General features: G+C 47.5%; 4 protein-coding genes across 14 annotated transcripts; 3 read left to right on the top strand and 1 right to left on the bottom strand.

Annotated features, from left to right (window-relative positions):
* The first annotated feature begins 26,511 nt into the window (after positions 1 to 26,511).
* LOC112901908 lies at positions 26,512 to 32,308 on the top strand. Of its 11 annotated transcripts, none has more exons than XR_003230427.1 (11): positions 27,096 to 27,111; positions 27,209 to 27,330; positions 28,261 to 28,335; positions 28,408 to 28,489; positions 28,893 to 28,970; positions 29,062 to 29,152; positions 29,725 to 29,827; positions 29,928 to 30,093; positions 30,182 to 30,258; positions 30,781 to 30,834; positions 31,284 to 32,308. XR_003230427.1 is itself a non-coding variant. In XM_025970772.1 (5 exons), the coding sequence occupies exons 1-5, from the start codon at positions 26,971 to 26,973 to the stop codon at positions 29,581 to 29,583; spliced, it is 507 nt and encodes a 168-aa protein (XP_025826557.1). In that variant the 5' UTR covers positions 26,512 to 26,970; the 3' UTR covers positions 29,584 to 29,694. The 11 variants fall into 11 exon arrangements, 1 of the variants encoding a protein (XP_025826557.1); XR_003230425.1 differs by having other exon boundaries at positions 28,122 to 28,335; XR_003230426.1 differs by having other exon boundaries at positions 27,086 to 27,111; positions 27,209 to 28,335; positions 30,721 to 30,834.
* A 422-nt stretch (positions 32,309 to 32,730) lies between these two features.
* LOC112903702 (putative cyclin-dependent kinase F-2) lies at positions 32,731 to 33,265 on the top strand. Its single transcript, XM_025972929.1, has 2 exons — positions 32,731 to 32,979; positions 33,044 to 33,265. The coding sequence occupies exons 1-2, from the start codon at positions 32,731 to 32,733 to the stop codon at positions 33,263 to 33,265; spliced, it is 471 nt and encodes a 156-aa protein (XP_025828714.1).
* Positions 33,266 to 38,100: 4,835 nt separating this feature from the next.
* On the top strand, positions 38,101 to 39,123 carry LOC112903701 (putative cyclin-dependent kinase F-2). The gene has a single exon (XM_025972928.1). It carries the CDS (start codon positions 38,101 to 38,103, stop codon positions 39,121 to 39,123), a length of 1,023 nt encoding a protein of 340 aa, XP_025828713.1.
* Positions 39,124 to 39,938: 815 nt separating this feature from the next.
* LOC112902306 (protein transport protein Sec24-like At4g32640) lies at positions 39,939 to 56,548 on the bottom strand. Its single transcript, XM_025971317.1, has 23 exons — positions 55,471 to 56,548; positions 54,677 to 54,907; positions 54,494 to 54,568; positions 54,338 to 54,436; positions 53,182 to 53,293; positions 52,737 to 52,864; positions 52,339 to 52,458; positions 51,627 to 51,707; positions 45,721 to 45,798; positions 45,502 to 45,594; positions 45,283 to 45,337; positions 44,880 to 44,956; positions 44,664 to 44,735; positions 44,498 to 44,581; positions 43,505 to 43,624; positions 43,352 to 43,420; positions 42,781 to 42,858; positions 41,714 to 41,852; positions 41,377 to 41,541; positions 41,150 to 41,295; positions 40,882 to 41,061; positions 40,601 to 40,721; positions 39,939 to 40,513 (listed from the first exon to the last, which is right to left on the bottom strand). Exons 1-23 carry the CDS (start codon positions 56,428 to 56,430, stop codon positions 40,407 to 40,409), a joined length of 3,390 nt encoding a protein of 1,129 aa, XP_025827102.1. The 5' UTR covers positions 56,431 to 56,548; the 3' UTR covers positions 39,939 to 40,406.
* Between the last annotated feature and the right edge of the window lie 14,420 nt (positions 56,549 to 70,968).

Genomic DNA, 70,968 nt, shown 5'->3' with positions numbered 1-70,968 from the left:
TCAGATCCTGTGGGAGGTATCCAACAATGAAGCCGAGTATGAAGCCTTGCTTCACGGGCTCCGTTTGGCGATATCACTAGGGATCAAGCGACTACTTGTGTACGGCGACTCTCTTCTTGTCGTTCAGCAAGTCAACAAAGAGTGGGACTGCAACAAGGAGACGATGGACGCCGATGTACAGGAAGTGCGCAAGTTGGAAAACAAATTTTCCGGCCTGGAGGTTCATCATGTGCTACGGGAGCACAATGTTGGTGCAGATACTTTGTCCAAGCTGGGGTCAACTCGTGCTCAGGATCCACCGGGAGTTTTGATCCAGGAGCTCAAGCAGCCATCCATCAAGTCTTCTCCACAGGTAACCATCGACGTGGGTCCCCAACAACCCGATCGAGAGGTTATGGTGCTGGGGGAGGACTGGCGAGAGGCTTTTATCGACTTCATCCGAGATCAAAGGCTACCAGCGGGAATTGATGCTAGGAGCGCAGAGGTGGCACGCATCATGCACAGAAGCAAGGGTTTTGTCCTAGTCGACAGCAAGCTCTATCGGCGCGGCGCTCGGTCAGGCGTTCTCATGAAGTGCGTCACAAAGGAAGATGGCTACGACATACTGCGGGAGAACCATGAGGGTGTCTGTGGTAACCACGCAGCTTCAAGAACGCTGGTGAGGAAAGCATACAGGGCCGGTTTCTGGTGGCCCACCGCGATATCCGATGCGGAGGATCTCATGCGCAGGTGCCAAAATTGTCAATTCTTCGGCAAGCAGTCTCATGTTCCAGCCCACAGCCTCATCACCATACCTCCATCCTGGCCCTTTGCTTGCTGGAGCCTTGATATGATTGGGCCCTTCACAACGGCGCCAGGCGGTTTCACCCATGTGTTGGTGGCTATCGACAAGTTTACCAAGTGGATCGAGTACAAGCCGATAGCCAAGCTCACACCAGATCGGGTTGTTGATTTCATCTCTGATATCTTGCACCGTTTTGGCTTCCCGAATACCATCATCACGGACTTAGGATCAAATTTCACGGCCAACCAGTTCTGGGAGTTCTGGGAGAATGCATGCATCAAGATTAAATATGTTTCTGTTGCACACCCAAGGGCCAATGGACAAGTCGAAAGGGCGAACGGTATGATAATTGTGGCAGAACCAATCTGAATTACACCGGCTCAAGTACGCGAGTCCTCTCTTGAGGGCTACCTCATGCTTCAAACAGTATAATCCTTTGGCCTGTCGGGTAACGTCCCGATAAACCACCGAAAGCAAGATCAAACAAGGTACCTCACACGAAAGCGAGTCCAGAGATATAAATGCCATTACACTTTACATCGCAGGCAGGTATATTACAAAAGTATACAAAGCATCATTAGTTCCCACTGAAGAGAGATTATTACAAAACAGTTTAAGTTTTAAGTCAAGCAGCGGAGTTTGAAAGCGTAAACACTGTACACATCGTTATTACAGATATCATGCTAGCCCTGGCATGATATCATTCGGCGGAATCTGTGTTGGCCGGGGACGTACGTCTGCAGGACCATACGCACTTCCAAAGTGCAGGACGTACGTCTGTAGCGCGACTACAAAACCCGTACTCCTGGTTGCCCAGCAACACGTATTCCTACACGTCGAACCAAGTAACCAAAAGAACCAAATACATGTGGTGGGGGGTATGTCCACTCCTCGGGCCGATTGGTTACTAGGCTTACCGCTTACCATATTCCACTGAGATAGCTTGTCGGCGGTGAGGGCAAAGGGAGGGGAATTGCTCAGGAGCTTACGGTGGACTCAGGGGTGACCGGAGTTGGGCTGGGGAAACACTATGGCGGCGGCACGACGGCGGACAGAGGCGGCGACGGCGGCTGGAAGCTTGGGAGCGACGTTTCGGTGGCCGGAGGGTCGGGGAGTGGACGACAAGTGCCTGGAGAACTTCGTGAGGTTGATGTGGTGCTGTTGCTCCACTTGGCAGGGGTTAGGGGATGGCGGAGCAGTGGGACGGCGACGAGGCCGAGCTGCGGCGGCAGAGGAACGGCGGTGTGCTCGTGGGCAGGGCGTTCTGGTGGGGGAAATGGAAAACGGCCGGCACTATGAGCTTCAGGAGGGTGATGTGGTGCTGGTGGAGCAAGAAGTCGGGGAGGGGAAGCTCGGGATCGGGCTGCCGACGGCGAGGCCGCACGGCGGCGCAATGGCAGATGGCGGCGATGCGCGGGAGAAAGGGGCCGGGGCGGAATTGAGCTCGGGGAGGTGGTAAAGGAGCTCGAGCAGGTCGCCACGAAGCTATTTATGCACTTGGGGGAGCTTTGGAAGGCGGCGAGCAGGTGCTGGTCACCGGCGACGTCGTAGCAGCCGCGGGGAGCTTGGGAATGGCGTGGCAGCTCGGGAAGGTGGCCACCAAGGCCTGGCAAGCGGCGGGGGCGATGCGCTGGAGGTAGAGGTGGCACTGGCGAGCAGCGCGGGGGCAGGTGGCGGCCGGGGCAGCTCGCCGGAGTTAAAGCGGCGGCATCAGTAGCTCATGGGGGAAACAGGGGAGCTGGAGGTGGACGACGAGGACCCGGTTGTAAATGTTCAAAAGTTCAGGGAGCTCACTGTAATGTTTGAATAACTTTCAAACCAGTGATCAAATGAAAATGCTCCAAAAACCAAAAGTGTAGAGAATAAAAAGTTCCACAACTTTGACTTAGGGTTCAACTTCAGGAGAGTTGAGGTTTCAAAGTTATTTTAAAAACCATACAACTAGTCAAATTCCTTTTAAAACCTATTTGAATTTTACATTTCAAAAAGCTCCCTGGTTTGTTTTCACTTTTTACAGTGGTTTAAAAGTAAAAGCATCATTGCAATTCAGCCCTTCCTATATTTCAAAATTATCCACCCTCACACACATTTTGCACATTAAACCCTATATTTTTCTAAAATTACAGAAAGCACCCTAAAATCTTGCCCTTAAACAGCATACAAGAGCACATCCTACACTCAATGCACTATGTCTGGCACCCATATACCTGAGATGTCACAATAATCGATGGCCTCAAGAAGAGACTCTATGATGAAAACAGTAAGAAGGGAGGCAAATGAATACACGAGCTGCCACATGTCGTCTGGGGGCTTCGGACTCAGTCATCCAAAGCCACAGAACAAACGCCTTTCTTTCTCGTGTACGGATCTGAAGCTATATTGCCAGCCGACATCATGTGGAGATCCACAAGGGTTGAAATGTACAACGAAGGCGAGGCGAACGAGGCGAGGCACTTAGAGCTTGATTCTATCGAAAAGGCTCATTGCACCGCCCTTGTTCAGTCAACCTGATACTTGCAGGGGATTTGGCGATATCACGATCGCAACGTGAAGGAACGATCATTCAGCATAGGCGACTTGGTCCTACGTTGCATCCAAGACGAGTCCGGCCTACACAAGCTCAACTCAAGGTGGGAAGGTCCATTCGTCGTCAAGCAGGTTACAAGACCAGGGTCATATTGACTACAATATCCTGAGGGTCAGGATGTTCCGAACTCTTGGAACATCCAGAACCTACGCAAGTTTTACCCATGAGAAGATGTCCGAAGATAGCTGAATCTCCGGGGGCTTAGGCGGTCACTTTTTCTCGAATCAATTTGGAGGTTGTGTGCCATAAAATTCGGGTTGAAAATTTCTTTATGAACATACGGAGGCCACGGCCACGTGCAGTATTTATATAAATCGACTTCTTGTCATGAATTTTACGGAGGCTACGGCCACGTTTATATCTTATCGACTTCACGTTTCGACGGAGACCTCGGCTCCATCCCTACTTTCAACGAATTAACTTCCGCCGCGACCTTGGATGGTCGCTCGCTATGGCATTTATTCCAACAAAATCGATCCGTTCGACTGGTTAATACCCAATTTGTTGGATGGGCTCGCATGAAGAGCCACCTTGACTACATCCTGAGTCGTTGTACTCAGGGTAGTTTCATTCTTGCCATAAACATGGCAGACCCGCGGCGATGCCCGCGTTTACTCCCAACGAGTTCGGTCCGCTTGTCTCGTTCCTACCTAACTCATGGAGCGCGCTCATATGAGGAGCGACCTTGACTACATCCAGAGTCGATGCACTCGGGGTAGTTTTTTTTTTCTGCCTTAAGCACGGCAATCTCACGATGCTGCTCGCATTCTTTCCTAACAGTTTAGACCCGCCTGATCGGGCTATGGCTAACTTGTTAGAAGAGTTCCTGCTTGGAGCTATGGCTACCTCCAGGGTCGCTGCACCCGGGGTAGTGTCTGCTACTTAGCCTCTAAGTCTGGATCCTGATTCAGTCTAGGCACACACGAGTAGAGACATCAAATAAAGTATACACACAAGGGAATTAGTACTTGTTCTTTACAACTTAATCTTGCAGTACACTTTGCACTATTTGTCCTGCTATAGGTGGGGCTTCTCCGTGGTACTCGTCAAATTGTTCCTCGCTGCAATCCACTACCATTCCCTGAGCAAATATCTCTAGTTGCGCGTCCGGCAAAAAGGACTTCACAATTGCAAGGGCGTTGCTGACGCACGCGACCGGAGCCTTTGAGAGGAATTTGAGCACTTTCTTCGGGGCTTCGCGGAGTTGCTCCAGCAGGGGCCGCGGGCTTGCCTCGCCTTCTTGTGGGGGATCCACCATGTCCACCAGCTCCCGGCCGGCCCCCCTGAGGTCTTCCAGCTCCTTCTGTCGCTGCTCGTCCTTTTCACCCAGCGTCTTGATTTGCTGAAGGCAGTCGACGAACTGTTGTTCAGTATCGCTGATCACCTTCTGCAACCTCTCGACGTCATCTGTACGGTGATACAGTAGGTTCTTCACGTCAGTAAGCAGCTCTTCTTTATATATTAACATTTTCCTAAGTTCTGTGGTGAAGAGTTTTTTCAAAATCTAGGATAAATTGATAAATGCAAGTACTCGAGGGAAGCAATGACTTACCTTGGTGCGCCTTCCTCTGATCTTTGAGCTGCTCCTGGTGCGCTTTTTCCTGCTCTCTGAGCTGTTCTTGGTGCGCTTTCCTTTGCACCTCGAGTTGTTCTTAGAGTTCGGAATTCGCTTTCTCGAGGGAGCAGTTCTTTGTTTTTTCGTCAGTGATGCGCCTTTCTAGGGCGACAAGCTCTTGGTGATCACTCACAACAGTTTTCAGCTTTTCTAATTTTTTCTGGGAGCGGGTGATCACATTCTGCATAAGGAAGGAGATTCAGATAAGCAACTTGACAGTGTTTACCAGCAGGAAAGTACTCAGGTCTTACCATGGCAAAGTCACACGCCTTCTTGAAGTTCTCTTTGTTGTTGTCTGTCAGCAACAGATCATCCACCAAGTCAGTGGTGATGACATCCCGATACCCGGACCCGGTCAGGAGCAGCTCACCGGGTCTCCTTGAGGTTCCTGCGGCTTCTTTAGGCGGCGGCTGCTGAGCACCTGCAAACACAAATGTTTTCAGCATATAGCGCGTGGATCTCGGCAGCTAGCCGGGGGCGGTCAGATGCTTACCTGTGCCATCCGTAGGAGCGGCATCAGGGGCCTCGACTTGCTCCTCGCCACCAGCTTCGGCTTCGACTTGTTGGAGCTCGGGAGGCGGCAAGTCGGGCAGCGTCGCGTCCATCTTGGGGGCTCGCTCCGCGGGCGTCGACCCTTCGGGGGCTGACGGCTCGGGGGCTGGCGCAGCTGTGACTGGCCCCATGCTTGTAGACTCTTCTCGGGTCGATGACCCGGGGGTTGGGGTAGTCGTGGCCGGTTCCAGCCGGAGGTCCGCGGCGCTTGCAGCCCTAATGAAGTCGAGTCAGTCATCATACAAGTCGAAAAATCAGAATGTTTATTGTGCAACCAGATGCAAACTTACAGTGTAGACTTCTTTTTGATGGCCCTTTTCACCCGCAAGGCCTATCGTGGCGTTTCCGTTGCTGAAGGCGGGGTTTCACCAGCCAGTGGCGTGGTCCCCGCCACGGCGACACTGACGGCTGCGGCGGCCGATGGAGCTGCTCCCACCTCTTCCGGCTTGGTCTGGAGGAAGAGGCGGAAGGACTACAAGTGGATACTGTTAGCACGTCACAATATCGACATACGGCAATACGACAAAGCAGCAGGCCAGTACCCGGAAGATTCGATTTCCTGCGCCTTTCGCTTGCGCACTACCCGACGACCCTGCGGCACCAAGGGCAGAGCGTCGGTCAACTCCATGGCTGGCCCAGAGGAGTTGTTTTGTCTCGCCTCTCCTTTAGCTTCCTTCTCCACCAGGGGGCTCTCGTCCTCCGTGGACTCGCTGCTGCGCTGGGCTGCAGCTATGCGAGCCCTCTTTGCTTCGACAGCGGCGCTGGGGAGGAGGTGGTCTGGCCGGGGGATATCAGGTTGCGGCGGGTAGCTGCGGTACAGTTCTGTGTGCCCCTGCAGAAAGTTTTTAGTTAAGCAGCGGCAGAATAGAGTTTGTCTTCAAAGAAAAAGTAGTCGAATACTCACCGGTATTGGAGCATTTCGCGCGGAAAACAATTCTGGGACGTAGGGGACGGCGTCCACGTCTAGCAGCACCCGCTTGACTCGGAGGAGTGCGGCGTCGTCTGACAGCACCTCTGCGCACATGCGAGATGGATCTTCAGAGCCCGTGTACTCGAAGCCAAGTTTGTGGCGCTGTTGGATCGGCTGGACTCTGCGCTTGAAGAAAGAGAACATAACGGATGCGCCGGTCACCCCCATCAGCTTATTAGCTTCTATGATTTCTAGTAATTCCTTGACTTGATCCATGTCTCCCCTGGAAAGTTCAAGATTCCACTCCGGCCTCACTACGGGTTGATTATTTGATTTTGCCGGGAGTTGGGGGGGCATGGTTCTCGATATAGAACCAGTGATTTTTCTACCTGGGAAGGTTGCAGGGGAATTTGTATGATAGATATTTGTCACCGGCCTGCTGACGCAGTTGGATGCCGGCGCCCCCTGCAACGGAAAGATTTTTCGATGTGGGCTGTGGTTTGACGCGGAAGAGAAAGCGGAAAAGATCCCAGTGGGGTTCGATTCCGAGGAAAGCTTCGCAGAAATGGATAAAAATTGAAATGTAGCAAATGGAGTTCAGGTTGAGGTGATGGAGCTCAAGCCCGTAATAATACAGAAGGCCGCGGAAGAAAGAACAAGAGGGGAGGGCCAATCCTCGTTCGACAAAATGGTAAAATGTGACGATTTCGTCAACATTTTCCATAGGAAAAGGTTCACGGAAAGAGGGGCGCCAGTTGACAAGATTCTTGTCTTGTAGCAACCCCTCAGAAACTATCCTATTAAGATCATGGAGGGAACACTTACTGTATGTCCACTCCCCGGTCGACGGCTGCGCCTCCTTCTTTTTCCCTTCGATTTCTGATCTCTTGGGTGCCATCTCCGGATCCGCTCGCCACGAGTTGCTCGGGGGCTGCGGGGAGAGGGGCGGGGAGATCTGGGCGGAAGGATTTCGCCGGGAGGATGGCGGCGGGCGCACGGCTCTGTTTGGGGATTTTTCGAGCTTTGGGCAGATTGCAGATTGGAAGCACAGTCCTTTTTCACTGTTGCCGCGGGGTTAAATAACCAGCAGTTGGGGAAAATTTTACTGTTCGAAGTTGAAGAGTCGTTTTTGGGAATATTCCGAAGATGAGGGGTCATTTGGTGGATTGTTTAGATTAAATATTCGATTAATCATTTTTTCAGGGTTAATTGGCCTGAAAAGAGGGGTTTTTTGAATTTATCATCTAGTCTCCATCATTTGTATCATCATATTGGTAATTTACCGTGTAGACATTTTTAACCTGCATGCCATGGTTTTTGGATCCTTATCTCCAAATATGGGGGCTTTGGATTCAAGGCTCGGGGGCTGCGGGATACGTGGCATCGACTACTTATTTTTCAAACTTATTTGAAAAGTAAGGAGGATTACAGACTAATGCGACCCTCAGCCTAATTCTCCGATTCAACCTAAGGCTCGGGGGCTACTCCATATGAAGTGCGATTTTTCAATCGCACACCATATCAGAAATAAAATTCGGGGCATGAGCACCTCATAGCTTCGATGCAGCCAAGTAAGTACTCGAAGAAGGGTTTCAAGATGGAGCTTCAGACGAAGCCGAAGGCTACTTCGAAAGTACTCGATAAGCCTGCAGTACTCAGCTACGAAGAGCTCGGGGGCTTGTCAGACCCGGGGCCACGGGACTGTGTACATAATGTAGTTTAAAGATGTTTAAGAGATTAAGTTCATCTTATCTCTTATTTATCTCGTTTATCTCTTATTTATCCCGTTTAAATAGGAGATAGAGCTAACCGATACAGAGAGAATCTACTCGAGATATGTTCTGGTACAATTCCTTAGCTGGCGTTGGTTAGTATCCTTGTAACCCTGGCCTCTCGGATATATAAGGGAGGACAGGGACCCCTCTCAAAACACGATCTCCAGATCATTCTACACCAAAGGCAATACAAACCACCATACAGGACATAGGGTATTACGCACCTAGCGGCCCGAACCTGTCTAAGCTTTGTGTTCCTTGCGCCTTCGAGTTCCTGATCTCGGCTACTCCTCACCCAAAACTTACCACCTTGGGTATATCCCTCGGTGGGCAGCCGGTAAAACACCAACATAACCAGCTAGACCAAGGAAACTACGGATTTGATGGACTAACGTAGGAGGTTTCCAGTCTAGCACTTCTTGGACTTTATTGGGATCAACGGATATACCATCACTGGAGATAGTGTGACCCAGAAATTTAACGGTATCTAGCCAAAACTCACATTTGGAGAATTTGGCATACAGGTGGTGGTCTCTTAATCTTTGAAGAACAATATGGAGATGGTTTGCATGATCTTCCGGATTCTTGGAATAGATTAGAATGTCATCAATGAAGACCACAACGAATTTGTCAAGTTCTTGCATGAAGACAGAGTTCATGAGATACATGAAGTATGCTGGAGCATTGGTAAGACCAAATGACATGACCAAATATTCGTAAAGTCCATATCTGGTGGAAAAGGCTATTTTTGGAATGTCACTCGGCCTGATCTTGATTTGGTGATAGCCAGAACGAAGATCAATCTTAGAGAATACCTTGGCTCCGGCTAACTGATCAAAGAGAATGTCAATGTGGGGCAGAGGAAACTTGTTTTTGATGGTCACCGCATTGAGGGGACAATAATCTACACATAGCCTTAAGCTATTGTCCTTTTTCTTCACGAATAGGGCTGGACAACCCCATGGTGAAGCACTCGGATGAATGAAACCCTAATCAAGGAGGTCCTGGAGTTGGATTTTTAACTCGGCCAGCTCATTGGGTGGCATACGATAGGGCCTCTTAGATATGGGGGTTGTGCTGAGTTGTAGCTCTATGATAAACTCAATATCTCTGTTCGGGGGTATTCCTGGCAAATCGTCTGGAAAAACGTCTGGGTATTCGCAAACAATAGGGATGTCCTTTAAGTTGATCCCTTCTACAGCATAGGCACAAGAGGTATTGCACTCCCGTTGTGGAAGATAGAGAATGGTAGCTTCATGATTAGGTGAATCTATCTCCACAGTTCGGAAAAATATATCTAATGATACTCGGTGCCTAGTCATCCAATCCATGCCTAGGAGGACATCCATTCCTTCTAGGTCCAATAACAGTAAATCTATTTTGATCAAATTACTACCCAGCTGAATTGGCACCTTTCTATAGATTTGATTTGATGAAATTTTACCGCCAGGAGTCGCTATCATATAGGCTCCACTAGTAGGATAAATATCCAAGCCTATTTTTGTTCCACATTTTAAACTGATAAAACTATGGGTGGCACTATAATCAAAAAGTATAACCAAGGGTTGATGGTTGATAGAGAAAGTACCCGTCATTATTGGCGCACCCTCGGGGAGTTCGGAAAGAGTCGTGAAGTTCACCCTTCCCAGGCGGACTTGTACCATCTGCTTCTTGCCCTTGCCCTTGCTGTTCGGGTTGGATGTCTACCCTTGGAAAGATCTTCTGGGTTGGGGGCAATTCTTAATGAAATGGGATAGGCTGCCATAGTTGAAACAACGATAGTTGTTGTTTCCCTGGTTGGATGGCGGAAAGCTCGGCCGCGGGCCTTGCTGCTGGGGTTGTGGTGTCGGTGGTCGATTGAATCGGGCCTGCTGGGGTGGCCTGGCTACCCATCTGCCTGGTATATTGTTTTGAGGCGGGGCTCGGGTAGCAGTGTTCTGGACCAACCGATACCTTGGCGGTTGCGCCGTCAAGGGTCCCGTGGGTGTCTTCTGTTTCTTTTGGGCCCTGTGGGCTGAGATGCAATCCTCTTGGGTAATGGCCATATTGACCAATTCATTGAAAGTATCAGAATTTACCAAATTTAGCCGTTCCTTGAGCTTTGTATTCAGGCCTCCGTGGAAGCGATCTCGCTTTCGGGCATCAGTGTCCACATGATAACCCGCATACTGGCACAGGTGATTAAATACATGTGCATATTGCATGACAGTGCGGGTTCCCTGAGTCAAATTTAGAAATTCATTAAGCTTTCGCTTAATGAGTCCCTCTGGAATGTGATGTGCTCTAAAAACAGTCCGGAATTCATCCCAGGTGACGACATGACCAGCCGGCTGCATGGCATGGTAATGGTCCCACCATATGCGGGCAGTGCCGCGAAGTTGTTGGGCTGTGAAGAGGGCCTTGTTCTCATCTGAGCATGGTGCAGACAACAATGCAAACTTAGGCTCTATAGTGCGGAGCCAGGCGTCAGCATCGAGGGGCTCGTCTACCTTATGGAACAATGGAGGCTGGGTGCTGAGAAAATCTTGGTAATTAGCCGATGGGTGTTCATCATGACCTCGGGACTGGTGATGAAATTGGCCCATCTGAGCCTGCACTAGCTGGTTGAGGAGTTCTGTCTGTTGAGCCATGACCTCTGCTAGATTTGGCAGGGCTGGTGGCGGGTGTTGGGAACTGCCAGCTTGGTCTGGCTGGAAATCTTCCGGGGTTCCACGTGTAGCTTCAACCATCTGAAACAAAGGAGATGTCCATTATTATCAGCATTTTCTTACTCCCATTTTCAGATGACATAATGTTGCTAATCAGATATGTAGGTCACATATTCTGCTTAACCAACTCATTCCAGGTGCGAAGATATTGAAGCAAGATAACAGAACACGAGGCTTAGATTATAAAGCAGACATATTACATTAGGATGGTTCGATTGCTACGGGTCAGGCCATATGTACACATGCCACATATATTACAGCAAGTGGCTCTTGGTCTAGGTAGGCTACTCACTACCTACGTCACATCATTCTACACTAATTACATCTGAACTATCAACGATTTAGGTGAACTAGAAATCATCGAGATCGCCTACGGAGGACTGACTGCCGGAAGAGGAGTGATCTGGCTGAGGATTGGGTTCTGGGTCTCCATGCTCGGAATCGAGATCAGAAACTCCTTCGATTTCCTCCGGGTCTTCTTCTCCACCTTCAGGTACTACAGGTACAGCAGGAGGTACTGGCTGTTGCTGAAGTTTGTTGATGTGAGCATGGGCATCATCAACCTCAAGAATAAGGTCATGAATTTGCTCTTGGAGAAACTCAATGATCATGTTGCGTTGAGTGATTATTGCATCACTCTCATTGATCTGATCCTCCCGGTGAAGAATGGTCTCCTCTTGCGCTGTGATGATTTCCTACTTCTCCGTGACAAAGGCTTGAAGCTCTTCGATCTGAGTAACTTGCCAATCAGCATTTCTGTAATGACCTTGAGCTATACCAGTCAACTGACCCATACCACGGCGTAGCTGAATTTGATAGTGGTGCTGGACATTCATGAACCTAATGGTGTCACGAAGTGTTTCTTCAGCTGAATCTACCAACATGTGGCCATAATGGGCTATCCTGAAGTTCCATTCGGGATCACTAGAATCAATTGTAGGGAATAGGCCGATGGGATGCCCGGCAACTTCCATGGGATGCTGGTTGCAGAAAATGTGGATGGCCTCCAGAGCTGCAGTCTCGATGGTGTCGACAAGACGATAACCAACCACATCAACCTCGATGGGCTACCACTGAGAACGGAAAAGGGTGCTGAGGAATAGTCATCTTGACTCTACACCGAGGAACACCTTCCTCCCCATACTCCACTCCATCGTACTGTGGGGGCTCGGTGTAGAAAAATAGCCTAAGTGATTCCCACAAGAGATAGGGAAAACCCTCCCAGTGCAAGGCATTGGTATGGAGATGCCCTGTGTGATCCCAAGAGACGTTCGAAGGAGCTGCCATCTGAAGCAAGAATTCAAATGGTGAGATTTGGAAGAATGTCAAAAACTTAACTAAGGCTGTCACAAGAATCCAATTGAAACTAGACTAAGGATAGACAACACTCTATATACCCTTAAAAGAATAATACAATCAATGCACTCACTTTACTTGATAATGGATTATGCATGCACGTGCTATTCGACCTCACAACCAGAACAACTGCCGAATATCTTTGGACTTACGTGGTTAGTTTCGGTGGCATCACACATACGTCTCTTACTAATATCTAGTCAACAAGTCCTATCCATCTTAACCTCTTAATCGTGGTTAGTGTACCTGCAGAAGACTACATTTATATAGTATGAACCTTTCATGGCAGCACGACATGAAAGCGTTCCCAAATAGTACTATTCACTATAGAAACAGCATCTGTACCATTACCGCCATACAGACAACGTTAACATACGTCATCGAAACAACGTATTCACGGGGGTACCGCAAAATGTGGGGGTATGAACAGCGATCACCATACCCTGCGCCGAACCATATACTCCCAATATACTCAACCTAAGTAGGCCACTGCTTGAGAAACAGCGTTCGGTTCGCATCACCGACGGGAAGCCCAAACTCCCTCAGTTGGTTGAGGATCCTTACCTTCTTACGTTACCATCGAAGGTGTCGTTACAAAATATAAAGTTGGGTTATGCATAAGTTTAAGTTTTAACCAAAAGTAGTGCTACAAGTTAGAGCTATACTCTTTACATATATATATTAGTAGCCACCTGATTACACCCATATAAATCCCTAGGGCTTTGCGTTCTAAGCACCAACCTTAACAAATCCAACGTACTTCGTAAATTCATTTGTTAAGCAAGTTTTTATCCTAAAAACATTTTTCAGAGCTGCAGTAGTTGTAAGAGTAAACCTACAGCTCTGATACCAGCTGTAGTAGAACCGTATGAATTATTCCGGCTCAAGTACGGTAGTCATCGCTATACAGCTGATACTAACTCAACGCACTTCAAACGGAACAACCCATTGGTCTGTCGGGTCTCCACCCGATACAACCACAGTTCAACAAGATCGAAGCAGGTTTACCCCGCACGAAGGCGAGTTTACAATCACACATCAGCTCACCAACTTTTAATCCACAAAATATTAAACATTATTACAAGACGTTGAAAACTTAAGATAAACTTATACAAATATTGTTTGAAACGACAAGCTAAACAGCTTGTCCAGGTTTACAGCGGAAGAAAATTAACGCGCGACTACACACATCATGAAGGTTGACACCGCACTCAGCCCGAAGCATGGCGTCATTCAGGAGGGTCATTGCCAGCCGGGGATGGATCCCACTCCACAGACCAGCCAAACGGAACAGAAGTTGGTCATGCGGAACTATCTGTGGGGTTCTCAAAGGTCATACCAGAAAAATAGACTAGCAAGACTGAGTATACTAATACTCAGCAAGACTTAACCGGAATCGGGTATACTTAGCCCATAACTAGACCATGGAGGATTTGAGAGGCTCGGGTTTTCTTTTGCTAAAAAGCAACAAAGAGTATGATCTAACTTCCATATTTTAGCTTTCAAATTCTAGTTTCATTAACCATTCTAGGTAAGCACCTATACTAGACAAGCAAGGTAGAGATTAGCATCCATAAAGATTATTTCAACAATGGTTACTGTTCTTACTCTATGTGGCAGAAGGAATAAGCAGTCTCAATCTCCGCGAGAAACAGACGATTCTGAATTGAATTTCCAAACCTTGCAAGGCAAACCTAACTCACACTCTTGGAACATCCAACGATAGTTCCGAAGCAACCATTTGCCTTTCATTTCGACTCATGGAACAGGGCCACCACAAGCGACTGTAGGACCGTACGCACACCAATTATGCAGAACATACATCTGTAGCGCGACTACATGACCGTACTCCTGTCCGCTGCATGGAACGTACTCCCGCACGTCGGTGCGTGAGAAAAACCAAATTACGAGTGGTGGGAGGTATGTCCACTCCTCGGGCCGATTGGTTACTAGGCTTACCACTTTACCATATTTCACGGCATGTGGCTACTACTTTAAAATGCTTAGCCACCACTACCACACACTGCGACCTTATCAACTTTTATCAACACAGACGGGGTAACCTTCCGAGTTATGATACTGCACATGACCCCGTCCATCATCCTTATAGTGATTGCAGAATAGTAAACATTCAACTCCTATATCGCGCGAGTGATAGGAAATCACCCGACTTCTGCTGGTCCTATTAGCAAAGCATCTATCCGATAAGGACTCAGGCTCAATACATAGGGTTCTAGCATCCATGCATCTAGGGTTCCATTTCAACTCCTAGACTTAATGCAAAATATAATATATAGGTATAAAATTGCATAAATGTAGTAATTTGAAATACTAGGTTATGCACCGGGGCTTGCCTTCACTAGTGAGGCTGGGGTCAGAGACGTTAATAAACTCTTCCGAACTCGGGTTCGGGGCTTCAGTTAAATCTCCGACGACATTCCCGGGGTCTTCAGAAATTTTCACTTCGGGTTCCGGGAGGATCTGATAATCTCTGTCAGCGAGAAGCGTCGAGTCTACATATCATGTAAACAATGCAGTTTAGAGATGCATACACTTTCATTCTTACTTCACTATAAAGTTGCAATCCAACAGAAACACATTTCACTCATCAAACATATCATTCACTCTTCTACTGGGCAGTCTATACTAAACAACATGTTTAACTTCATAAAACAACTAGGGTTGGTTTTATTTTAACCTAACAAACATGATTTATAAAATATACCCATCTGATCTTAAGATCAAGATCTGATGCTACAACAAGTATGGTAGACAGAACAAACAGAAACAAAATTACCTTAAAATTTTCAGAACATTTTATGCAGTACATAAATCAAAAGAATTATTGCAAACAGTTAACACCTAGAACATGTTTCATTTTTACAGAACAAACTACTATAGAACTGAGGTTGAAACTTTTACCAGCTACAGGTAAAGCTAGGTTTAAGCTACTGCAAAAGTATCAAAATTTTATCCTTACAGAAACCATGCTACAAAAATAAACAAGAACAGCACTAACAGATTAAGATCTATTTATAACTATAGTTCAACATAAGAACTTGTTCTGAAATTTTGGAAACATGTTACACTACTCAATAACAACACCTCAAAATATTTACATAATTTTTCATAAGCAAGAACTAGTATAAAAGAATTATCTTTGAACACAAGCATAAATCCATAACTTGGTTCATAGCCTACTACTAATCCTAATACTTTTACTATGGATTAAACATGCAAAAAGGAAGCTAGGGTATAAATTTCAGATACAGACACTAACAGAAGCATCCTTAAATAAATCCTAAAGGTTTTCTCAACATAAAACAAAGGCACTTAAATGTCTAAGCAAAAGAGTAGTAAAGAACTTGAAACTTTTACACAGAGCTATACATAACACACACAACCTAAGTTTCAAGTTTCAACTACAGCACAGATATGGAACAAGAGATTCAATTAAAACACTCTTTTCCTAATATTTAATATACATCAGAAAATACACACATACAGCTCAAAGTCACTATATAAAAGTAGTCAAATTTAACTTAAGGATTCAAACAAAACTGGTTTGGCATTTTTCTGAATTTTCTACAATTTTCTACACATTTTTGAAGTTCACTTATTTGAATTTGGGGAAGGGACTGGAAATTTGCACATAGAACCCTAGAAAGATTAAAATCAGAGCAATTGGGTCCTTGCTCATCGGGGAAGAAGGGGCAGGAGGTTCGCCGGCCGAATCCCGGCGAGGTTGGGCGGCGGGGGTGGAGAAGGAGTGGCCAGCGAGCACCAGGAACTCAAGGCGCACCTTCTGGAGGTCTTGGGAAGGGGAAGGGACGATCGGAGGTGGAGTTCCCACGGCGGACCGAAGCGGCGGCGGAGAGGAGCTCGACGGCGAGGGTACTCCGGTGAGAGTCCGGGGCAGGGATGGGCTGGGGAGCTTGAGGGGGCGACGGGGAAGCTCTCCAAGGGGTCGTAGTGGGCAATGGGGAGCTGATGGCGGTGGCCCACGGCGAACAGGGGGTCGCCGGAGTGGAGGAAGGGGGCGGCGGTGGTGTTCGGGCCTCGGGGTGTGTGCGGCAAGGGAAAGGGAGGGAAATGGGAGGGGCATGAGCTGAAGAAGCTCACGGGCAAGCTAAGAAGGAGTAAGGGGAGGGAAGAGGCGCCGGCATTTGTCACGGCGGCGGCGCGGTGGCGTTCGGACGGAGCCGCAGGCGGCGTGTCGTGCGTGGGGAAGGCCAGAGGGGAGGGGAGTAGGGCCGGGAGAGGTAGGGCGACGCGTGGAGCGGCCAGGAGCTGAAGTTGGCGCCGGGGACGGCCTAGAACGGCGGTGAGCGGCGGAGCAGAGGGGAAGCAGAGGAGCAGCAGGGGCGCCAGAGGAAGAAGAGAGAGAGGCGGGGTCCGAGGGACTTGTTTGCAAAAATAGAAAAGTCCAGGGACCTCACTGTAAAATAAAATCTCCCACCAAACAAAAGCTCAAATGAAAAAGTAGTCAAAAATAAAGTTGTAGAACTTTTCAAAACCTACAACATTGCTTTAGGGTTCAAGTTCACAAACTCAAAGGGTGAAGTTTTATTTTGAAATATTGAACCAAATGCAAAAATATTAAGTCCTAATCCAAATAAATTGCACTAAGTTTAGGGCCTATTTACAAGTTTATCTGCAGTGTAATGATGACTAGCACTTTACACTTTAGCCCTTAGTAAACGAAAAGTTACTTTTGTAACTCAAAGCTTTTTGTATAAAAGGACTTGTACTTTTGTAAAATTACATAAATACCCTTATTTTCATAACTTTACACAAATTTCACACAATTCAAAACATACAAAACATTCTTCCTATTTGCTTGCTATATTTAACACCTAGGGTGTCACAAGCCGTGCTAGCGTCGCTGTCATCGTCACTGCCGTCGTCGTCACCACCATCATCTCCACCGCTGTCACTGCTGAAGCCCCTGCTGTCTTCGGCTTCTTCATCATCGTCGTCGTCATCGTCATCCTCCGACGATCCGCCAAGGAGGTAGCCTCCTGCCACTGAATCCTCCTCGGTTGATGAGGAATCGGCTTCTTCTTCTGAGGAGAAGAAGAAGTTTTCTTCCCAAGACGTGTCGTCCTCGTCATCTTCCTCCAGCTCACCGCCGAGGAGGAGGTGGAGGTCTTCGCCATCGGTCAAGGACTCGTCATCCTCTGATCAGGTCTAGAAGTCCCATTCCTCTACATCCCAATGCAGAGGGGCGCGGACCTCGTAAGCGGCTATAGGGTCATACTCTAGAGTAGGTTCTCGGGTGGACTCTGACTCGAAGGAAATGGCGGAGGAAGAAGAAGAAGTCATTACGAGAGAAGGAAAGTTGTGTTAGGTGTGGTTGCTAATAGCTGAAGTTAGGGGATGAGAGAAAGAAAACTACCGGGGGCAGGTTTATAAAGATGGAGTGGAAGATCAATCGGCACCATGACGGTTTCCAAGGAGTTTGATGCGAAGCAGTCACATCCCCTAGAAGTCGAAGAGGCACGCTTGTACGGATTTCGGAAGTCGAAGAGGCAGGGCGATGAAAAAGAGAAATGGTTTCAGAATAATTATTGCCGAAACCAGGGGCATGTGTTATCGCCATAATTTAGACGGGCCAGAAAGGTGGGCTGCGAAGCAAGATGGGCTCGAAAGATGATCGTAGTGGGCTTGCGAATCGGCCCCTGCGCGGGTGTTTGAGGCCGGGCTTGGCCATGTATCTAGATAGGCATGTGTGTTTAAATAGTTTCGATAGAGATAGCCAAGATTTGTGTCGTGGTTAGTTAGGACTGGTTAGGGAAGGCAAGTCTCCGGACTATAAATATGTACCTTGGATTATGAATAAAATAATCAATCATTCACCAACAATTCTCGGCGCATCGCCACCCCTGTTCTAGGGTTTCTCGAGTAAGTGCCGTGCAGCCCCGATCATGCCTCGCGTAATCGGGGCGGCATCGTTCCTGCTTATCTACCTTTTGTTTTTCTCGTATTGAAGCGTTGTTGATGGCGAGTAACACTAGTTATCTTGGTGCTTATAGAGTAGCATCGGCTCTTCCATGTTTTACTCGTGCATGGTTTGATACCTGTAAACGTTCAGCTGTCATCGTGCCCGATCTCGGGTATAAGGGCAGCATCTTGCTCTGTTCTTGTTTAATAGATCTAATCTGTTATGGTTAGTCTTCATTCATCGAAGGTTTAGTTTAATATCTGCATGATTAGGCCCTTCAAATGGGTTGAACGTTCCGGCAGTACATTTGGTGCTTTTTATCAATTTAAAAATGGATCGTTCCGGGAATCGGCTCTCTATTGGTTTTTAGGCCTCTGTCGGTGTTTTACCGGCTGCCCACCGAGGGGTATACCCAAGGTGGTAAGTTTATGTGAGGAGACGCCGAGATCAGGAACTCGAAGGTGCAAGGAACACTAAACTTAGACAGGTTCGGGCCGCGAGATGCGTAATACCCTACGTCCTGTATGGTGATTTGTATTGCCTTTGGTATAGAATGATCTGGAGATCTTGTTTTGAGAGGGTCCCTGTCCCCCCCTTATATATCCGAGAGGCCAGGGTTACAAAGATACTAACCAACTCCAGCTAAGAAATCGTACCAGAACATATCTCGGGTAGATTCCTTCTGTATCAGTTAGCTCTATCTCCTACTTAAACAGGACAAATAAGAGATAAACGAGATAAATAAGAGATAAGATGGATTTAATCTCTTAAACCTCTTTAAACTACGTTATGTACACAGCCCCGTGGCCCCTGGTCTGACAAGCCCCTAAGCTCTTCGTAGCTGAGTACTGCAGGTTTATCAAGTACTTTCGAAGTAGTCTTCGGCTTCTTCTAAAGCTCCGCCTTGAAGTCCTTCTTCGAGTACTTACTTGGCTGCATCGAAGTTATGAGGTGCTCATGCCCCGAATTTTATCCTTCATATGGTGTGCGATTGAAAAATCGCACTCCATATGGAGTAGCCCCTGAGCCTTAGGTTGAATCGGAGAATCAGGCTGAGAGTCACATTAGTCTGTAATCCTCCTTACTTTTCAAATAAATTTGAAAAATAAGTAGTCGATGCCACGTATCCCGCAGCCCCCGAGCCTTGAATCCAAATCTCTCAAATTTGGGAAAAAGGATCCAAGAATCGTGGCATTGGTGTTACTCTGAAATCCCGAGAAAAACTCTTCGTCCTCTACATAGTGAAATTAAGCCTCCCGCTGGTTTATTTAACCGCGCAGTGACTTAAGGTTTTTTCTGCACTCTCGGTCTTCATCTGAGTCGTCTTCAAGTAGTTTTGCGGTGTCCAGCCCCCGAGCTTACGAGCCAGGAGAGCCAAAGGAGCCATGTCGAGTAGTGCGCATCGCCCAGCCCCCGAGCTTGGGAACTAGCAGAACTGCGATGGCACGCCGCGCTGCCTGGAGGGTTGTTGCCAAAGCTTGACCTGAAAAAAGACAATGCACACATTATGTAGCATAATGCAAAGATACTGAATAGTACTCAGTAATAATGTGAAGACACCAAAATTTATTCGGTGTAAAAATTGCTGTGTCGAGCTCTTTTTTAGACCATTTAAATCTCCCGAGCAGTCCACCTATTTCGTTTAAGCACCTGGTCCTGTTTTAGCCGTTGCTCATAGCGTGTATGAGATCTTTGTCTCGTGTACGCGTAGAGGCGTTAGGCGTGACAGAAGAGCCGAGGTTTCACGGATTAAGGCATGTGCTACCCGAGTAGATTAGCGACCGTTAAGACGAGACACGCGCAGAAAGTAGTCATCATGCGACAAAGAGGATGCGCAGTGCGCAAAGGTAGTCGACGAAGTGTAGCTCTGGAGGGTTTCATGCCCATCGAGAGTCCTACACAGATAAGTAGTCGGCGAAGTGTAGCTCTAGAGGGTTTCATGCCCACTGAGAGACGTACACGGACAAGTAATCGATCATGGTGTAGCCCACGAGGGTTTCATGCCTGTTGAGAGGCGTACCCAAAAAGGTAGCCGATCTTGTGAAGAACAAGTCAGAAAAGGTATAAATCAATTAGCTTGATTCGTGGACGAATGTCGACGAAGCCGTGGAGCTCGTTGATGAAGCTGCGATGATTTGTTGATGAAGCTCGACTAGTCAGAACCGATTTCGACTAGTTTTCAAGTCAAGACGAGTAGTTGATGTAGTCATCGGCGAGCTGCCAAACGTCCTCGCGAAGTCGAAGTAGTTGAACTCATTGCTGCTGCGCGCGGATATTGCGGCACAAGCCGAAGTTGAGCCGGGTCGTCGAGGTCGGCGGTCGCGGTGCATCAACGTTGCAGCGCGAGGTGAAGTCGAGCTGAGTAGTCGAGGTCGGCGGCAGCGTGTCGACATTGCAGCGCAAGCTGAAGTCGAGCCAAGTAGTCGATGCATGCTTGTAGATGAGCGAAGAGATTCCGATCTTATTCGTGCATCATGCCTTAGCAGCTTGCTAGCATCTCATTAGCATGTGTGCACTCACACCTCTGGCAGCGCATGCATGGGCTTGCATGCGAGCGCATGCCCAGGCGCCTGGTTGCAGATCGACCCTCGGGCACCGTGCGGCTTGTCGGGTCGTCGGCGCGATCGCCGCCTCCCGACTCCTTGTTGATGGTGAGCTCGAAGACGATGAGGACGGAGGCCGCCGCCGGCGTGGTGCAGACTTGGACGATGCAGATCGGCAGATGAAGGTGCAGGCGTGAGTTCGGCTCTTCCTTTTCCTCTGCTCCCCTTGTGCCCACGCTGATATAAGCCGGCCGATCGTAACAGACAGAGTGTGTCGCCGCCGCTTGATCGGAGGGGATCCACGTTATATGGATCCGGTTAAAGATTACTGCCATCGAGTTCACCGGTGGATCTTCGATGCGCTCCCCTACCTGGCGCGCCAGCTGTCGGTGTTTTACCGGCTGCCCACCAAGGGGTATACCCAAGGTGGTAAGTTTAGGTGAGGAGACGCCGAGATCAGGAACTCGAAGGTGCAAGGAACACAAAAGAAGGTGCAAGGAACACAAAACTTAGACAGGTTCGGGCAGCGAGATGCGTAATACCCTACGTCCTGTATGGTGATTTGTATTGCCTTTGGTATAGAATGATCTGAAGATCTTATTTTGAGAGGGTCCCTATCCCCCCTTATATATCCAAGAGGCCAGGGTTACAAAGATACTAACCAACTCCAGCTAAGGAATCGTACCAGAACATGTCTTGGGTAGATTCCTTCTGTATCGGTTAGCTCTATCTCCTACTTAAATGGGATAAATAAGAGATAAATGAGATAAATAAGAGATAAGATGGACTTAATCTCTTAAACCTCTTTAAACTACGTTATGTACACAGCCCCGTGGCCTCGGGTCTGACAGCCTCTATTTAGGTTGTTATTTCGTTACCTTCAGTATCTGTTAGGCTCAATTACGTGTAGGATGTTTCGGTTATGCAGTGAAAGCTTTAACCGTCGTAGATTGGATTAGCTTAATGGTTACAGAGCAAGTTTTATATTACCATCGGATATGCTTGCCTTATTCATATATAGATTCGATCTGGTACTGAATACAATCGGCTCTTTACAGCCGATATCGAGAATCACTCGATGAGCCGATCACGGCTCGGACTAATGTTTATACGTGTATGTGCATGCAGGAAACTAACATATAATACCTTCCTGATCAGGTACAAGGTCAGGTGGCACGCCTAGCAACCCAGACGCCAGGTCGTGTGCCGGATCTCGGGCCGTTAACCGAGGGACCGGGGCCCACTAGCAATCCCGGAAGCCTCCCGGCTCCTCGTGTTCCCTGTCGCTGCTCGCCGATAGGTTTTGACCAACAACACCTGCCCAAGGAACTGATCACCCCATATGAAAGACCTCACGTCAATCCCTTCGAGCCAACTGTGATGTTTTCCCATGGCAACATGTGAATCCTCATGGTCCGCCCAAGGAATTGACTGAAGCTACCAGCAAGATTTATTTCTCCTTTGCTAATTGACTTCCAGTCACCTTCCCTTCCAATACTACTCCGTTTACTGGTTCACGACTGGTATTCGTGCAAGTTTACTAAAAGGGCCTCACTCCCATACTTCCAGTAACGCTCTGATTACTAGTTTTCGACTAGTATTCTATGTTACTGAAGGGGCATCGCTCCCGTACTTCCAGTACTACTCCATCTACCGGTTCACGACTGGTATTCATACAAATTTACTGAAGGGGCCTCTCTCTCATACTTCCAGTAATGCTCCAATTATTAGTTTCTTACTAGTATTCTATGTTATTGAAGGGGCATCACTCTCATACTCCCAGTACTACTCCGTCTATTGGTTCACGACTGGTACTACGTGGAGTTTACTACATGGACCTTGCTCCCATACTGCCAGTACCACTTCGTTTACTGGTTCACACTAGTACTACGTGGAGTTTACTAACGGGACCTCAATCCCATACTTCCAGTACTACTCTATTTACTGGTTCACGACTGGTACTACGTACAGTTTACTGCAAGGGCATCGATCCCATACTGCCAGTACTAATCCATTTACTAATCCATTTACTGGTTCATGATTAGTAATACGTGTAGTTTACTGCAAGAGCATCGTTCCCACACTGCCAGTGCTACTCCGTTTACTAGTCCACGACTAGTACTACGTGGAGTTTACTAAAGGAGTCTCGCTCCCATACTTCCAGTACTAGTCTGTTCTACTGGCTCACGACTAGTACTATGTGTAAATTTATTGAAGGGGCCTTGCTCCCATAACACTACGTTTACTAGTTCCCGACTAGTTCTACGCGTGTTCGACTACTTTGACTACTCATCTCGCCTACAAAACTAGTCAAAATCGACTCCGACTAGTCGGCTTCATTGATAGTTCAAGATCCAGCGGCAACTTGGCCAATGCCAAGGCTCGGGGGCTGGTGCCACTGACTACTAGGTGTATCTTGTGCGACTATTTAGCTCCTAGGCTTGGGGGCTGGATACGACACGGCTCTCAGCGAACTAGGTTTGATTTGAGCGGTAATTTAGGATGCTTTTTGAAGAAGTTATTCATTTAACCATTTTTTTAGGGAATTCATCCTAAAAAAGAGATTTTCAAATTTCTGAACCAATTTGCCCATCTTAACCATCAAATCTTCACCGTCATATATTGCATGCCACGATTTTTTTGGATCCTTTATCCCAAACCTTGGGAATTTAGGTTCAAAACTCGGGAGCTGCAGGACACGTGTTACAAGCGACTTATTTTTCGAATCTTTTGGAAGATAAGGACATAAAACTCAAGACTAAATTGACCCTCAGCCTGATTCTACGAGTCAACCTAAGGCTCGGGGGCTACTCCATATGGAGTGCGAGTTCAATCGCACCCCATATAAAAGAAGACTTGACAACTACTCGGGGCATGAGCAACTCCCAACCTCGATGCAGCTAAGGAAGTACTCGGAAGACACCTTCAAGATGGAGTTCAGGAGAACTCGAAGACGCCCTCAGGAGTACTCGGAAGCTTGCAGTGCTCGACTACGAAGAGCTCGGGGGCTTGTCAGATCCGGGCCCACGGGACTATGCATATGTCGTACATCTTACAGAATAAGGGGTGGGACATGGCCCAAGCCCTATACCAGTTGTAACTACTCGTACTGTAGTAGAACTACTCGAGCAGTAGTAGAACTAGTCGGAAATGGTAGGAAACTACCCGAAAACTACTCGGTAGGACTCCTAAGCTTGTATTTGGCTAGGATTTTCATATAACCCTATCCATCTAGACTATATAAGGGCGGACAGGGACCCTCCTCGAACAGGAGCATGAGGAACAACTCGTGCCTCATGTAGGAGATCACCCGATCACCACTTAAGGCAATATAAACCATACAGAACGTATGGCATTACGCTCTTGACGCCCAAAACTGTCTAAACTTTATATTCCTTGCACCTTCGAGTTACTAACCTCGGCAACACCCTACCTACAAACTCACCACCTCAAGGGTATCCCTCAGTGGATGTAGCGGTAAAATACTGACACACGGGCAACCTTCTTGTGGTACCGGCCGCCTCTGGAGCTTTGATAGCGGCCTTGGTGAAAAAATTTTGGCTGATTCCTATCCGAGCTGTGAAGCAAAATAACTAAATAAATAAATAATCCATGCCAAATCATCTAATAAACAACTATTTGGGATTAAAAAGTGAAAAAATATGGTATTTAAATTTTCATCTAGACCATCATATTGTCTTATTTGCGATTCAATCCCATAGCTGGTATTCACGTGAGGAACTTTTGACTCTATTCGATGTTGGTGGCAGGACTCATGAGTAGGTAAGTAAATAGCTATAGAAGGAGCCAGATGATATGGTAAGTAAATACTGGAATCTTGAGATAAAGATCAACTCACTAGGGTTGTCCGTGCTGACCATGCACGGTCAGTTCCTGGATGACAAGAACATCACCAGCTACATTGTCAAGGCTCCACCTACTCCCCGTATACTACACCAGCCTCCTCACCATCGGCGAGGCCACCATAGTCACGTTCACATCGATGGATCTAGCTGTACGCTGCCCGAGCTGATATATCCAACCCGACTGAACAAATTCCAACCCGACCCAACCCGACCCGATTAATGTGTGGGTCAGGCTTAAGCTGAAATTTTTATCCCAATATAAAATTTGGGCCGAGCATGGGCTAGATTTTTCGACCTGAAACCCAACCTGAAATATGACACAAAAAGTCAGATTTTACTCGACCCAACCAAATAAACAAAATTTCAGATTTGACCCGACCCGACCAACCAAGAAAAAATACCGGATTTATTTTTGACCCAACCTAATCTGATAAATGATCAGGTCTAGACTCAGCGTTGATAACTCAGATAGTGCAATACGTGCTGGTTTCATGGTGTGTGGTGATGATGTTCCGCTAACAGGCTAGACATTTATTTTGGCTGGTGCGAACAAGAACGAGGAGTTCAGGAGTGCCAGAGCTGGATTTTAAGGAGCATAGATGAGGACAAGGTCTCCCGTCAGCATGGATGAGCAGATTCACTAAAGCTTGACAGTGATACTAACTGTACCCGATGCACAACTGAAGCTGAAGGACGGACAACGAGGAAATCACCATTGGTGGCTGCAAAAGCCCTCGATTGTCAGCCCGCTACCCACCTAATGACCTTCAATTAAACCGTGTACAGATAGGAACCGGAAAAAAAAAGACACCAAAGGTAGAATTGGATGAGGAATCCATTTGTGGTCGTCGATGATAAAATAGGCCACCATTTGGTGTGAATTTAGGAGGTGGTTGCACTGCAAGAGCTGATCAGTAAGAAGAGTTTGTGCACATATTAGCAACGACCATTGATGATGCACGAGGTGGACGATTGATGGAAAGAAGTGGCAGTTTGGGTTCACCGTTGCCGAACCAGAAAAACATTGGGTGCAAGCTAGCTCCTCAACTTATTTTTGGCCAAACGGCCGAACGGCATGCATGTGGCAGTGCCCATAGGGACGGCAGCAACGTTTTGGTATGGATCAAATGCTCTGATGATGAAGATAAAAAAGCTTTATGTGCAATCACCTCAAGCCAATCATGTTGCTGTCATTGGGTATGGATCAAACATTCAAACGCTATGATGAAGATAAAAGGGGGGAAAAAAGCTTACATGCTCCTCTAAGCTTACAGCGGGTACTAGGGTGGGCGTGGGTAATGTCAAGGTTAAAGCCTGTGTACAATAAGTTTGAGAAGATACAACATATTAAGACAACAACACGCGGCAGAAACAAATAACACCAACAAAAAACATAATAGCGATAAAGGATGATGGAGCAACGCTCTTGAACCACTTAGCTTCCACTCAAGCAGGCGATATGTGTGGGCCATATTTTACAACCACTAACAAGATACCCTAATGTGCCTATTTGATTTGGTTCATTAGTGAATTCGTCAATAGTATTTGGGGCTTTTAGACAAAATAATAATTTTGAAACAATGAAATAAAATGACTTAAATAAATTTATTTTAATAAAAAAGAAGCATGGAAAATTCTAGCTACCCGTGCTAAACAGCGCATGCTAGTTTCTCTAACTCTACTTAAAAAACCAATTGAAGGATAAATTTTTGGTGCCACCTCCAACCCCCTCCTTTCGTCATTCTGCCGCAGAAGGATCAGACCCGTTAGATCGAAACGCTTCAATCCGTGCGTCCATCGTCCGCGTCCGATCCCCCTCGCGACACCCGCCTCCCCCTCACGACACGCCTCCACCCCCCGCGACCCCGCCGTGATCGCTCTGCCCGCAGGCGCCCTTGCCGAAGCCGTCGCGCCCGATCCGCTCGAACGCTCGTCTCCTCCCGCGATCGCCGGCGCCCTAACCCTCGCCATCACCGTCGCGACTGAACCACGAATGCGACCCCGCCCGCCACCGCGCCTCCACCTATCCGTTGCCCAGCGTCGTCCCCACGCTGCCGCCGCCGCCGCGCAGCTCAGGGAAGCTCGCTCGAGGAGGTAGAAAGACCTCTCACCTTCCCCCTATTTCCAATCCCTTCCACCCCCACCAGATTGGGGAAATTCCGCGCCCAATCCGAACGGCTCCGGCCGCCCAACCGCAAGAACCGGACGCCGGTATCCTCTCTCTTTCTTGGTGCGGAGTTTCTTGGTTTTTGATTTGTGCGGAATGGGATGCTGCCGAACGGCAGGGTGCCCGCCGCACCCGCCACCGTGGCCAAGGGGAAGCGGCCCGGATGGCGGTCGCGGGGCCCGTCTACGCCAGGGTAGCCGGGGAGGCGGTGTACGTGGCGGAGCCGGCTCCGGCGTCGGCGTCGAGGGGCCCGGCGTACGATGGCCTGCCCCTGGGCAATGCTGCCGGCACGCGCACCGCGACGGTGAGATTGGCTGCTGCCTCGTGCTACGTTCGTCTCCGCGCTCAATTGGGTTCGCTGTGCTGCTGGGCTCGTGTTGATTGGGCACCGGTGATTGCAGGAGCTGGTCGGGAGAGGCCCGGCGGGGACGACGAGTTGCCACCAGTGCCGCAAGGCTGGGGCCGTCCTTTGGTGTTCCAGCTGCGACAGGAGAGGCTACTGCGCCGGCTGCATCTCGAGATGGTATGTCGCACCATGGTCTGTCAGTAATCAGTTACAGACTAGAGCTCGTAGTGAATTAGCGCATAGAAAGTACCCAGGCTTTGTGGTTGGCCATTTTTATGCTATTGTTAGGTGATTGCAGCAGTGTCCACCTAGACGCTCACCAGATCTCTATGACCACACTGAAGGAGATATTGCAGTAATTACTGCTGCGCGTTACGTTGCAGTTCTGCTCAAACCACCTACAAAAATCAAAAGCACCTGTATGAAACTTGCAGAAAACATGCACTATCTTAGTCACTTGCAAATGGAACTTTCAGAAACATTAAGGGGCTGTTTGGTTGCCTGGTTCCAGCCCGGCCAGGCTCTCCGCATGCGACTTCTGAGTGTTTGGTTGCCTGCGCCAGCGGCCGAGCCAGGCTCCTGTGGTGCAAGATGCGCCTCCCAGCCAGGCCCGTGGGAAACGTAGGAATCGAGCGTTTCCGTCAGGCCAGGCCGGCGCGATGCAGGCTGGGATGCGCGAGCTGCATGAGAGGAGAGAGCAGCGGTGGACAACTCGTGCGCCCAGGCAACCAAACAGCTTCCCTGCTTGGCCATGCTGCATGCGCCCAGGCAACCAAACGGTGAGCAATTGCATGGCAGCAGCCTGGCCAAGGAGAGCCTGGCTCGATGCAGGCTGGGGCATGCGGGAAACCAGACAGCCCCTAAGTACCTTAGGGCATATTGCGACATGCATAAAAAATGCAAGGATATTTAACTACTCATTGTCTTATTCGTTTCAATAGCATAACCTCTGGATTGGCATCTTAAAGGCAAAATTTGGCATCAGTTCATTCCAAATCGTCAGATGCGAAAGCAACAACACACAACTTCAGGTGCAACAGTCATCATCTTCTCATAAAATAGTACAACTTCTGAGTCATAGAATTTGTTCTATAACTTGAGTTGAAGATGGTCTTGTGGTGCAAAACTGCAAGCAAGCCAAGACGGTCGTGGCCAATGGATCAGGATCAGCGTTGGCGTCAGGTTGGTTTCGGTTCACTCTCCGGTTGGATAGAGGTAGCGTATTTGTCGTGTTTGCTCAATTGTGGGGGGCAGGATTGAATTACGTGCAGGATGGGCGGCGGACAAGAAGCTGAAGGCGAATCCAGCACGGACGCCTGTTGCTCGCCGGTCGATGGTAAAGATCCTTCCTTGACTGGTCTCTTGCTTGAAGCTGGCATCTTTTTCATCTATTTTTAGTTGCATTGTGGTAAGACTTTGGTCCGGTTTTCTTTGACTTAGCCTGCCAAGTCTGAATCAGTGGATTCGGCCGCGCCAAATGATGCAACTACTAATCCAGATTTGGGCGTGCGTTTCCCCCTTTTGCGTCTCAATTTCAGTTATCGTCTCTAAATTGAATGCACCATTATTGTCGGTTGTCTGGACATTTGCCATTGATCCCATTTCTGATGCTTGCTAGAAATGATTCAATCAATGTTGTTGCCTTACTAGATCGACTAATCAGAACTGTTTTCAATTTATGATTTTTATCAAAAGGCTTGGCATTTCGTTCTGCTGAAACTCTTGATATTGGGTATCAGGTCACATGAGAACGCCGCCAAACCATTGAAACAAGCGCAGCCAGGGGAAACAGATGATGATGTGCGCTCCACCACATTGTAAGAAATTCTTCATGATAGAGTGATAGTCTCTTATTTATTCTTCCACGTGGTATCAATATGATTGTCATCATTCTGTGTTGTTTTGCAGAAGTACGAATACTCCCCATGTAGCAGCTAGCAAGAGTGCTGCTACTGGCTTTAGTTTCAGATTGGAGCAGCGTGCTGAGAAGCGAAAGGAGGTGACCACTAGATTGGTCAGGTTTGATTATTGTCCCTTCCATTTAGGCGAGTTTAGTCTGTTAAAGAAATGGCAATACTTTTGGTGTTTGGTTCTTGTCAGTTGTGATGAGCTGTGAAGTGTTCTCTTCTGAGATGTAGACAGCCACCAAGTGGTTTTGGTCTTATTTGCATATGGCTATATGGACTATTAGTCAAAACTTGAATATGTGACCTTAATTTCCCATCTATTTACATGCACTCTATAATCTCATAATAAAATGGTTTTGAGATTAAAATACTGGTTTAGCTCTACATTAGAGGTTCCCAAATTTATTTAGCATTATCCCTTATTTTTGTGCAATACTATCTCTTGCAGGGTCTTGCTCTAGCTACTGTTTTTCTCTGGATGCTGTCAAAAACTTCAGTTCCTTGGATATTACTTGCTGACTGATCTACTTTTATTCCCCTAAGTCCCTAGCAATTTGCTGCTACTTCCCATTTTAGTGATGTCCATAGTATGTAAATGATGTGGCTTGCTGTAGTTTGTTTCGTGTTTATTGAAAGATGTATCACAGTGTGCCCTCTAATGTAGGCTGTAATATGGAGGACCTGGTGCTGTAGTGCGAAAGTTTCAGTTGTAGTTAAAATTTGACAGCATCGCTCTGAAGTCAGTACATACATAATAGTTGTAACATGTAAGTATACTGCTTTGATTTGCTTATGTTTCTGAACTTTGAATTTAATTCTTTGTCAAATTCAATGCCCAATTTCCTAATATTGCCATGCTGATCTTAGTTGTCCAAGCTTGCAGGAATTTTTTTTGCTTCTCTTCCATATAAAATTTGTGTTTCCAGTGCTTGTACTTCTGAATACATCAACTCTATCTGCGATCTCTGCACCTCTGCTCTCAGCCGGTATTCTACTGCAGGAGAACCATGCTGCTGAATTTGACTACAAGCAGGTCACATAGATGACAAACATTTGTGTTTTTCTTGAACTGTTGATGCACCCATGGACAGTAATGGCATTTAAGATTTTGCTGAATTCAGGTTCATAAAAAGTTCTACAAGTGATTTATTCTAAGGGGGCAACACTGAAATGTCTATGGTCAGCTTGGGATTCTGAGGTGTGCACACTTACTAGATCATCAAAAATAAAAAGGACTAAAAGACAAAAATTACAAGCTGTTAAATGTTAAGTCTTTATGGGGAGGTTTTATTTCATACGAATCAATTTTGTCCATTTGTTTGCCATCTGGTATTATTCTGATTATGTAGCTAAAGTACCGGGCAACAAGACATGCGAGTTACTCACGCTCTTTTATGTATACGAACATGAAATTTTGTGCTATATGCTTATGGACAGGCCAATATTAATTCATTTTTTGATGGAAAAGCTTGATAATATGGCTTGCCAATTCATTCAAATATTCTCTATGAGTTATCTATTGTTACTTTAATGTAAAATGTGCTATACGATTATTTTGGAAGTTCGTCATTACCTTCTACTATCTATTATGGCGATGCCTTGTTGCCAAAGGAACTTACAGAATATTGCCTTGTTGGTCTCATCTAAGCAATTGGTTTAGCTGGTTAACTACTTGGCATACCAAAGCACCCTGAAGCATGAAGGATTATTCTTTCCGCAGCATACTTCTATGGGGATTGAAGCCAGGTGCTGTGCTCTGAAGGATTGTTTCACTGTAAGGGAGTGTTTGGTTGTGTTCTTAATCAATTTGCTACCTCAAAATATCTTGCAAATACTTTGATCCCTCATGTACGTCATTTCTTAAAAGAAAGTTGTAAAGGAATTTCTATCAGTGTACTTCATATATTTTAGAACTTCAGTTTGCAGCTCATCAACAATAAATACATGGCCCTATCTTAAAAATCTAAAACTTTTGTATAAGAGCTAGACTTTGTCCCTTTTTTCTTTACTTGTATCAATTTTAGACTACGCTTGCATGAGTGAATTTTTTTTAATCACCCATAGCAACGCACGGGTATGTACCTATGGTTGTAAAGTGTTCAAAGTAATATACCCAATGCTGTATTTTTCAGGCTTTATGTTGATCTACCTTATTCCCCCATGTTTTTTCTTGATTTCTTATGTAAACATGGTTCTTTCCTGGTCAATTGCTTCTGATGGCAGGTCAGGGCCCAAAGGGAGCGAATACTAATGAACCTGGCACAAGCAGTTTGCACTGTCAATCCGGCAGCTAATGGAGGCACTACCGGTTCACCATACTTCTTGGTTCAGGGAGGAACTCTATTGTGTGATTGCATCTTTGTTAACCTCCCTGCCTTTTCCTTTTGTTATCACAACCATGAACAACAAGAACGAAGAATTACATCATTCTGTTTGATTTCGTGGTTATTCGACAAGTATTGATTGCATTCATGGTGTGTTTGTGCAGCTTGGCAATCTTGATCTATGGCTGACAATGTGCTAAGCCAATGCTTAGCCAACTACAGCAAACCAATATCAGTTGCTCAGCATGAGATAGGATTAAAGTTCAATGCTTGCCGTTTGTTGTATATAATTGTGATTTGAGGGGATGATAGATTTTCAAATTTTTGTTTTGCCCCGTGCGTTTGCACGGGCACGAACCTAGTTAATTAATATAAGGTTAAGTGTTACATTAATCAGAAAAGGTAAGAAACGGGGCATTACAGGTGGCTAGGAATTTGAGAGATTCTGCAACAAAAATATCGATGGATATATAGCAAAAACTCTGTTCTCATTTCTTTTTATTTCTCAGATGAAAAGAAGAAAGTGAATTAGTGAAACATTACCAATGTGCCCTTCGTGTGTGTGTCAACGCCGTCCACCGTTGTTGACACTGTTTCTGTCCCGCGATTTTTCCGCTTGTCGGATACGAGCCGCCAACCATCGTCCACCCTTCCCGTGGTCAACTCGACACGAGACCGAGCCGGAACTGGCTCCCTGACCGTGCGCCATACATAAAGCCATGCCACCTCCGACTGCCTCTGCTTCTTCGTTCTTCCCCCTAGCTTCTACGCTCGCCTTGCCGTCGCCGCTGCCCGTGCCTAGCTGCGGGCTGCCGCCACTGCGCCGGCTGCCACGCGAAGCTAACTTCATCTCTCCTCCATGGCTGTCGTCCAGAAGAGGCCTTCCTCGCGTGCTGAGGGCGGCTGCTTAGCCGCCGCAAGGCGACGCTGCGCGGCAGCAACCATGCTCATCTCCGGAGAAGAAGCGCCAGCGCCGACGGATCGCCGGAGAAGAAACGACGACGGGGCGTGGATCGGCACCGTGGAATCGTACCAGAGGCTCAGGAAGATCGGCGAGGGGCGTTCGGCGCCGTCTCCAAGGCGCGGCACCTCCGCACCGGCGAGGTCGTCGCCATCAAGTCCAACCGCAGCGGCGCCGGTGTCGTTGGGGCGGCGCTGCTGCGGGAGGCCCCGCTGCTCGCGGCGTGCCGCGGGAACGCCGCCGTGGTGCGGCTCCTGGAGGTCGTGCGCGGCTCCGGGATGGACCCCACCTCGTCCTGGAGTACGTCGGCCCAAGCCTCCACGACGTCATCGCCGCGCGCCGCCGCCACGGGATCCCGTTCACCGAGTCGGAGGCGCGTCACGCGATGGCGCAGCTGCTTGCCGGCGCGTGGACGATGCACGCCCACGGCATCGAGCACCGCGACCTGAAGCCCGGGAACGTGCTCGTAGGGGAGCACGGCCGCCGGCTCAAGATCTGCGACCTCGGCCTCGCCAGGTCCGCGGCCGCGCCGCTGCCGGACGCGCAGAAGGTGGATGGCACGATCGGGTACATCGCGCCCGAGGTGCTCCTGTGTGAGAAGGACTGCGGCGCGGCCGTCGACATGGGCGCTTGGGTGCATTATGGCGGAGCTCGTCATGGGGCAGTCGCTGTTCCCGGAAGATGGCTTGTGCCAGCAGCTGATCACCATCGTCGACCTCCTAGGAATCCCCGACGACGTGTCGTTGATGCCGCTGGGCATCGACGCCGCGGCGCCAAGCAAGCTGCGGGACAAGGTGCCGGAGGAGCGGCTGTCGGCGGCGGGCTTCAATGTCCTGCGCGGCCTGCTGCAATACGACCCCAAGGACAGGCTCACCGCCGCGGCGCTGCGGATGCCATGGTTCACACCCATGGATGACTGACGACTGACGATGCTCCAGCGACGACGGCAGGGGCTGTTAGCTAGCAAAGCTGTAGTATTAGCCTGACGATTTAGTTTAGACTACTTGCTCCGCGTCATCAGACAGTTTTTCCCCGTAATGATGCAGCGAGTACTGAGTACAGCGTAGGATTTGTAACTGCAGATTTGTATATGGATTCTTTTGCATCATGATACTGCAAAAGTGTAATCAGAACCTCCAAAATTGTATTTATATATGGGAGTTGCTGGAATTGGACCTGTATGATCTGTATGTAAGTTCAAATTGCTTATGTATGTAACTATTACTAGTATAAAATTGCGTTTCAGAAATATTTTCTTGCAGCTGCTAGCACTATATATCTCTGTGATGGTGGAAATAACTAAAGTCGATTTTATCTATGGCCCGCAACTATGTTCATGTTGAACATAATAATTGCACTTGAGCTTATCATAGTATCACAGAGTATTTGTCAAAAGAACTGGTTGTAGGATACTCCAGTGTATCTTTTCCCAAAACCGGATCATGTTTCACCTTTTGGTCTAAACCAAAATTTGTTTTGACAATGTGACATCAAATCTGGGTGGTTTTAATGACATGGCGGGTTTATAGTCATCATACCAGTGGCTAAGCTTACCATATCACCCTTCTCCCTGCTTTGCATAAAGAAAAAATCTCCCCTCTATGTACTTACAATGATACCCCCTTCTCCCCTAAATTTCTCCTCTCTATCTCACAACTTGGCCGCGATGCTGCTTGAGCTCACCTGCAGCACCACTAGTCAGCTTAGTCATAGCGATTGCCCTATGAGATTCTACGCAGCATGGCGACGTCCTGTCACGACTAGACCTGGACGTTTTTCGAGCTTGGCCGGGCCACGTCCAAAAAAAAGATCTATTCATTTTGGACCGAAAATTCGTGCCCACGTCTGTCTCATGGATACTATCAGGCTGGATTTTTTCGGTCGGGCTCAGGCTTCTCGTTCTTTTTCATTAGTAGAAAAATAAATGAAATAAATTTTCAGGCTGAGCTTGGGCCGGCACAATTTTTTCCTGGACCGGCATGCTTTGACCAACAAGGACCCATAAGACATGTTGGCCGCGCTGTTGGGCTGACTTGGCCAGACTAAAAATGCTCAGGTCTAGTCGTGACCGCTATCGACGCCCCTGATCTCGCTGTGGCATGAAATTGGTAGTGGTGCCACAGATGGCATGATTTGCCAGCAAAAAAATGAAACATTCCTAATATGAATGTTTCATTCCTAACTCTTTAGTAATATTAACTATGACAGCATTTTCGAGTAATATTCCTACCCTAATCCTAGTCGCGCTTCGTAGTCCCCAGGTCATCTTCCATGCGAACGCTCTCCCTCTCCCAGTCCCGGGGCGATCACATTCTTGCTATTGGTGTTGGCTGCCCCTGTCACTGGTGTGTGACCGGCAAACCACCATGCTCGGCAAACCGCCATGCTGATGGATGGATGGATGGATGGATGACGGCAATATTCCTGATCCCCCAATTGGAGGCATCATCTTGCATTCCCTACACACTCTGCCTTCGTTAGACTCATGTTGTTCGATCGTTTAAGCAACCTTAGCGAGATTTCCTCAGTTTGAGTAAATTAATGTGTGCTAAAATTTGCAAAAAAAAATTCTGTTTCTGTTTGTGAATCATATAAAATACCTGGTCAAACATTAGGTCAACCCTCTCATTTCTACAATTCAAATGCTATTAATTTAAACTTTTGCAGCTAAAACTTGAAATCATGCTTGCATGTTTGATTTGATTTTTCTTGGATTTTATTGGATCTCAAATGTGTGTTTTCAAATTTTGGATAGTTCAAGATCTGAACATAAATCTAACTTAAATTGAAAACCTAATTTGACTAACTCTAACCCAGCCTAACTCTCTTTTCTCTCCCTCTCCTTTTCCCGCCACAGGCCCTAGCTGAGCTAGCTAGCTAGCTAGCCTAGGAACAACCTAAGATGACTCGTCGCTTAGACTGCTATATGATAATGGTATCATTATAATGCTACTCTCTCTCTCTCTCTCTCTCTCTCTCTCTCTCTCTCTCTCTCTCTCTCTCTCTCTCTCTCTCTCCATTTTTCATCCCCTGCATCTCGCACCCACTTGGCGACAATAAGAAGAGCACTCCTGCAGCCTTTCCGCGTCGTGCTAGGAGCTATAGATGCTACCAAGTGGGGACGGGTCAAGTAGTGAATTCTCTCCATTACCCTCACCGGGGTGAGCTAGTAGGCATGACTATGCAGTAGAGTTCACGTCTCATGCCTAAAAACCTAGTCCCGGTGCCATGGATGGCCACGACGTGCCTCTTCACTCGAATATTGAAGATCGCCACCCTCCATCGCTAACCACTACTTTGCCACATCCTCGCCCAACCATAACTGTGCCTCTTCTATAAAAAGCACAAGCTGCCATCATTTAACCCTAGAAAAATAAGGTCGAAAGCCATAATCTTCAACACCAACGTTGCTGCATAAGGGAAGGGGAGGATGAAGAAGAAACGAGGAGGCGGAGGAGGTTACGAGGGTTGGCAACTTAACTGGTTCTTGGCCACTCAATGATTGATCTTAGGTGGAGATGATAAACCGGTTATAGTGTTTGGATCATAGCTAGTTCTCTTGCAATCAGGAATGATGTGCCGGTTATGATGCTTGGTTCTGTGGTGGTGGTACTTGCAACTTGAGGTTATGAAGTAAGACGTCGGACGTAATCTAGCAGCAAAAATAAGAGAGCAGTGCTTATATGACTCAGATAGCTAGCCATAGTGAGGTACCTAGTACCATGTGGGTAGCCAGCCAGAGTATGGTATTAAATTTAGTTAGCGGGTAGGTTGCACAGGAATCTAATTTTGCTTGACCAAGATTGTGGTAAAAGAAGGAAGGTGCATAATTGTAGGTGGAGTCATAGAATTCTGATTTACAGGGATAGCAATGTTTTTTCAATGATGGGTCTGAGATGATACATCATTCAACTCCCATTAGCGGCAAACACAACAAGTCAAGTTCGATGTACATGGATGTTAGTGCATAACGGCTTCAAAATGGTGGAAGATTTGCCAAGGTGGAGATCAAATCACTAAATGATCTCTCTACCGCGCTCTTATTAAAATGTTTGGCTAGGCTTCTTCTTTTCCGAAGGACCTCTCACCTCCGGAATGTCTGATTAACCGTTGCTTGTTAGACTTTGTATTGAATATTGTGTACAGTTTGATTATGCTTAAGATGGGACTTGAGATGTATTAGCGGTATAGGTTAGATTTTGTATCAAACTCCTACAACCCGGTATCCTTATAAATATGAGAGTAGGGATGCTGCTATAACTATAACGACATAGCAACAAGTCCAAAGGGGTGGTGGCACGTTGCTGGGACCCCAAAGCGGCCAATGTTGTGGTATTGGAGAGGAGCATCCATAGTCATGTGTCGGGCATGTAACCTTTGGCTAAATATTAATTGCTAATAAAGATTGTGTCTATGGTGTTGTTTGTAATCATGCAAGTTCATTTCGGTAGATCTAACTATCACTTTGACAGGTGGATTTAGTAGGTGTTGCTTCTAGGGAAAAATTTCTAATAGATTATGTGACGGTGATGGCATGCATTGGCAATTGGTGGGTAGAACCCTTCGGCATGCACTGAAGAGGGGTTCTGGGCTCGGTTTCACAATACTAGCGTTAGGGCAGAAGTGTCAACGAGTGCGGCTTACTGGGATGCCGTCTGTGGTAGTTCTATAACGGATGAGAGTGTGAGAGGGGTTTGTGCGGAGGTCACAAAGGATGGGAAGAGGGGCAAGGAGCAGCCCTTATAGGCGGCCCGGTTGATGAGCTTGGCGCAACTTGTGTATGGCGAAATCGCTAGCCGGCGGGCAGTGGGTTCCTTTCGTTTCTTCTGGGGATCTAAACAAGGATAAACAAGGATAGGATTGTGGGTAAGGGGGAGAGCGTTGATGGGAATGGAGGTTCACGCGGCCAAAGCTTGGGCTGGGAGACATGTGATTTGAATTCCAGCTGACAGTCTATCGATGGAACTTTGAGCCAATGCTAGAGAAGGAGTTTAGACTAGACAATCCAATCCAGTCTGGTTGGTTTAGACCTAGATTTTGAGTAGTTTTTTGCATAGTTCAAGTTAGAGGTTTGAAGGCCTTTTTTTTAAAAAAAAGGTGTAAACTTAAATTGAGCCATATTCAACTTTTTTAAACATAAACTCAATTTTCACTCTAGCATGTTTATTTGTACTTAGGAAATAATATTTATTTTCAATAATTTAACACACTTTCTAATTTATCCTACCAAATTTTAGAAAAAAATAATCCTTATCAATTTAAAACTAGGTGTTACACACACTAACACACAAACACTATCGTGCAATTTCAAGTTCATATGTGATCCTCGCTATCTCTACTGCGAACCTCAGGTGTGCCGGAATCACCGATTGTATGAAAAATTCAGGGAACCCACTAGCTATGAACACTTTTATCAGGAGAACGAGCAACCCTAGGCATGGAAAGTAAAGAAGTAAAGAAGACTAAAATGGGGTTTCAGTCTCTTGTAGTCTTGTATACTCATCAGGTGCCCTGTGATGCTTGTCCCCTACTACTCCCGGCGAAAACACTTCGACAGCCCGTTGCCAGTCGGACGGTCGAGTCTGTTTCTGTTTGCGTCCGATAGATCCAATCCAACCAATAAAAAGCCCTCCCTCCCTTCCGACTCGACTCCCCTTCTCCCCGCCACGACTCTGCTCTTGCCTCTCGCCTCTCGCCTCTCGCCTCGCCTCCCGTCACCTCCCCCTGCTCGGCCGCCCACGAGTTCCATCTCCCCATGGAGGCGTGCGTGCCCTCCCTCAGGGGGGGCGAGCTGCTCGCCTCACACCGGCGCCGCCGACTCCCCGCGCGCTCGGCCGCGCCTGAAGCCGGAAGCAGCGTGGCCTCCGTCGCTGCTGGAACTGCGAGGAACGATGATCGGGAGCGAATCTGTAGATTGGACTCCTTCAAGCGGCTGAAGCAGATCGGCGAGGGGGCGTTCGGCACCGTCTCGAAGGCGCGCGACCGCCGCACCGGCGAAGTGGTCGCCATCAAGTCCGCACGCGACGGCAGCAGCGAGGCGGCGGCGGCGCTGCTGCGGGAGGCCGCGATGCTCGCGGCGTGCGCCGGCAACCCCGCGGTGGTGGCGCTCCGGGAGGTGGCCTGGTCGGAGGACGGCGGCCTGCACCTGGTGATGGAGTTCGTAGGCCACAGCCTCCACGACATCATCAGCGCGCGCCGCCGCCATGGGCTCCGGTTCACCGAGTCGGAGGCGCGCCACGCGATGGCGCAGCTTCTGGCCGGCGTGGGGTCGATGCACGCCCACGGCATCGTCCACCGCGACCTCAAGCCCGGGAACGTGCTTGTCGGGGAGCACGACCGCCGGCTCAAGATCTGCGACCTCGGCCTCGCCAGGTCAGCCGCCGCGCCGCTGCCGGACGCGCGGCTGGAGGGCACGCTCGGTTACATCGCGCCGGAAGCGCTCCTGTGCCAGAAGAACTGCGGCGGGCCCGTCGACATATGGGCTCTCGGCTGCATCATGGCAGACCTCGTCGGCGGGGAGAAGCTCTTCCCGGAGGAGGATGAGTACAGGCAGCTGATCAGCATCATGGACCTCCTAGGGATCCCCGACGACGTGTCATTGATGCCGCTGGGCATCACGGCGGCGGCGCCAAGCAAGCTGCGGGAAAAGGTGCCGGAGGAGCGGCTGTCGCCGGCGGGTTTTGAAGTCCTGTGTGGCCTGCTGGAATACGACCCCAAGGACAGGCTCACCGCCGCGGCGGCACTGCAGATGCCATGGTTTGAAGGCAAGGAAGACTGACGACTGAGTGCTCCAGCGACGACGGCAGGGGCTGTTAGCAAAGCTGCCGTGTTAGCCTGATGATTTAGTTTAGATTATTACTTGCTCCGCGTCATCAGATAGTTTTTCCCCGTAACGATGCAGCGAGTACTGAGTATAGAGTAGGATTTCTAACTGCAAATTTGTGTATGGATTCTTTTGCATGATGATACTGCAAAAGTGTAATCAGAATCTCCAAAATGTATTTATATATGGGGGTTGCTGGAATTGGACCTGTGGGATCTGTATGTAAGTTCAAATTGCTTATTATGTAACTATTACTAGTATAAAATTGCGTTTCAGAAATATCTTCTTGCAGCTGCTAGCGCTATCTCTGTGTTTTGAATGAAGCAGAAAATCAATGCCAAAGCCATTGTTTCTTCAGGTCTTATTGCAGAAAATCAATGTCAAGCAGGGTGACTGACGGACGATGCTTCAGCCACGTGGACGTCAAATGGCTGTAGGCCTGCAGTGTTATGTTGCTGACTATTTGCCCTTTGTCAGCCTGAATATTTGATGATGATTCAGTGGTGAGTTAGTGATTAGGCGTGGAATTTCAAATTTGTAGTTTGTATGTAGGGCATTAAATTGAAATCATGCTAATTATGCGTCTGAAATGTCGATGGATCCTTTGAAAGTTTGTTCATAAGATTTCCGTAACCTTGTGAAGTGATTCTGTGCGCAATTGGCACGTATACAACCAGCCTGCAAGCACAAGAGAAAGGCTACCGCCTCTCATACCACGTATCTGTGTCCACGAATAATCTTATGAAATTGAGTGAGGATATGACGCATTATTTGAGTCAACAGTTCACACCAATTGGATTGGACAGTCAACTGTTCGAAAATAAACTCTGAAAGTTATATATCTGATTCATACTATTAGCTAGATACAGTTTTATTTCTGAACTTCTATAACCTTCCTTTAAACCCGGGCACGTCCCCCCTTTTTGGACAAGAGAAAAGGACTAAAGGAGGGAGGATGCACGATGCTAACGGAAACACACAAAAAAAAACAGAGCCTTGGCACTCCACACCGCTCATCTCTGTATACAACATAATATACCACCCACTCCAAAAACCGCCTGCAAATACCGCAGGCCTCAGTTCCAGCAAATTCTATTCTCCGAGCAAACTTGATGCTCCACCCAGCGATCCCGAGTCCGCGCTTCTTTGCTGTATCCTTGTGCGGAAATCAATCTCCTTCTGGTACCTACAATGCCTCCTACTGACGAAAATGTTACAAGTGTGGGTCAGGAGGACCCTCACGTCATCTTGCTTTGGATTTGCCTGTGCACGTGCACAAGGAACTCGACATAGGAGAAGACGCCAGGTGCCTTGTCCTCTATCAAAAATGATCGGAAGAAATCACCTGCAGGGATTCAAACATTCATTTAATCAAAAGAAGTGCGCAGGGGTTAAAACAACCAAAGTTCACTGAGTGCTTCAGCAGACTAACCAGATGGTTCGCCCTTTCTGCATAGCCTTAGCCTCAAGTACGAGCATCTCTGGCGTCTTATTTCATTTACAATTTCATTAACCTTCCTGGAGAGCTCGTTCTCAAATTGCTCCAATACCAACTGCAAACAATTCATTTGTCAGGTAACTACGACGGATGCAGTAATGTTGCATACCCCAAATTTCTAGAGACAGATGAGTAGCCCATATGGTTACATGCTAAGCACACAATACTGGAACAAACCAAAAAGCTTCAAGAGGAGAAACCACAAAAGGACTTGCCTGGACTGGTAATGCAGCCAAAGAAGAGACGCCGAATATTTGTTCCAGGGTGGCTGGATTTACCATATTTCCTACATAAATTAGACCATCCTCTCCATTTTCCAATAAATAGACCCCATCCTCTTGTACATTTTCACTATTGAGCATAAGGGGACCGGGTATAAGGGACTCATCATCAGCCTGAAAATAGAGTCCAAAATTTAGATAATTTCTCCCTCAAAAAGGACAATAAGAAATTCAGCATTGCTTTAATAAGTGCAACTAGTACCCTTGATGTGAGATCATGGATAGGAATCAATCTCGGGAAGACCAACGGAACAGCTAGTACTACAGAAATGGAGGAGACAAGGGACATCCAATAGGAACGCTCATCCAAACGCCCATCGGTTCTCAAGCCTACACTTTTGACCAATGCTGAAAAAGAAAGTGCAAATGTTAGTGGAATCAATGGACATGGAAGAAACAAAGTAAAACATTCGATGGGCGTAATCATACCTAAAGTATACAAGGGCAGCAGTTTTAGAGCCTCTGGGAGAATCAATTGCCCCGATGAGGTTACAGACGCACAGTGTTTACGGTAAGATTGCAGAATATTTATGCATGTATTTGTTGCTTCATCCCGGATACGGGGTAGTGGAGATGTCGGGATGCCATTAGCAGCTGTATGTTATAAGAATGTCAGTGCTGTTCATAATGTTTCATGGGTGATGAGTTTGAACAAAATGGTATCATTTAAGATACTTTTGTTTTCGATGTTTTCTCAATAAGCTGAATAATTATAAAGCCAGAAAAAGTGAACAGAGTTATATTAAAAGATCTTCACAGTTTTTACCTTGCTTCAGGAAGCAAGCAAATTGTGTCTCCAAATCAGCATACCGGAAAAGGTTGCTAAGCAAACTTGTGCATGAAAGTGAGAGGTTTATTACTCTGATCCTTCTTTGCCCATATACAGTAGTATAGAGAAGCGCACACTGAAAAGTGCCAGGAACAGAATGTAAAAAAAAACATGAATATTATGAAAACACCATTTTAGCAAATTTAATAATTAATCCAACATAAAGTCAACACCCATGCAAGATGACTCAACTAAATCATAGAAGATAAGTGAAAGTCCTCAATTTGAGACACCATGATATTAAAAGGCAAGACTGAACCTAGCAAAAAGCACAGTTTTAAATACAAGCAACCAGTAAAGTTAAAATCATCAACGGTTGGAAATAAAGCACTACTGCAACTGTTACGACCAGGTGTTTTGATAGTTTACAATATGGTTGCACTCAGACAGAAATAGAATACCTAGCTTTCTTGAGAAAAAAGGTCAGGATTTTATTTAATGTACTTTTTGCATTAATAGATATTCTAAGAGAATTTTTGACACTTAAAATCATTATGCATCAAAAAGGCAAATGCTTCTTACACAGTAGTTAGTAGCAAGTAATTACTCTAGTCTGGGTAAGTAGATGGTTTTCATGGGTCAATAACATATCTTAAGAAGGTACCAACACAGCCTAAATTCTAGCAGCATTTCTGGGACAGTGGCCAATGTGATTCTCATAACTAAGTTAGAAAGTAGCTCCAAGCCTTGGGCAAATGCTTGCTAGTGGCAAATAAATACAAGTAACCAATTTATCAATCCCTAGCAAAAAGGAGGCCAAGTGCTAATACTTGTGAAATACATGCTACTCATTCAGTATAGCAACTATTTTCCAGCTCAGAATGAAACCTAAGCATTTCAAGCATTCTAAACTACCTAGTACATACGATGCTAATGACTTCAGCACCTGAGGACTCGAAATGCATGGCAAAGTATCATTATCATGAGAAAACCTTGTTCTAAAAAAAATAGGCAAACAACCATGGAAAAAGTAAAGAAGAAAATACATTCCATCTCATTATTACCTGGAAGCCACATTCCTGATTTTCTTGTAACTTGTCATCATGCCTAAATGTCACCATCACAGTTTTGTCCGAATCAATCTGCACCCACAAAAAATCTCTTATAGGACAGAGAATTAATGGAAATATAAAACTGATAGGAACAACTAACAGAATAAAAAATTTGAACATGCATCAATAATGAAAAAAAATGTGGTCATAAACTCATAATAGTTAGGAACAAGATTTGCATGCATCATTATCTAAATTCTAAACGGAATAAGATTTGCATGCATCATTATCTAAATTCTAAACGTGACGACAATGCAGTTTAAGCCTTCCTTCAGTTGCAAAATATGGCCTGTATCCTTAGCAAGAACATGATGTGCAACATTTAAAGTTTGCTTCGGAGACATGTTTTAGAAGGTTGATGTAGGTAATTTCAGTAGCAATACCAACATATGTATTTCTAATGTTTATCAAACCAAATTAATGTCATCATTGAACTACAGAGGCAAAGCTTCATATCACAGTTGATACCAACAAGGCCACAATCTTAAACCAAATTTGCTGTACACCAGTATAAAATACTGACCGCTGGAAGATCAATGTCAGTAGGAACACGCTTGCAGAAATTGCCAAAATAGTCCTGAACTTGGAGACCCTGACGAAAAGTTGTAAGGAAATAAGTCACGTTCAGGCTCTTAACATAAAGTGCTGAGGATAAAGGATCTGACATTAAACCAACCTGACTGCACCTGACCCGCATAACAGCCTCAAAACCCTGGGGTCTACTGATATTCCATCTAAGATCGTTGAAGAGCTTGGCTGGATCTGAAAGAGCAGAAAATGGATAGTAGTAGTAGACCTGCAAAGAAAAATTAAATATTGAAATTTTTTTGCCAGAAATAATCATAATAAAAAATAAAGCTTAACAAAAAGTACATCAAGATGAAAAAAGAAAACATAGAATTAAAGATGTATGCCACGGTAGGGGCTTCCCCCGCTCGCCTAGACCCCTACAGTATATTCACTAAAAAAAAAGACCCCTACAGTATACCCCTAAAAAAATTTAAAAAAGTAGGCCCCTCAGATTAATGTCACTATTTCTGTAGATGAATTGAGACATCCAAAAAGACTGAGAAAAAGGTCACAAGCAAAACATATGTGCACACATCTACCTCTAAGAAATTTAATTACATGGGGAATCATAGAAAAATGGAGATGATCATTTTTTATGAATATTTTGTCCCTTTGTCCTTTTCTTTCCCATGTATTCTTTCCACAAATCTTTCTAACCAGAACACGCATACCTAGTGAAATGTGGTTTTACCTTGAATAATTAGAAAAGATTTTGCTAGTTCTCTAAGTGTATTTCAGTTGTAAGCTATCCAGGCAAGAGATGGCTCCCTGTACATGGCCAGGTTGCTTGTAATGCCTGATGATAAGTGCTTTTCACTTCAGAAAACAGAACCTTAACTTTCATCAGTGATTTAAAATTTAGAAACAATGAAATCAACATAATCAGTCAATGATCTATGAATCACAACCTAGCTAGCAAACTTAGATCAAGACTATCTATCCAATTATATAAGTCATAAATATGTTCACACATTCTACGACTAGGATATACTATTGTTACTAAATAAAAAGATGCATGCAAGGCCCTATGTCTCGCCATGGTCTCTTCCGAAACTACTAACAACCAACTTGCATTACAAGTATAAGGGAGAATGCCTACCCGACCACCAGTAGTCTGCGGCACAACAGATATAGAAGCAATATCAACATAGGATTGTGTGGTGAGGAATACATCCACACAGACCTGAAAAGAGGGGAAAACAATGTCACCACAAGCCAGCTCAAAACCAAGAAAATAAAAAACTCAAGTGCTTAAAATATCATGCCTGATATTCAGCAAATTCTAGCGCCATTGTCTTGAGGGTATTATCAACAGGCTGCAACAGTTTATGGGCTTCCTGAGAATCATACAAGATTATTATAGTGTTAACTGAGCATTGATGATAAAATGAACATGTGCTGTTAATGAAACAAATATATGGAAGTAGATCTTATTTGTACTTTTAGTGAAGGTAAGACAAGGTATATGAAACAATGCAGACCTTGTCACCAGTTGTAACGTTTGCTCTACCTTCAGCTTCCCTAGCAGATAAAGAACCAACCCCAAGCGATGGCAGCACTGCCAGCAATGCACATTGAAGTAAAAACGTCATTTGACTTATGAACTCAACTTATGTGGCTAGGGTACAGCATTAGGTCAATGATATAGCACTGCCATTCCAATCTGGTACTAACAACAGGTAGAACTTGCTGAACTAGAATGTACCACTTGTTACGAAGGAACAGACAAAGATCAGACTTAAACATAGTGAGAATATTGCTCACTAATTAAGCCAGCATGCATCTAAAAAATAAGTGCCAAAGCAAACTAAGGAAACACTTACAAAGTTGGCAAAAATACAACGCTTGAAATTAACTTATCTCTGATCAGTTAAAAAAGTATACCTGATTGGAAAACAAGAAGTTTTCCACCAGTAGATTTAATTGCCAGGAAGCCAGCCTAAAGAGAATAGAATGAGAAAAATGTTATGCAATCAACCATGAGAGTAAATCTGAAAACAATAATTCTAGTTTGCATAAAAATGTTGAATTTGATCTGCTGCTCAGCAAGACCCAATGCCAAGTTGAAATAGAACTAGCACCCATAAAATATAAGGCCAGTACCTTCATAGCTGCTCCAAAAGCAGAATCAGCAACCCTATTATTCTCAAACATGTTCGGGATGCTTTCTAGTAACTGCTCCAGATTCTCCCGGCACTAAAACCACAAAGGAAAGGTTGGATGACAAAAAAAATGTTTTCAAGCACAATAGGTTTCTCTTAGATCCTTAAGAGAAAAATGAAATAAAAGGCACTAACACATTTCAGCTGCTCAAACACAAACCTCGGATATTGGGAGAATAAGATCTGTCTGAAGAGGTGTATATACATCTTGAACATCAGGAACGATGAGCATCAAAGGCTGAAAGGAAACAAGGTTACTTAGACGACTCAAATATCTAAGATCTATGCAGAAACAAATTGGAATAAAGAAAAGATAAGAGATGGCATAGAAGACAAGGAAAATGTTGTTTCTACACAAACACATATATGATCTGTTAACAGCAAAAAGACGCATATTGATAGAGCCAGGGATGTTGCGAAGGGCGTAGCGGTGCGTGACGAGAGGCCGGGGCTTGAACCCCGGGCGGCGAGGTGGTGCCGTGCTGTCGCCCAGCGAGAGAGAGAGAGATGGAAACGTAGATGCTAGGGTTGCAAGGAAGTAACAATTTGTTGATTCTTGTTTAAAGATAACAGATGCAATTGTTTGGCTATTTATAGCCCAAGCACTCCTAACAAACCACGAGCTAACCTGCTAACAAATATCCTAACAAACCAGTACGAGTGTTTATCAAGAACCCAAATATCCTAACAACTAGCCGACGAGCTGATTCCGTGCGCCGTGCACCTCAGGCCTCTAGCTGCGCTGACGCTTGCCACGGCGCTGGTATGTGATGCCGGTCATAACATCTCTCCCCTCCTCCAAGGACAGCTCGTCCTCGAGCTGAAAGTCGAGGTAAGAGGCCTTGAACTGATCCACGGGCTCCCACATCGCGTTCGTCGTGTCCATGCCTGCCCACTGCACTTCCACGTGCCAGACGCCACGGCGCAGCTGAGCACGCGGCACACGCTCCGGAACGGGCAGGAAGCGGCCATTTTCCATGGCCGGCAGGTCCGGCGGTGTTGCAGGTGAATCGTCCCAAAACAGCTTGAGCAACCCGACATGGAACACGTCGTGGACGTGCCCCGGCCGGCATACGCAGCTGGTATGCCACCGCGCCGATGCGCTCCAGGACTTGGAACGGCCCTGCGTAGCGAGGACCCAGCGTCCCCTTGGGTCGGTCTCCAAGCGACAGAGCTTGGCGATGAAGGAGGCGGAGCCAGACCCAATCACCGACGCCAAACTCTAGCTCGCTATGATGGGCGTAGTAGTATTACTTGGCATATTGCTGGGCCTGGAGAAGACGATCACAAACCTCGGCGAGGAAGGCGTCCCGATCCCCTAGCAGGTCGTCGACTGTGGACGTCATGGCTGCGCCAGCCGTGAACGGTGCTAAGGCCGGCGGCTCCCGCCCGTACACCACCCGAATGGCATCGCCTTGAGCGCGGTGTGGTAGGAGGTGTTGTAGCAGTACTCCGCCCACGCCAGCCAGTCCACCCATGCGCGCGGACCATCTCCAGTGATGCGGCGCAAATACATGGCGATACACTTGTTGACAACCTCTGACTCGCCATCAATTTGAGGATGGAACGCCATGCTCATGCGGAGTTTGACGCCCGACATCTTGAACAGATCGCGCCAGACGTGGCTGGTGAACACGGCGTCGCGATTGCTCACTATAGAGGTCGGGAACCCGTGCAGGCGAACAATGCCGTCGAAGAATGCCTTGGCCACCGACAGCGCCGTGTACAGGTGGCTCAAGGCAATGAAGTGGGCGTACTTCGAGAAGCGGTCGACCATCGTGAGGATCACCGACTTGCCATGCACCTTCGGTAGGCCCTCGATGAAGTCGAGTGAGATGTCAGACCATACTTGCGAGGGCACGTCGAGAGGCTGCAGTAGGCCGCCGGGGTGGAGCGTCTCCGTCTTGTTGTGTTGGCAAGTGGCGCACACGCGGACATAGTCCCAGACAAGCGCGCGGTCATGCGGAACATGGAAGTGTGCGCGCAGGCGTTGCAGAGTCTTATGTATGCCCTCATGGCCGGCGCCATGCGCCAGTTGGAGCATGGACTGGAGCAGGGGGGAGGTCGCCATGAGGAAGACGCGGTCGCCGTGCAGGATGAGGCTGTCGTGGACACGCCATGGCGCCGGTAGTTCTCCAGCCAGCACTTGATCGCGGACGCCAGCCCGTGTCGGCGTCCTTAGCCACCTTGCGGAGAGAGCGCGAAGGTGGGCACGGAGAGCGACGCTAGGGCCCCTCCATCGGAGTCATGGCACGATAGGGCATCGGCCACGACGTTCAGGCGTCCTGGTCTGTACTCCACTGAGAAGTCAAACCCAAGGAGCTTGCTGATCCACTGGTGTTGAGGGATCTACGAGAGTCGCTGGTCCAACATGAACTTGAGGCTATAGTGATCAGTGCGGACCACAAAGCAGCACCCCCACAAGTACGGCCGCCAGTGACGAACTGCCTGGACTAGGCTGATCAGTTCGCGTTCATAGGCTGCAATCATGGCATGGCGTGCGGCGAACAGCCTGCTGAAGAAGGCGACGGGTCCGGTGACTTGGTGGAGCACCGCACCGAACCCCGAGCCCGACGCGTCGCGATCCACCATGAACACACGGTCGAAGGCGGGCAGCTGCAGGACTGGTGCTGTCGACAGCGCATTCTTGAGCGCCTGGAACGCCATGGTCGTGTCGCCCGTCTAGTGGAAGCCTTCCTTCTTGAGCAGCTTGGTGAGAGGGGCAGCGATGATCCCAAAATCCTGGATAAACTTGCGGTAGTACCCCGCAAGACCCAGGAATCCTCGAAGGCCACGCGCCTAGCACGGCACCGGCCACAACACCACGGCGTCCACCTTGTCTTGGTCCATGGCGACCCCGTCGACGGAGATCGTGTGGCCAAGGTAGGCCACCGAGGTTGCGCCCAACGTGCATTTGGAGCGCATCACGGAGAGGTGGGGCGCCTGCATCACTTCTAGGACTGTCCTTACGTGCTGCAAATGTTCTGCCCATGTATTGCTGTATATTAGAATATCGTCGAAAAAGAGAGTACAAACCGGCGAAGGAAGGGGCACAGCACGTCGTTCATCAAGCTCTGGAATGCTGCCGGCGCTTTTGTCAAGCCGAAGGGCACGACGAGGAACTTGACGTAGCCATGGTGGGTGCGGAAGGTGGTCTTCTCGACGTCCGCGGCGTGAACCCAGACTTGGTGGTAGCCGGAGCGAAGGTCGAGCTTGGTGAAAAACTTGGCACCAGTGAGTTCATCCAAAAGTTCATCCACGACCAGAATCGGGTACTTGTCCTTGATCGTCTTGTCATTGAGCGCACGGTAATCAACACAAAATTGCCACCAATTGTCCTGCTTCTTGACGAGGACCGGTGCAGAGAAGGTCGACGTGCTCGAGCGGATTATCCCTTGTGCGAGCATGACGGCGCACTGGCGTTCCAGCTCATCCTTCTGAAGTTGGGGGTAACGATATGGTAGCACAGCCACCGGTGCAGTCCTAGGCAGAAGGTGAATGCGGTGGTCGCAGGCATGGGCTAGAGGGAGCCCCTACGGCTCGTCGAACACGCTGGCGAACTCCAGTAAGATGCGGTCCATCAAGGTTGGCTGCTGTCCCACCATTGACCTGAGCGATGGCTGGAGGATGTCGCCGCGCGGTGAGCCCACACCCTTCCGGTACACATGGCGATCGCCGCGCCAGAACAACATGCACAAGTCGTCGAAGTCCCATAGGATTGGTCCGAGCGTGCGCAAGTACTCGACGCCGAGCACGACATCGAAGCTGCCCAGTTGAATGGTGTAGCAGTTGATCGAAAACTCCTTACCGATGCAGATGGCGACGTTGTGGGTGTGGCCGCGGCATGCCACCTTGTCTCCCATTTGCTACCGTGACATGTAGATTGTGACTTGGACGGAGCGGAAGAGTGATGCGGTCAGCCACGTCGCTGTTGACGAAGTTGTGGGTGGAGCCGAGGTCGAGGAGGGTGAGTAGGCGATGACCGTTGATGACGACGGGGAGCTGCATGGTGTCCACCGTGCGGAGACCCACCAGAGCATGCAGAGACACCACTGGTTCATCCGAATCGGTGGACGCGGCGGCGCCGGAGTCCTCTGCATCCTCGTAGTCGCAGACCTCGATGTAGAAGAGGCGTTGGCAGCGGTGGCCACGAACATACTGTTCATCGTAGTTGTAGCAGAGCCCTGTTTGCGGCGCTTGTTGAGCTCCGCGGATGAGAGGCGCCGGAAGGGACGTGGAGGAGGTGTTGGCGCCGCTGGAGTCGATGACGATGGCCCTGCAGGCGGTCGTGGCACAACAGGGCTCTGGGCCGGAGGTCGTGCTGCTGGTCGCTGGTAGCGGTTCTCGTTGTATGACGATGCCGTGTCCGGGGCCTAGGACCAGCGTTCGTACGCACGGGCCACGGCCAGTGCCGCCTGGAGATCCTATGGGGCGTTGAGCTCGATGTCGATGCGAATGCGATCGAGCAGCCCGGCCGTGAAGAGCTGAATCCGTTGGCTGGGGGTGAGTGTCAGCATGGCACAAGAGCGCCAAGAAGCGTTCCTGGTACTCCTCGACGTTCGTGCGAAACTGGAGACGCGCAAGCTCGCCCAAGTGTTTGCTACGGAAGGCGGCCCGAAGCGCTGGTTGCACAGATCCTTGAAGCGCTCCCATGTCGGTGCTCTAGCGTCGTGCTCCAGTGCGTAGTACCAAGTCCGGGCGGCGTCGCGCAGATGGTACGTGGCTAGCCACACCTTGTCCGCCTCTTGGGTACGCTGACCCCTGAAGAACTACTCACACTGGTTCAACCACCCAAGAGGATCTTCCTTGCCATCAAAGTGGGGAAAGTCTAGCCTGTGGAAGCCGAGAACGCTCGTGCCCGGCGGAAGGTGGTTCTCGCCGCCGCACACTGCCTCCAAACTTGGTGGCAGCACATGCGGAGGCACTGGTGACGGCGAGTGGGGGAACTGAATCTGGTGGATGGGCACCGGACTCATCGATGAAGGCGGCAAGGACACCGGCAGTATGACGGCTGGCGCAGTTGATGAAGGCCCGCTTGCCGCAGCGCCACTCGCTGGTGCTGCCGGTATGCCATCGTACCCTGGCAGGCCGTAGGGAAAAGCACCTGCCGGCACGAGGGCGTCCGCAGGTCGATGCTCCGGCTCAGGAATGCGGTTTGAAAGCGATGTCATCTGCTAGGAGAAGTCGGCGAGTGTGCGTTGCAGATCGGCCATCGCTTGCGTGAGCGTCTCCAGGGCGTGGGTGTGGGCCGTTGACGCGGCAGCATCACCATCCGCGGATCCTGGCATCTCTGATACCAGGTTGATAGAGCCAGGGATGTTGCGAAGGGCGTAGCGGTGCGTGACGAGAGGCCGGGGCTTGAACCCCCAGCGGCGAGGTGGTGCCATGCTGTCACCTGGCGAGAGAGAGAGATGGAAACGTAGATGCTAGGGTTGCAAGGAAGCAACTTGTTGATTCTTGCTTAAAGATAACAGATGCAATTGTTTGGCTATTTATAGCCCAAGCACTCCTAACAAACCACGACCTAACCTGCTAACAAATATCCTAACAAACCAATACGAGCGTTTATCAAGAACCCAAATATCCTAACAACTAGCCGACGAGCTGATTCTGTGCATCGTGTACCTCAGGCCTCTAGCTGTGCTGATGCTTGCCACGGCGCTGGTATGTGATGCCGGTCATAACACACATAATTCTAAACTAAAATATGGTCAAATGGAGAAACAGAATTACTGATCAATTCAAGAGTTTCACTCCCAAAGTAAAAAAGGAAAACTGAGATGATTAACATTCCCACTATTTCAGGGTCTGAATCCCCACATTTGCGTAAAAAAAGGATCGGAATATGGTTGCTGTGCTCTGCTGCCCTGCGCAGCAGAATTTCATTTGTTATGGGAATAGCATTCCATTGAGAATTGAGATTACGGCTCCAAAAAGGCTGCTTCTACAGGAAGTGCCACGGCAATGCAAAACCTCTGTTGCTAAGGACAAGTTTAAAGAAAATGCTAGTTACAATACCATGTCTAATGTGCCTTCAGAGCACTGCTGTTAAGATAATGCAAGTACCTGCTGCTGAGCACGTTTAAGACTGTAGAAGTGAATAGCAGAATCAAACGTGGCAATTCCAACCATTGTCCGAGGACCTTCCTACATTAGACAGGAAAAAAACAGTAAGTGATGCAAATCAGATTTCATTCTGTAGAATATTTTAAGAAAATCAATCCATCAAGTCAGCCACTAGGTATGTTCAGATGTTTTTGGCCTTTGAACAATAATGTTCACTCCATATGGATACATGGATACGAACTCCTGGGAATGGGCTTGTCGGCTGTGAAGAGTGAAGACTATCATCTGTAAATGATGCTTTTATTTAAGCCATGCCAAACAATCAAAAAATGACGTCCACTCCATGTTCTAGTTCAGTCATTGTGCCATTATGTAGATGTCAAAAATCAACTAGATACTCAGTTCCTAGAGTAACAACAGATAAAACAAATAGAGCTGAGCCCAAAGTAGCACCATACACCTTAACAATACTCAAAACTGATAATACAACAAATAGTCAGAATTAAAGCATTTACTTTACTATTGACTCATAGAAACTACAATGCTCACCTGGGCATCATGCAAGTTATGTTCATACACGACAGCATACAAGACAATATAAGGGGACAAAAATCCAATTGTAGACAGTGCTGCAGTTTAATTTGTCGCTATGGTAGTCGTGACTAAAAAAGACATATAGTGGCAGACTACAAAAGTCCAGTACACAACTTACCGGCAGATCTGAAATAGCCTGGGCAATAGCACTGCAAGCTGCAGCAGTTGCACCAGTTTCTATAGCATTCATGGAGACGTCAATAAGGAAGAAGTATACAGCAGGCATTGGATCACGAACCTGAAAAATTATTATGATGGGTTCTCATTGAATAGTATATGCAATAGTCAAAGCGAAGAAGAAACTAATATAAACAGGACAGTGGATTGCCCGATGAAACTCATTTTTTAATAGCCTACTAGTCCAAGTTCCATAAATTTGCCAGAGAACTGAATAGTAGCATGAAGAATATTAAGAAGATTGCATCACATAGAAGATATAAGCTCTACACAGAATATTTAATGCACATACTATGATGCAGATGTTACAAGGACTTCATGGATTAGATAAGCACAAACCAGAAATTCCTTTGTAGCAACAAATTCAACTGTTCCTCTACATAACTCAGGCCTGTCATCAGCATCGCGTCGCCTACCATCAGGCCCTAAGTTGCACATGTAGTCCCTAGGAGTATCATTTCTAAATCCTACAGAGTTTTCAGATCATTATGCATTAAAGTTAGTACATGTAACATGCTAAATAAAATTAAAAAAAATACTTGCTGACAACAAGGAAAATAAAGTAACATTCAAACAAGAAACATAACACTGACGCTGTGAGAACTTCGTGAGAATTTCATACAGGCAAGTTCACATTATATCAAATATTTTAGTCATTAAAAATCAGAGACAGGTAGCAAAATTTTAACAGCAGCAGTAAGTGGTGGCTATCATATTATTAAGTTTTGACATATAATACTAATGAATTATAAATAAGACTGAAACCAATGCAGCAAGCCCTTACCACATAAATTACAGATGAAATGCCTCCCTTGATCAACAAATCTCATGAAAGGATTTATGTACGCTTTGCAACGTGAACACCGAATGGGTCCCATCTCCCCAAAGTCCACAAGCTAAAATATGAGGCAATGGGTTAAGCTTCAAACTAGGAACAAAATAAACTTATTTAGATTATTCTGCTGAATATAATTGTGACTAAATTAAGTAGAGTTTTCATTCAACAGCTGGAGTTGTTGTTAGTACTACATTAAAGCTCCTTAAAATAAGATTGAATTTTCAATTAACCTTAAAAAGAAACTGGAAATTAGAAGTTCAATCCATAAAAAACAAGCAAATAGTTAGCAGATTACCTAACACAACTACACAAGTGATTGCAATCAACACTTTTATACACCAGGGAAGATATTAACCATTGTGACCAAGAAAGCGAACGGTGAGTTTAGGAGTTGGATGGACTATGTATGATCTAATTTGTTAACCTATTATAGCATTCAAATTTAAAGAAAGGGCTCACATAATGAGGTCAACATTAAAGTTGACCAATTGCAGTAATAGTCCCAAGTTTTCGTGATCTTTGTGACAAGCGAAAAGACACTGGGTGCATGTGCCAAAATGAGGGACAATTGATGATTGATTACTTAGTCAACTTATAAGGAGATAGGTTCAGCCATATAGCCTTTAAGATTGATTTCTGGCATTGGTATCACCTAAGTTAAGAGTGGAAATACTCTCTTGCAAGTGATGTATGCAAGTTAAGACTACTGATGATTGCAATGTACAACAAAATATAGCAAAACATTATGTGTTGAAGCTCATAAACTACCCTAGCTCAAGTTAAGTATAGTGTATTACATCAATTAAAGTACCACACAAGTTGCAGTTTAGTGGCATTATCATCGCAATGCATTTATGCAGGTATCACTGATATGATAGTGCTTCAAAGTACAACAACAACAACAACTTAGCCTTTGTCCCAAGCAAGTTGGGGTAGGCTAGAGATGAAACCCACAGAAAACAAGAATAAGAATAGTGCTTCAAAGTATTAAAAAAAATCAAAAGTTGAGTTTATTACAGTACCTATCAATTTGGTCATTTATTTACATAGTTCGCTGAAGATGTGCAGTGTTTCTCTAGGTGCAAGAAGTGACAGCAAATACCTGAATAGGTTCCTCAGATGGGTGAGGAAGAGCGAAAGGTTGAACCATCAGAGCTAAAGGCATGCCCGACGTTGTCAAGAGATCACCAGTACAAGGTATCTGACAGAACATGAATTAGCAGCAGATCAACAAAGAGACAATATTCAACAAAGCTACCTGATTTATAGTGCACCGCATTAAACGAGGGCTACAGTTCCCAGTGTCCTTCACAATAAATTCGCTAGATGCAGCCTGTGATCAATAAGTTACTCTTATATAAGAGGTAGGAACAGTTTTGGCCTGCAACAACATCTGAAAGAAAATAAACACCATTTACACGATTATAGCTATGAGACATACCGGGGGGACGGTTGCTTGGCCACCTTGACGGGTGTCATAAATGATGACTGATGCTTCAGTCATTGGCCGGGGAATTTGAGTAGGATCGATTTTGGACGGGGTGGAGACCTGGGTTCCAGCATGTGGAGAATACGGTATAGTCGGGGTGCCAAGGGGTCCTAGTGTGTTTGGCTGCATCCCAGGAATGCCTGGCATTCCCATAGGTGGCTGCATAGCACCAGACCCAGTTCCCTACAAATAATTTTATAGACCATGTCAGACTTGCAGCTCCTACAGCTCCAAGAATCATAAGAGTTTAAGATTCAGTTCTTCACTTCTCATGCACTATAAACCATAAGAGAACCTCTCGCACACTATAAAACCTTACTTGATAATTAATTCAGTTTTTTTCCTCGATTTTTTATCATACCCTCCCATGTATCAAATGAAATCCACATGCACTTATGTAGGTTAAACTAATAACTAGAGAAACATAAGTTTAACCAGAGAAACATAAGCACCACTTATCTTAGACAATGATAAACCATTAGAATATAATTTAATAGGAAATATAATATCTCTCACACATGGTTATAGGTTCAATCAATCAACACAAGGTTCATATAACCCAATTGAAATTTGAAGATTGTTGATAACTAGCAGATAAGCATTCAAAAAATTTCCTTCCATATGTGACATTAAAGACACCACAATCACCCCTTCAAAACGTCAACACCCCTTCCCTCCTCCAAAAAAAAATCTAATCTTTCGCAGCAGGAATTCAACATAGCAACTCAAGATAATGCTTTTATCACCTGAGTTTGCCATGACGGAGGCCCAAATGCCGGGGCATTTGCCCTGGGTGGTCCCATGAATGGCAGTTGCTGTGCCACCGGTGCTGATTGTGCAGCAAAGGGAGGCTGCCCCCTTGACCGTGGACCCCCAAACTGTGTCTGCCCACTGAATGGTGGCGGAGGCTGCTGTGGAGGCCCAAAGCTAGGTGGCACTGGCTGCGATGAAGTTGCCGCCGTCGGCCCAGGCTGGCTGGGGAATGCCGGCCGTTGCCCGCCGAACATTGGTGGTGCCGGCTGCAACGCCACTGCTGGAGGACCACCGAACGACGGAGGCTGTGAACCACGGGGGCCACGGAACGGCGGCACCTGGGACGCTGCGATGGAGGGGCCGCCGAACGGCGGAGGCCCCTGTGACGTCGCGGCGGGAGGGGCCCCAAGCAGCGGAGACGCCTGCGACACCGCTGCGGGAGGGCCCCCAAACGGGGGAGACGCCTGCGACGCCGCGGAAGGAGGGCCTCCGAACGGCGGCGGCACCCGGGACGCCGCCCCGGCGGGCCCGCCGAACGGCGGGGGCTGCTGCGACGCGGCACCTGGAGGCCCGCCCAACGGAGGCGGCGCCTGCGACACCGCCCCCGGCGGCCCGCCGAAGGGCGACGCGGCGGACGGCGCCGCCGCCGCCGTCGGCGCCCGCACGAACGGAGGCGCGGGCGGGCTGCCGGGGAAGGCGGGCCGGGCCGCGGCGGCGGCGGCCGAAGGCGGAGGACCCGGGCGCGCGGCGGCGAAGGCGGGCGGCGCCTGCTGCGGCGTGAGCGCGCGCGGCGGCGCGCCGGGCGGCGGGGCCGCGCCGCGGGAGATCTGGAGGTTGGCGAACGCCCCCGGGAGCGCCCCCGCCCCCGGCAGGCCCTGCGCGGCAGGGTTTTGCGCGGCGAACGACGGCGCCGGCGCCGGCTGCCGAGGCCGGTGCTGCTCCGGCGACGCCATGGATCGCGGCGGGGATCGGGATCTGGGCGCGGCGCGGCTGGAGGGGAGGAAAGGCGTTGGAGGATCTCCGCTTCCTTCCTTTCCTTCTTGTCAGAGCATGGATGGATCGACCGAAGGGTTTCGTGCGCGGCCCGGTCCCGCCTCGTGCTCGCGCCGGGCAGGTGGCCTACCTCATTGGGCCCACATGTCACGGATGGTTGCCTTCGTCGCGGCGGGTTTCGCTGGTGGCGTGTGGGCCCCGTTGAGCCAACGGGCCCGCATGGCGGTGGGGGACGTGATGGGCGACGTGGCGGTAGGCTATTGGGCGGGTTGCGTGGAGGGGCGTGGGGCCTCCGACGCGGACCGCGGCCACGTTGCCTCCGACTGACGCGGCGACGGAATAATGTTGGCAAGTTGGCAAGGTGTGTATAACGATCCTGGCGACCTGGTAGGGGGAACAGGGTCATAGCCTCTGTCGTGGGATTCCATGTGACTTGGCAATAGGCAAACTGGGACTACTCCAGTACTCCCGGTACTCTATCGAGACGTGATGGCGCTATGTCCCGGTCCAAGAGTGAAGAGTGCCACGCAAAGCTAGAGGTACAGCTGCGCGCTTCGCTGCGCCCGTGAAGTATGTACGTGCGATTTGATTTAAGGTGGTCTGTTTAGCAAGTAGGGTGACGAACGGTACAGGGCTGGCCTAAACTGAGATGTGTGTGGGACTGTAGCACAAAGCATACCCATGGATTGGCTATAGAGTATACACATGATTTATTTCATGCAGAAAATATTTTATATTATTTTCCTATGTCCAATGATCCCTTTATAGGGTACTTTAATTAGTTTCATATTTTTAGTTAGATACATAACTGAAAGCTACTATTTTGGAGTCGATGGCATTAATATTTTAGAGTCAATCTTCATGTTGTTCAACTCCATGCACCGTGCAAACATCATGTCCCTCTAACTGAAAGGATCGACTTCCCGGGTGACAAATAATTGCAAGGCATTATAGGGACAATAGAAAACTGATTACATGATGTCTAGAGAAAAAATTAATACCATAATAGCGGTGCAGAAGGCCTTCTACCAGCTTGTCTAGCCTACCGCAGACCTTTGTGCTACACAAGCGAATGACAGCGCCTACAAAATAGTGGCGAGAGGCGCATGATGACCCAATACGGCCCGTAACAACAGAAAAATGTGAGCAGCCATGCCAGCCAGAGGACGGTATAAGAAGTGAGCTGCGACAGGATTAGCTTTTTGAGACAGGAGAAACGAAAAATTGGGCAAGCACCAACGACGGCTCATGAAGAAGCCCAAAATGACACAGGCCGCAATGAAAGCAGCCCAGTGCACAAGAAAAAGAGCATATAGACACAACTCATGGTAAAAAAAAAAGCCACAGGTACACCACACGTCGCGTAGCAATTCGTTCCTACGGTAGAGCTATTCCCGTGCCGCGGACTTCTTCCGCCATAAAATGTTACTTATAACTCCCGTGCTGCGGACTTCTTCCGCCATAAGATGTTACTTATAACTGCTTTTCTATCTACTAGAACATTTTGCGCGCTTTGCGTGTCCTATCATATGAGAGATGAACAAAAAACGAATACTATAGATATAGATATAGCTCACTCACATTTTAACATTAATAATATTATGTGTTAAAATTGCAGGATGTTCATATATTTGATAAGAAAAAAAAAGATAGAAAATGACACTAAGGGCCTTGTGGTGCTAGTTATGTCCGTCCATCATTCTTCAAATTCAATAACTAATGGGTAATCTAAGCTTCCATATATCTCCCACCAGCCACCGTGCTCATTAACCTGCAAAATATCAATACTCGGTGTGAATATGAGATTTAAAAAACCATATGAAGGAAAAGTATTGCATCATTTAATATTTTTGGCATTCTGTCGACAAAAAAGAAAAGCTAAAATAAACTTAGCATAAGAAATTTATTACATGAAAAGATTAGCAATGTTTCCAATAGAAAGATAATGCAAAATTCGAATAACCTAACTCATGTTACTTAACAATGCTATAACTTTTATATCCTCACCGTGGCCCTGCTCAACTCAGAAACACCATCTCCTATTTGGTGAATATGGGTGTTGGTTTCGGAAATGACCGGCAGCTAAAGCTACTCGAAGTATGTCACGCATTGTGATCGGAGGTGGCCTAGCACACAATAACTCAAGATTTATAGTGGTTCAGGTAATCGTGCCCTACGTCCAGTCAGGGTCAATCGGATGTATTGCTTGATCCAGGTGCTCGTGAGAGTTTGAGGAAGTTACAAGCTTTCGAGTGGAGGATGAATAATGAGTCTACTTCTGAAGCGATGCCCCTTCCTGGACGGGTGACCCTCCCTTTTATAGTCCAAGGGGATCCCTCCTTAAAGGGGACTGGTACAGCGAGAGAAAGAGAGAAATAGAGAGAGGGTTTCCTCGTCCCGTCGGTCGGGGTCATCAGCTCTATCAATTGGAAGCTCCAACTCCGTTAGTCGGAGTCCTCGAGCGGCCACCGTCGAGGTCCTGTGTTGCGGAGTGACCGTCTTGTTCTGTCCCTATGCATTGTGCTTTGCCAGTTGCAGGGGTAGGCATGCGCTAATAAGTACGGTGTGGCAATCACGCTCCGTCCTCAGCATCACGCCCAGTCATTCCATTATGATGGAGGCATGTTCGCCGTATCGTGATGACGTTGCGCCCGGTCCTTTTGCGAGGACGGGCGGGTGGAATAGTGTCCCCTTGCTGTAGCAGCAAGGGGACTATAAACCCCGTGGAGGGAGTGGTTGACCCTGTACGGCAAGTTGACTTTGGTGTCCGCCCTTATCCTTAGCACTTGCTCCCGGAGGCCGTCAGTGCGCAGGGTCTGGCAGGCCCCCGACCTCGTCGGTCGGGGATGGTGACACGTTGTAACACCCTAATTTTCAAATTAGGAACTAAATAAATTTTGCTAGATTCTTTACAGGACCCATAAGGTTTTTATTCAATTATTTTAATTTTACAGCATTTAGGAAAATATAGGTTTTGTGCATTTCATGCCGCATTACATTGTTTTATTGTTTGTCTTCCATTTGAATTTAAATTTTAAATTCAAATTTAAATATATTTGAATGCAATTCTTTTTCTCCCACTCTCTTTCTTTTTCCCCTCTCTCTTTTGCTTCCACGTGGCTCAAGCCCAGCCGGCCTTTCCTCCTTTCCTTCCTTTCCTCCCGCACGGCCCAGCTGGCCAGCTTGCTCCGCCTCCCCCAGCGCGGCCCAGCGCGGCCCAGCCCGCGCACTCCTTCCCTCTACCCTTCTTTCTCTCGCTGACGGCCAGGACCCACATGTCGGGGTCATCCCTGTCCTCGAGGTCGAGCCAGGCTCGGACTCGCGCTGAGTCCGGCCGCGGCACGGCCTCCCCTGCCGCGCGACACCATGGGCCTGCATGCCCAGGGCCCCGCGACCGCCCTATTGAAAGATATCTAGGCCCCTTAGTGGGTTTTGGTGGTAGATGACAAAGCACATGTATATCTAATCATGTTATCGAGCATGTGTGCCGGGGCTAAGGGTGATGAAGCAAAGCGTATTACAAAACATGACCCCTCAAAAGGGAAATGAAAAGTGGTGTTTCAAATTTACTTGATTTTATTTTGAAATTGAGTATAGGAACGCCGTACTATCAAGTGGGACTTTGATCCACAGGTGTTGACGTGGTAGTTGTGCTCAAGAGAACCTACAAAAACTATGAGAATCAAACCTACCACTATAAACAGCCTTATGTGAAATTCCCTGTTATACCCGGATTGTCCGGTTCACAGTCCAGAATGTCCGGACATAGTGTTCCGGAGTATCCGGACAAACACCCGGAGTTTCCAGGTAACTGTTTCCCATCCGTAGTTTCTCTGAGACCGGAGTCTCCGGACCCCAGTGTCCGGAGTATCCGGACATATACCCGGAGTATCCAGGTATCTTTTACCCAACGGCTGGTTTTCTGTGAGAGGGGGCCCATACCCCTTCATTCGAAGGGCTCTTGCTCATTTCAACCAGAAAATACTTGCAAGCAAAAGAAGAGCTCTCTCACTCCCCTTTCTTCATTTTTGAGTGATTTCCTTTGGGGATTCAAGTAAGATTGTTGCAAGAGCAAAGATTTGTGCTAGTAAGCTTCCATTACATCTCTTGAACACAACATTCTTGTCTAGCCAGTGGATTCAAGTTCATTGCTCTTGGAGCTTCAAGCTCCTAGACGGTTAGGCGTTGCTTGTGAGTGCTCAAGCAAGTTGTGAGCACCACAAGAAGTTTGTAATCGTTATTCCTCTCGAAGGAACACATAGTAAGTAACGTTGGGTTTGAGCGTTGGTCTCACCCTTGGAAGAGGAGCATAGGGGTTCTTGAGTACTGTCTCTTAAATCCTTCCTCAACGGAGACGTAGCTCCTTTGGGAGTGAATTTCGGGAAACAAATTATGTCTCTCTCTTGTGCTCCTTACTTGTCTTTATTAGTTATTTGCTTGTCAGACTAAGTTTCTAGGATTTGGGGTTGATCTACTATTACACGAGTCTCTAGAGCAAGATAACTGGTAAAAAACGCTCCAAAGGTACCACTAGCTTGTCTAAATTTACTCGATCTAAATTGCAGCTTCAACATCTTTATTAGTGTGTACATTATTTCATACCCGGATTATCCGGACAATATTTCCAGAAACTCCGGACACAAAACCCAGAGTATCCGGACATATATCCAGAGTATCCGGACATCTGTGTTATTGACAGTGTTTAAAAGTGTTTTAAGTTTTAGGTTAGCCTATTCACCCCCCCTCTAGGCATCTTGAGATCCTTTTAATTAGTATCAGAGCAGGTTCTCCATCTTTGAAGCCTAACCGCTTGAAGAATCAAGATGTTGAGTGATACTTCATCAAAGGCTCCTATCGATCCAACCGATGAAGTTGACAAGGATAAGTCATCGGGAAAGCCTGAGGACAAGAAAAAGAATGGTCAACACGAAGAAGAAGAAGATGAGTTGGAAACAACCGATGATGAGATGTCATTCCAAGAGTAGAAGGTATGGAATAAGAAGAAGAAACTGCAAAGAAAGAAAGGAAAATTCAACACCAAGATCGTAATCAAGTCAAGTGATGACTCAGACACCGATTACAAGAAAAGATCCTCAAGCTCATCAAAAGTAAAGAAAAGAGCCAACTATCACCGAGTGGGTCATGACTACACCTTTCAAATTCCAAGTGAACACAATGCCTCAATTCACATGGAAAAGCCACCTCACTTTGATGGCATGGGCTATAATCAATGGAAGACAAAGATGTTTGGTTACTTGAGTGCTATTCATAAGAATCTTTGGAAGATTGTGGAAGTTGGTTGTGACATTCCAGATGATGATGAGACTCCTACACCGCTTCAAGCTTATGTTTTGCAACGCAACTACCAAGCTTTGAACATCCTCCACTCCCCCGTAAGTGCTGAAGAGTCTGACAAGATTGAAGATGCTCTCACCACCAAGGATGCTTGGGATACACTCCAAGTGAATCATCAAGGATCAAAAAAAGTTCATGAGTCAAGAATCAAAACATTAGAAGATGAACTAAGTCTTTTCTCCATGAAGAAAGATGAAACCATCAAAGAAATGTACAATCGAATGAAGAAGATCACCAATCAAATCAAGTCACTTGGTGGAGATGAATGGGGTGATCATGAGATAGTGGACAAGCTCTTGACTGTCTACATGGTTAGGGATGTCACACTACCTAGCTTGATAAGAGCTGAAAGGGGTTTTAAACACTTCACTGCCGAGAATGTTCTTGGAAGAATAGAAGCTCACCATGATCAATTAAAGAGGGTCAAGATCAATCAAGATTTGGCCGACCTCCAAGAGCAAGCAGTAAAGAACAATGGATTGGCTCTTCAAGCAAAGTTAAAGGGCAAGAAAAAGGCTACCCAATCCTCAAAGGATGATGACTCTAGTGATAATGAAGATGATGAGCTTGACGATGAGCAAACGGCTTTCTTCATCAAGAACTTTAGAAGGGTTCTAAGGAAGAGCAACTTCCGAAATCTTGGCAAGAACAAGTATGAATCAAGAAGAATATCAAGCAAGCCTTGTTTTGATTGCAAGAAAATTGGGCATTTCATTGCGAATTGTCCGGAAGAATAGAAGAAGAACAAGGACGCCAAGGAGAGCTCATCCAAGAGGGACAAGCCAAGATACAAAACGCATGCCGGTGAAGCTCATCTTAGTCAAGAATGGGATTCAAATGAATAGAGCAACTCCGATAATGAAGATGTCGCAACTATGGCATTCAAGACCTCCTCTTCGCATCAACCAAGTTTGTTTGAAGATCTCACCGATGATGAAGATCAAGGTCCAATCATGTGTTTGATGGCAAAGAACTCAAAGATAACATCCCCAAACTCATCGGATGATGAACTAGATGAGGAAGATGAAATTGCTAGTCTCATTAAACAATATGGCAAGAGTGCGGCAACTAGAATAATGAAACTAATAATGAAACTAGATGACCTAGATGAGACTCTTGAATCACAAGAAGAATTGTTTAGACTTGAGAGAGAAAAATAAGAAGCTCTTGAAAAGAACCTTACCAATGAAAGAAAGGAAAACAAGAGACTTGAGGAGTCCCTAAAAGCTAAGGATAGCATACTTTTTGAGGTAGAAGAGTCATTTACTAGTGAAAAGAGAAAAGTGAATGACTTAACTAAAGAACTCTCCTTAGTTGAAGATACTCATGCTAACTTGAAGAGAGATAATGAGAAAATTCAAGAAAGCTTAACAAGCTTGCAAGCCATTCACACGGCACTTGAAGTTAATACTCTTTTAGAAAGCTCCTCTAAAGCTTGTAAGTCATCAAAGTCATCTAATCTTTCAACTAGTAACGGTTGTGCATGATGCTTTAATATTGATATTCAAACTTGTGCTACTAACCATGCCGAAATACATGCCATGAAGAAAGAGATTACTAGACTCACTCAATTAGTGTAAGAAGAAGAACCATCTCACAAGTAAGTACTCAAGACAAATCCCCCACCAGGGATAGGTAAGTTTGAGAAGCATACTAAGAGATTTGGATCAAAGTACATGAGTAAGTATGGATTTGAGAAATGTAAGGGACTTGGAAAGAATGAAGATGGTGCATCTCAAACCATCTCATATGTCAAGAACAACAAGAAGGCCGCCTTAGGAGCAAATGGAGGTCTAGTGAACATGACGACTCCCATCCGTAAGGGAATTGGTGAGACACAAGGGACAAGTCATATCAAGTTTGTCAAGAGAGGCACAACATGTTATGAAGGTGCCAAAATTGTCGTATCTTTATTAAAGCAAGACAAGTTCCAAGCTCCTAAGACACAAGAGTCATTCTCTCAAATATACTTTTATGCGGATTATGTGTTAACTAGGAACCATCATAGTAAAATGGTTGCTATATTTGTAGGTCACCGCTCATGGAACACTAAGGTGAAAAGCCATGTGTGGGTACCCAAGGTGCTTGTGACTAACACTCAAGGACCCAAGTATTGTTGGGTACCTAAAAAGAAGGAATAATCTTGTTTTGTAGGAATACTTCTCCGGTGGATCCACATGGGTGATTGATAGCGGATGTACAAATCATATGACTGGAGAAGGAAGTATGTTTGAATCTTTGAAAGAATTTGATGGTGATCATTACATTACCTTTGCCGGAAATCAAAAGGGAAAAGTGTTTGGCACCGGTAATATTGATCTAAACTCAAAAATCTCTCTTTCAAAGATTCTCTTAGTTGAATCCCTTGGGTATAATTTGTTATCCATATCACAACTTTGTGCGTTGGGCTTCAACTGTTTATTTACTGATGAAGGTGTAACCGTCATTAGGAGAAGCGATGGCTCCATTGCCTTCAAGGGTGTACTCAAGAGAAAGCTTTATCTAGTGGATTTTTCACAAGAAAAAGCTCACCTTGATACATGCTTGGTGGCAAAGTCTAGCTTGGGTTGGTCATGGCATCGCCGACTAACCCATGTTGGGATGAGAAACCTCAACAAACTCCTAAGGGGGGTCACATTCGAGGACTAACCAATGTCTCTTTTGAGAAAGATCATATTTGTAGTGCTTGTCAAGCCGGAAAGCAAGTTGGTGTTCCTCATCCATCAAAGAGCATTGTCACCACCGTCAAGCCATTGGAACTACTACACATGGACTTATTCGGCCCGGTGGCTTATATGAGTATTGGTGGTAATAAATATGGTCTTGTCATTGTTGATGATTATTCTTGTTTCACTTGGGTATTCTTTTTGCATGACAAAAGTGTAGTGCAAGATACACTCAAGAAATTTGCAAAAAGAGCTCAAAATGAATTCGAAACCAAGATCAAGAAAGTGAGAAGTGACAATGGCACCGAATTCAAGAACATCAACATTGAAAAATTCCTAGATGAAGAGGGCATTGGTCATGAGTTCTCCATTCCATATACTCCACAACAAAATGGAATTGTTGAAAGGAAAAATAGAGCTCTCATTGAAGCTGCAAGGACAATGCTTGATGAATATAAGGTCTCGGATCAATTTTGAGCGGAAGCAATCAACACGGCATGCCATGCCATTAATCGCCTTTATCTACACAAGATCTTAAACAAGACAACCTACGAGCTTCTACTTGGTAAAAGCCGAACGTGTCTTACTTTAGAGTTTTTGGAAGTAAGTGCTTCATTCTTAACAAGAATCCCAAAAACTCTAAATTTGCATCTAAAATTGATGAAGTTTTCCTTCTTGGTTATGACTCAAATGCTCATGGCTATCGTGTCTTCAACAAAACCTCCGGTTGTGTTGAAGTTGCGTGTGACGTGATATTTGATGAATCTAATGGCTCTCAAGGGGAGCAAGTTGATGGTGTTGTAGGCATGGAAGAATCACCAAGCAAGGCAATCAAGAAGCTAGCCACTGGTGAAATAAAGCCTCAAGAACAAGGAGATCAAGATGATGATGATGATGATGATATGTTGATGTTGAGAGGGTCATCTACATCCACCTCTGCTGCGCAACCCGGAAACTCCGGCCATATGTCCGGAGACTCCGGATCCCCTATCTGGAATATCCGGACTGTGGACCGGACTATCCGGGTTACAGAAGATGAACCCTCAACTCCACATCAAGATCAATCTCAGGCTGAACAAGAAGTTGAATCAATACAACATGAAGCTCAAATTCCTCATCCAAGAATCCATCAAAATATCCAAAAGGATCATCCCGTAGATAACATCCTTGGAAGCATAAGTAAAGGGGTAACTACTCGTTCTCATTTGGCTAATTTTTGTGAACATTACTGTGGCAGCACCGACCTGAATTACACCGACTCAAGTACACAAGTCCTATCGCAAGGGCTCCAACGTACTTCAAACGGTGTAACCCCTTGGCCTGTCGGGTAATGTCCCGATAAACCACCGACTGCAGGATCAAACAAGGTACCTCGCACGAAGGCGAGTCCAGAGATACAATCACCATCATATTTTACATCACAGGCACTTATATTACAGGAGTTTATAGAGTAGCATAAGTTCTAGACTAATATGAGTTATTACAAACCATTTTGAAAATTTAAGTTCATAGCAGCAGAATTCAAAGTACGATAATTATACACGTCGCCAGTATGGACATCATGCTAAGCCATGGCATGACATCACTCGTTATGATCAGTGTTGACCGGGGACGGGTCCCACTCCACGGACCAACTATCAGGCAAAGCATATGGCCAAGGCATGGGAAGAGTAGGGTCTTCAGAGACATTACCTGAAATAAAATTCTATTGCAAGGCTGAGTACTCTAATACTCAGCAAGGATTACCCGGAATTAGGGTATATTTAGCCCATAACTAGACCATGAAGGTTTTGCAATGGTTCTGGGTTTAACTTTTGCTGAAAAGAAACAAAGAGTAGATCCTTAATTGCATATTTTAGCTTTCAGGCTCTAGTTCCTTTAACCATTCTAGGTAAGCACCTATAACTACTCAAGCAAGGTAGAGCCTTTTTAAATCATACATCAGTATTACTCATCATAAGATTGCTCTTGTTACTCTATGTGGCAGAAGAATTAAGCAGTCTCAATTTCTGTGAGAGATGGACGATTCTGAATCAAATTTCAACCCTTGCAAGGTAAACCTAATTCACACTCTTGGAACACCAACAGGTCGTTCCGAAGCAACCGTTTTCCTTTCATTCCGGGTTGTGGAACAAAGCCACCACAAGCGACTGTAGGATCATACGCACATCCAATGTACAGGAAATATGTCTGTAGCGCGACTACATGAGCATATTCCTGTCTACTCTGCAGAACGTACTCCCACAGTCGGTGCGTGTAAACATAAAATAAAAGTCGAGTGGTGGGGGACGAGTCCACTTTCCGGGCCGATTGGTTACTAGGCTTACCGCTTACCATATTTCGCGGCATGTGGCTAGTACTTTCAAACGCTTAACTGCCACTACCACACACTGCGACCTTAACCAAATTCATCAACACAGACAGGGTATCTTTTCTTTCCAAGATATTGCACATAACCCCGTCCGTCATCCTTATAGTGATTGCAGCATGTAAGCAACTAATTCCTATATCGCGCAAGTGATAGGAAATCACTCGACTTCTACCAGTCCTATTAGCAGAGCACTAATCGGACTCAGGTTCTAATATTCAGTACATTGGTTTCTAGGAATATGCTGTCGGTGTTTAACCGGCTGCCCACCGCGGGGTATACCCAAGGTGGTAAGTTTTAGGTGAGGGGACGCCGAGATCAGGAACTCAAAGGTGCAAGGAACACAAGACTTAGACAGGTTCGGGCCGCACGGAGCGTAACACCCTACGTCCTGTATGGTTTGTATTGCCTTCTGTATTGAATGACCTAATGATCTCCCGTTTTTAGGGGGGTCCCTGACCTCCCTTATATATCCGAGAAGCCAGGGTTACAAAGATGCTAACCAACTCCCTCCGAGGGATCACACCCAAACTGATCTCGAGTAGATCCTCTCTGTGTTGGTTAGCTCTATCTCCTATTTAAACGGGATAAACAAGAGATAAACAAAACAAATAAGAGACAAGACGGGCTTAATCTCTTAAACTTCGTAACGTGCCCAGCCCGGTGGCCCCGGGTCTGACAAGCCCCCGAGCTCTTCGTAGCTGAGCACTGCAGGCTTATCGAGTACTTTCGAAGCAGTCTTCGACTTCTTTCTGACGATTCGTCCTGAAGTCCTTCTTCGAGTACTTGCTTGGCTGCATCGAAGCTATGAGGTGCTCATGCCCCGAATTTTATTTCTGATATGGCGTGCGATTGCAAAATCGCACTCCATATGGAGTAGCCCCGAGCCTTAGGTTGAATCGGAGAATCAGGCTGGGGATCCCGCTTGTCAGTAGTCTTCCTTACCCTTCAAAGAAATTTGAAAAATAAGTAGTCGATGCCACGTACCCCGCAGCCCCCGAGCCTTGAATCCAAATCCCACAAAGTTTGGAGATAAGGGTCCAAAAATCGTGGCATACAGGCTAAACAATGACACATTAATGAGGAAAACAAAGGACTAGACCAAAGATTCGAAAAACCCCTTTTTCTGGGCTTATTAGCCCTGAAAAAATGATTAATCAAATATGCCATCTAATCAAATCACCAAATGACCCCTCATCTTCGGATTAGTCCATGAAACGGCGCTTGACCTTTAGAACAGTAATTTTCCCCCACTCCGCTGGTTATTTAACCCCGCGATAACTGGAGGGAAAAACCACGCTTTCAATCTGCATTCCATCGAGAACCACCAAATTCCCCAATCCAAACCAAGCGCCGCCGCCTTCCCCCAAGAAGAGCTCCCACCCCGACCTCCCCGCCCCTCTCCCCGCAGCCCCCGAGCATCTCGTGGCCGGCGCATCGGAGATGACGTCCAAGAAGTCGGAGATCGAGGGAGTGAAGAAGGATGCGGAACCAACAACCGCGGAGTGGACACACAGTAAGTGCTCCCTTAACAATCTGAAAAAACTTGTTTCCGAGGGGTTGCTGCAAGAGAAAAATCTCGTCAACTGGCGCCCCTCTTTCCGTGAACCGTTCCCCATGGAGAATGTCGACGAAATCGTCACATTCTACCATTTTGCCGAACGGGGATTGGCCCTCCCCACTTGTTCTTTCTTCCGCGGCCTCCTTTACTACTACGGGCTTGAGCTCCATCACCTCAACCCGAATTCCATCTGCCACATCTCCATTTTCATCCACTTTTGTGAAGCATTTCTCGGAATTGAGCCCCACTGGGATCTATTCCGCTTCCTTTTCCGCTTGAAACCCCAACCGACCACGAAAAAACTCGCTGTGGTAGGGGGCGCCGGCATCCAACTGCGACAGCAGGCCGGCGAAAAATACCTTGCATATAAATTCCCCTCCAACCTTCCTGGGTGGAGATCCCTCTGGTTCTACATCGAGAACCATGCGCCCCCCCTGCCGACGAAGTCGAGCAAACCGCCCGTGGTGAGGGGGGAATGGAACCTTGAACCCTCCGGTATGGAAATGATCCAAGTCAAGGAGCTGCTGGAGGCCATCGACGCACTGAAGAGGGAGGGGGTGACCGGTGCCTCCGTCATGTTCTCCTTTTACAAGCGCCGCGTCCAACCCATCCAACAGAGATGTTGCCTGGGCTTCGAGTACACCGGCCCTGCTGACCCTTCTCGTATGTGCACAGAAGAGGTGCCAGATGAGGTCGCGCTCCAGCGGGTTCAGCGGGTGCTGCTGGACGTGAACACCGTGCCGTACGTGCCCACCCTATACTCCGCGCAACATCCGCCCCCGCCGGTAAGTGCTCGACTTCTTGTTGCCGAAGAAATCGACTACTGCGCCGATACTGAACTGAGGGACTTTCCGCAGGGACACTCGGAACTGTACTGCAGCTACCCGCCGCAGCCGGACCTCCCCCGAGCGTATCACCTCCTTCCTTCTGCAGTTACGGCGGCCAAGAGAGCTCGCCTTGCTGCGATCCAGAGCCGCAACGATGCCACCGAACGCGGGGTCTCGCCAGCGGGGGAAGAAGCCGAGGGAGGCCCGCGCCCTGTTGCCGCCGTTGCCACCAAGGCGGCTCGCCATGCTGCAGTTCAAGGCGGCAGCGAGTCCACCGGGTGCGTGGGCTCGCAGGCGAGTGAAGGGACCGTGGAGGAACCGCACGGGGACAACTCCTCCGATCAGAGCGTGGAGTTGACCGACGCTCTGCCACCGGTGCCGAAGGGCCAGCGCCAGGTGCGCAAACGCAAGGCTCAAGAAGTCGAGTCCTCCAGGTAGGGAATTACTGTGTTGGCCAATTCCAAAGTTTCCATGGTGCTGAGAACTGACAGCGTCCCCTTGCAGCCTCCCTGCTCCGCCGCCCGGGACGGAGCCCGAAGGGGTGGAGGCGGGCCCTTCTGCCGCCACGACGGTGACCATCGCCGTGTCGGGGACCCCTCCATCGGCCGATCAGACCCCTCCGTCCGCGGTGGGGGGCTATATTCGAACTATAGAGAAGCTAGTTCGATTTGGCTGCCAAGAAGAAGTCGACACTGTGAGTTTTGCCTCGATCGCTTGAAAAGCTTGGCCGCGCCTGCGTGAATAACCATGTTGTCGATGTCGCCAGGGCTGCAAGTGCGGTGCGACTCCGGCTGGAACCGGACAGGGCTGCGGCGCCTGCCTCAGCTGCAGCAGCCCCCAAGCCCTCGGCGCCTGGGGGACCTGTACTCGCAGAGGCGGCCCCTGAAGCGGATGCGGGGCTCCCCGACTTGCCGCCTCCCGAGTCCCAACAAGGTGGAGCCGGGCCCGGTGGCGATGAACAAGTCGTGGCCCCGGAAGCGGATGCGGGGCTCCCCGACTCGCCGCCTCCCGGGTCCAGGCAAGAGGGAGCCGGGCCCAGTGGCGGGGAACAAGTCGTGGCCCCTGGTGCCGCTCCTACCAGTGGTACAGGTACGCGCTTACCCGCCCGCGGCTTGATGCCAGGGTCCGAGGGCAATATGGTGACTACTTCGTATGCTTGCAGGTGTCCAGCCGCCGCCGTCCGGGGATGCCGCCGGGCCCTCGGAGAGTCCCCGTGAGGTGCTGAGGACCGGGCCAGGGTACCAGAACATCATCACCACCGACCTGGTGGATGATCTTCTGCTAACGGCCGAGAACCTGGAGACCTTCAAGAGCACCTTCAAGGAGTTATACAACTTCTCCATGGTAGTACTCGCGTAAAGTTCCGGGTGTGTGCATTGGTGAGTTGTTTAGTACTCATTCTCCTCCTTTGGCGCAGCACGTGATTACCAAATCCCAGAAGAAGTCAGAGAAACTCCGCGCGGTTGTGAGCGACGCGCGGGAGTTAGGTGCCCTGCACAAGCGCATCTCCGAGGAGAAGACGAAGAACTGCTATCTGCAGCGCGAGCTGGACATGCTGAAGCAGGAAAGGACTCGAGAGACCTGGCTGCTCAAGAATGACCTGAAGAACCTTGAAGCGGCCAACTCCGAGCTCCACCAACGGGTCAAGGAGCAACAAGCAGAGTACCAGGAGCAGCTCAAGGCGGAAAAGAAGGCGCACCAAGGTAGGCCCCCGCTTCCCT

Source organism: Panicum hallii, chromosome 8 (assembly GCF_002211085.1).
Source record: "Panicum hallii strain FIL2 chromosome 8, PHallii_v3.1, whole genome shotgun sequence".
Taxonomy (NCBI): Eukaryota; Viridiplantae; Streptophyta; class Magnoliopsida; order Poales; family Poaceae; genus Panicum; species Panicum hallii.
Note: the sequence above shows the minus strand (reverse complement) of the source record. Positions and strands in the feature narration are given on the sequence as shown.

Coding starts and splice junctions, on each gene's coding strand:
- LOC112901908 (XM_025970772.1), top strand. CDS start 26,971: ATGGCGGTCGCGGGGCCCGTCTACGCCAGGGTAGCCGGGGAGGCGGTG. Junction 28,971..29,061: donor GATGTGCGCTCCACCACATT/GTAAGAAATTCT, acceptor GTTGTTTTGCAG/AAGTACGAATACTCCCCATG. Junction 29,153..29,508: donor GTGCTGAGAAGCGAAAGGAG/GTGACCACTAGA, acceptor TATCTCTTGCAG/GGTCTTGCTCTAGCTACTGT.
- LOC112903702 (XM_025972929.1), top strand. CDS start 32,731: ATGGCGCAGCTGCTTGCCGGCGCGTGGACGATGCACGCCCACGGCATC. Junction 32,980..33,043: donor CCGTCGACATGGGCGCTTGG/GTGCATTATGGC, acceptor TTGTGCCAGCAG/CTGATCACCATCGTCGACCT.
- LOC112903701 (XM_025972928.1), top strand. CDS start 38,101: ATGGAGGCGTGCGTGCCCTCCCTCAGGGGGGGCGAGCTGCTCGCCTCA.
- LOC112902306 (XM_025971317.1), bottom strand. CDS start 56,430: ATGGCGTCGCCGGAGCAGCACCGGCCTCGGCAGCCGGCGCCGGCGCCG. Junction 43,625..44,497: donor CGCAGACTACTGGTGGTCGG/GTAGGCATTCTC, acceptor TTTTCTTTGCAG/GTCTACTACTACTATCCATT. Junction 43,421..43,504: donor TGCGGGTCAGGTGCAGTCAG/GTTGGTTTAATG, acceptor ACTTTTCGTCAG/GGTCTCCAAGTTCAGGACTA.